Source organism: Chenopodium album, chromosome 27 (genome assembly GCF_948465745.1).
Source record: "Chenopodium album chromosome 27, dcCheAlbu1.1, whole genome shotgun sequence".
NCBI classification, from domain to species: domain Eukaryota; kingdom Viridiplantae; phylum Streptophyta; class Magnoliopsida; order Caryophyllales; family Amaranthaceae; genus Chenopodium; species Chenopodium album.
The window spans coordinates 29,358,858-29,429,666 of record NC_137860.1 but is presented as its reverse complement, the minus strand read 5'-3'; the positions used below and the strand labels follow the sequence as shown (position 1 = coordinate 29,429,666).

General features: G+C 34.0%; 9 protein-coding genes and 1 pseudogene across 9 annotated transcripts; 7 read left to right on the top strand and 3 right to left on the bottom strand.

Annotated features, from left to right (window-relative positions):
• Positions 1-207: 207 nt before the first annotated feature.
• Positions 208-3,027, top strand: LOC145619984 (uncharacterized). Its single transcript, XM_081674654.1, has 3 exons — positions 208-805; positions 1,272-1,856; positions 2,858-3,027. The coding sequence occupies exons 1-3, from the start codon at positions 208-210 to the stop codon at positions 3,025-3,027; spliced, it is 1,353 nt and encodes a 450-aa protein (XP_081530780.1).
• A 198-nt stretch (positions 3,028-3,225) lies between these two features.
• LOC145621061 (uncharacterized) lies at positions 3,226-4,049 on the bottom strand. The gene is made up of 2 exons (XM_081675794.1): positions 3,981-4,049; positions 3,226-3,825 (listed from the first exon to the last, which is right to left on the bottom strand). The coding sequence occupies exon 2, from the start codon at positions 3,795-3,797 to the stop codon at positions 3,381-3,383; it is 417 nt and encodes a 138-aa protein (XP_081531920.1). The 5' UTR covers positions 3,798-3,825; positions 3,981-4,049; the 3' UTR covers positions 3,226-3,380.
• Positions 4,050-23,321: 19,272 nt separating this feature from the next.
• Positions 23,322-24,145, top strand: LOC145621095 (uncharacterized). The gene is made up of 2 exons (XM_081675831.1): positions 23,322-23,390; positions 23,546-24,145. Exon 2 carries the CDS (start codon positions 23,574-23,576, stop codon positions 23,988-23,990), a length of 417 nt encoding a protein of 138 aa, XP_081531957.1. The 5' UTR covers positions 23,322-23,390; positions 23,546-23,573; the 3' UTR covers positions 23,991-24,145.
• Positions 24,146-25,164: 1,019 nt separating this feature from the next.
• Positions 25,165-26,688, bottom strand: LOC145619983 (F-box/LRR-repeat protein 4-like). Its single transcript, XM_081674652.1, has 2 exons — positions 26,073-26,688; positions 25,165-25,577 (listed from the first exon to the last, which is right to left on the bottom strand). The coding sequence occupies exons 1-2, from the start codon at positions 26,686-26,688 to the stop codon at positions 25,165-25,167; spliced, it is 1,029 nt and encodes a 342-aa protein (XP_081530778.1).
• A 1,040-nt stretch (positions 26,689-27,728) lies between these two features.
• LOC145619499 (uncharacterized) lies at positions 27,729-35,115 on the top strand. Its single transcript, XM_081674200.1, has 10 exons — positions 27,729-28,154; positions 29,810-29,875; positions 30,133-30,313; positions 30,706-30,902; positions 31,128-31,178; positions 31,279-31,370; positions 32,657-32,787; positions 32,875-32,969; positions 33,099-33,203; positions 34,788-35,115. The coding sequence occupies exons 1-10, from the start codon at positions 27,795-27,797 to the stop codon at positions 34,923-34,925; spliced, it is 1,416 nt and encodes a 471-aa protein (XP_081530326.1). The 5' UTR covers positions 27,729-27,794; the 3' UTR covers positions 34,926-35,115.
• A 790-nt stretch (positions 35,116-35,905) lies between these two features.
• LOC145621054 (uncharacterized) lies at positions 35,906-38,210 on the top strand. Its single transcript, XM_081675788.1, has 3 exons — positions 35,906-36,103; positions 37,593-37,636; positions 37,721-38,210. The coding sequence occupies exons 1-3, from the start codon at positions 35,963-35,965 to the stop codon at positions 38,055-38,057; spliced, it is 522 nt and encodes a 173-aa protein (XP_081531914.1). The 5' UTR covers positions 35,906-35,962; the 3' UTR covers positions 38,058-38,210.
• Positions 38,211-40,171: 1,961 nt separating this feature from the next.
• Positions 40,172-41,904, top strand: LOC145619982 (uncharacterized). The gene is made up of 2 exons (XM_081674651.1): positions 40,172-40,703; positions 40,817-41,904. Exons 1-2 carry the CDS (start codon positions 40,172-40,174, stop codon positions 41,902-41,904), a joined length of 1,620 nt encoding a protein of 539 aa, XP_081530777.1.
• Positions 41,905-43,814: 1,910 nt separating this feature from the next.
• On the top strand, positions 43,815-45,563 carry LOC145619981 (F-box protein At5g51380-like). Its single transcript, XM_081674650.1, has one exon. It carries the CDS (start codon positions 43,815-43,817, stop codon positions 45,561-45,563), a length of 1,749 nt encoding a protein of 582 aa, XP_081530776.1.
• A 510-nt stretch (positions 45,564-46,073) lies between these two features.
• LOC145619980 (AAA-ATPase At2g18190 pseudogene) lies at positions 46,074-47,678 on the bottom strand (annotated as a pseudogene).
• A 20,120-nt stretch (positions 47,679-67,798) lies between these two features.
• Positions 67,799-68,461, top strand: LOC145619978 (F-box/kelch-repeat protein At3g23880-like). Its single transcript, XM_081674648.1, has one exon. The coding sequence runs from the start codon at positions 67,799-67,801 to the stop codon at positions 68,459-68,461; it is 663 nt and encodes a 220-aa protein (XP_081530774.1).
• The last annotated feature ends 2,348 nt before the right edge of the window (positions 68,462-70,809 follow it).

Sequence of the window (70,809 nt, the reverse complement as noted above, 5' to 3'; positions counted from 1 at the left end):
CCAGTCAACATAAAAAAAAAAAAAACAGATCATATTGTTATGTCTAAAGGAAACCAAGTCAAAACTCAAAAAGATCAGATCACATTGTAATAAGTCACAACTTGATTAGATCAAATCAAATTGTTATGTAAAGGAAACCAAGTCAAAAGCAATATTTACATGTTGCAAATAATCTGATCTGATCTGATCCCATTTAGGCTGCTAGAAATGGAAAAAGAAGAAGAAAGCAAAGAATTGCTTGACGAATTCTGGGAGATAATCTTTAATCGTCTCAAGCATGAAAGTGACCAAGAATCAATCACTTTAGTCTGCAAGAGATTCCTTTCAATCTCCAATTCCTTACGACTTTGTATAAATCTCTCAGATCATACACCAAACTCAATGATCCCTAAGCTGCTGCAAAGATTCTCTGATCTTAAGAAGATACAGTTCTTCAATGACTTCAGAGGAGACCTGAATGAAGCTGTTGCTGCAATTGCAAGGTCCGGGTTGGACTTGGAAGAGTTGTCGGCTTTGTCAGATAAGCAAAGTCAAGGAGCAGTTTGGTTAGAGGAGCTGGGTTCAAACATGAAGAATCTGAAAGTACTCAAGTTTAGTGGACAGGGAGATGCTGATCTTGTCAGAGTAGCAGACTTGTTCCCTAAACTCGAAGAAATGTATATCGAGGATGATAGACTGGATAAATATATTGTGACTGATGAAGGGATGGATCATATGTCATCCAAGCTCAATGGATTACGCAAGATTGACCTTTCAATGAAAGTACATATTTCAGATAAGTCCCTTGTTTCTCTATCAAAAAACTGTCCATTACTAGAGCATGTTGAAATTTCTTATTATAATTCTGTCACACTAGAAGGAATTTCATTCCTTGTTAACAATAGCCATCATCTGAACTTATAATACATATGTAAATCTTTGAAGATTGATTCATTTGGAGTCAACAGCTTTTCTAATTTCCTTACCAACTTACGATCTCTAAGGCTTGAATTTGTAGACATATCGGATGAGTTTCTGTTTTCTATAATAGAAGCACGGATTCATCTTACCGACTTGGCTCTACGTTATTGTAGTGATTACACATTTATTGGGATCTCAAAGCTCTTACAACACTGTTCTCAATCTCTGAATTCTTTAGAGTTGGGGGGGGGGGGGGGGTTCAGGGTAGAAGAATTCCTCACAAATGAGCATATAGGGTACTTGTCCTCTTTTCTCCAAAACCTAACATCAATAAATTAAGCTCTTTAATTGTTCCAAGCTATCTGATTCAGCTTTTGTTATGATCACACAAAGATGCCCTCGTTTGTGCCATTTTGTGATGACTGAATCATGCCTCGGAAGAGAAGAGTATGATTATGATGGCCTAATGAAGAAGAACCGTGCAATAAAGTTTTTGGACCTATCATCTCATGATAAATTTAGGCCTACAGCTCTGAAAAGGCTTCTTAATATATGTCCTGAAGTTGAGAAGCTCAAGTTACACAAATGTCAATTCCTACCCGGTGATGATAAACTGAATATTCCTGATATTCTAGAGTGCAGCAGGAGACTTGTGGAATTGAATCTAACTGAATCCCGTAACATCACTGTAGAATACATGGAGTTGGAGTCGTCAGTGTTAGAGAAGTTGATTTTGAAATCTTCAGTGATAAATGATATACTTCTTATAAAGTTGGGGAGGATATGCCCGAAATTGATGCACCTTGATCTGTCGTATTGTAGTGAAGTGACTAAAAAAGGGATAAAGGAAGTGGTGAAATCGTGTAAACGACTGAGATACTTGAGCATAAGTTGCTGTGAAAAAGTGGGTGTTAACATAATCAGAGCTTTTTCAGTGCGGCAGGCCATATGGTGCGGTAGGGTTACTTGTATTCTAGGTTACTTGTATTCTGGGTTACTTGTTTCTGGAGTTACTTGTATTCTGAGGTTACTTATATGGGTTATTTGTATTCTGAGGTTCTTGTATGGATTACTTGAATGGGTTGAGTAACACCTACAAGTAACCCCAGACCAAAACCTCGTACCAAACCAATAACACCCTATAAGTAACCACTGACCAAAACCAGTAACACTCATACAAGTAACCCCATAGTACATGTAACCCCTGACAAAACCAGTAACACCCATACAAGTAATCACAGAATACAGGTAACACCTACAAGTAACCCTTGACAAAACCAGTAACACCGATACAAGTAACCCCAAATTACAAGTAACACCTACAATAACACCATATAAGTAACCTCTGCCGCACCATGTGGCCAGCCGCATACAAAAATTTGTATAACACCATACCATGGATAGTTGCAAACAGACCATCCTTGAGGAAACTGGTGTCATCATCTCGCAACTACCCAGACGACGAAAACCAGAAACTCTTCCTGCAGCAAGGCTGTTTTGTCCTCAAGGATCCAAACTACATTCCTAGAAATCAGTATATATTTTTCGGTCTTACGTAATATTTTGTAATTTGTTATTGTGTTTATTGAAATAACTCTAATAATTAAGTACACTAGTAGATTGTTGTTGCAATTTACTGTGTCTGAATGTTTAATTTCCGCTTTCATGATCAAGATTTGTATCATTGTATGATATTTTCGCTCAATTCTTAAATTCTGCTGTTAAAATTGTTGTGCCTTGGTTTTAAATTTGAGGATAATACTGTTGATTTTTAAGTTAGAAATGTAGTTTACTTGAGACATACAGTAAGATATCCATATACAATTGTTAGATTAAATAAGAAAACTCGCGATTATTAACCAAATGAGTCACAATACATTTATCAAATGAATCAATAGTATATGCAGGTCATCAATCGACTGGACTTTTTTTTATGTCATTTGCACTCACTTCGCAGGAATCAAGAAGAGAGATTTCAGATTTTTTACTTGGCTTCAAATGGCGCAATCCTGTACTACTGTACTAGTAATTCATGAATTTGAGAAGTTCAGAGAGACTAATTCTGATGCAGAGAATGCAATATTGTTTGTTTTGCCCCACGCCAGCACACTTAGGAGTTCAATATGAAGAATAGCAAAACCCGAAAACAGAATCTTAGATTATCCTCCATTCCATGTGATTCATGTTTCATTTCGGAATATGAGTATTATTCTGGTCATTAGTACACACTCTTACAGCCCGTTTGATATAAGGTCATCATGACAGTGAGTTTATGCGTAATTTGGCAAGAAATTAAAAGTCCAATAATGTCAATACCGATCCATGTAGGTAAAACGTACCAATATTATTGTATTGAAATAGTACATGAACACATAGGAAACAAGAACACTAGTGCAGGGAAGTTTTATTTAGTTATACTAGCTTAGTTAGCTAGTAATTAAGACTGCACCAGGATTGATTAATCAATAGGGTAAGCGCGATCAACCCCAAAGTACATTGACTTCAATGGAGCCATACTTTCCAGAAATGGGCTTCTTGTCACTCTCACCAGAAGCCTTGACTAGAAAGACAGCTTTGCCATTAGCGATTTCATCATCGGGAGAAACAGAATCATAGTCCATCAAGTAAGCTTCAATCTCCATTTCCCTGGCTTCTCCGGGCACATGCACTTCGGACTGCTTCAAGGGAATGAATTCACCAGGCCTTACTTCAATACGCTGACTTTGCGGCTTATCAAATAGCGAAAATTGACTACCGATGCCAAATCGACCATTTATAGTTCCGTAAACGTCTGCAGGATCCTCTCCGTCTCCGTTGATCAGCTTAACACTCAATGTAGCTTGGACATTGTCACTGAACATCACCTTCACTGCTGCATATTCTTGAATGCTTGCCATCTTTTCAGTACTAGTTAATTATATTCTCCTACAAATTAAGCAGCAAGAAATTACCAAGTATTAGTTAAAATGATACTAGAAAAAGTATATAAACGTTGCATATATATGTTATTAGTGACAAATATTAATTAAGATGGATGAATCGAAGAAGCTAAACAAATTAAAGATTAAGCACTTAATTACCTTAAATAAGTATGACCCTCTTGTATTATATGTAATCTGTATGACTTGCAAATTACAATGCCATGCTTGCCCACCATTTTATAGTAGGAGAAGATCAACAAATATTCCATTTTTTTTTTATAAAAAGAATATTATATAGTTGTGTGGGGCGCTACAAATTCTATTCTTTGCGATAGATAGATTGTAGCTTATCATCTTTATTATTCCAGCAATAAGTTTTTTAACCAAAAAAAATTATTCTATGCTCATCCGAATGGATTTTTAAAGGTCCTTGTCTCGTTACACGTTTTATTCTGCAAATATTTTATTTTACTTGAAACTTTTAAATTTAAAATACATTTCAATTGTATATGATTCATATCAATTATTGTTTTATTATGATAAATTTATTACAACTTTATAAGTATTATCTTGTAAAAAATAAGCATTATCAATCAATGTTTTAGTCTGATTAGCTACTACTGTATTGAGGTATTCTAATTATTTACAATAAGTCTTGTATAAGGTGGGATAGATGACATTAATTTTTTTTGTAAAATGGTCAATTTAAAAGTAACTTTAATAATTTTTTGATAACTTTATTTACTTTAAAGGTAAGTTTTAATTTATAATGAGTTTGATGGTATTTTAATGTGCGTTTTTTTTAATGGAAACATGCTATGAAGGTTAATATGATTAATCTAATACGATGTACATTATAAGCGTTTTTTTATGGGTTAAATTTATGTTAGAAAAATGATAACTTTTGTAGTATATATAAGGATAATTTTAAATAGGTAACTTAAACCCCCGTTACGTAATGAAAATGTTCAATTCCTTTTCGCTGGTGTCCTTTGATAGGTCCATGTCATCCATTTAAACGGTCCTATATTGATTCCATGATGCTTAAAAGTAAAGATAAGTGAGAGAATATGAGAGATGAGAGAATATTTGTCGTGCCTTTCTCATTGATCATAAGTCAATATATAATACAAGCGTAAACTAGGTTAGGGCTAAGGGTACATTAGTAATATACAAACTAATTACAAACTAGATTATTTACATAATCAACAATAAGCATTAAAAAAAAAATGTTTCCTATTTGTTTTTCTCATTAGCAATCTTGACAAAATTCACAATTTCATAGAATTTTCTCCGGTCTTTTTACAATCTTGTTTGATTTATCAAAATGAGTACATCATTCAATTATTAAAAGCTTTACTACATATCCAATTAAATTTCACTTTTACTAAAGAAGTACTTCGACAAACATAACATGCAAAACCAAAATGAAATCAAGTGGAGTAATATATACCGTATTAAGTAATAACCTTAACCCTTTTAAAACTAACTAGATGTAAGCCCGTGCGATGCACGATTTTAAAATATTTCATTTTGTATATTTTTTTGTAATTTCTTAATATTTTTTGTTTTTATTTTCTATTCTATTATTTTAACATTAATTTAAGGTAAAATATTTGGTTAAGTTTTAAATTATTCTTATTCAAATTTTACGTATATAGAACTTGAATTTATAAATTGAAATAAATATTATCTTATTCATCAGATAGTTAGATAAAATCATTAAATTAAAATATATTTTTTAATTTCTAATTATTTGTTAAAATAATATAAATCCTAGTGTAAAAGATAATACAAAAGATAATTTTTGTTTTTTTTCATAATTTAAATCTTAAATTACTATTTTTTGTTTTCAATTCTCAAATTTCATTTGTTAATTTTTTTTTAAATGGCGAATGAAAATTTAAATTCTAAATTGATATATAAATCTAATTTTTCATTGGTCGAAATATTACTTTTGCTTATGTCGAGTGCGATGCACGAATTTTTATATACATTTTGTATATAAATATTTTTTTTTGGGTGATCTCTTAATTTTTTTCTTACATGATAAGTTTTAAAATTTTTTATGAAAATATCATATCATCAGATATTTACATAAAACCATTAACATCAAATGATAATTTATAATTTTTAAATATCAAAATATGATTTTTAGTTTTTTAAATAATATAAATCCAATCTTTAGTTTTGTAACAAACAAAAATGATAAAATTTAGTGTTTATAAATAATTAAAATCCTAATAAATTACTATTCGTCATTATTACCTACGTGGCAAAATTTTAAAATTTCATTCGTCACTTTTGTTTAGGTGGCGAGCGATTTTTTTAATTCTAAAATAAAATAGAAATCTAATTTTTAATTGGTCGAAAATATACCTTTTCTTTTGTGGCGCTTCCAATGCTCTCCAAAAATGCCTACTTTATTTATATATATTAGATTAATTTGCAAATCGCTAATGAAATTTTGGACTTTATTTACTGTTAACTGTTATTTGAAGCCCATTTGTACACTTTACAAGTTGAAGGAGGTTTCATCTTAAAATGTTTAGCCCTTAGCTTTAATTCATAAAAGTTTAACTCTCTCATCTTTAGTTAATGTAGCACACTTACATGTGTTGTTTGATCATAAATCGAAACAAGAAAATTTGCATAAATTATATCTCATGAGACGTATTTTAAATTAAAAGTTTCAATAAAAAAATTTGCAGAACAAAACATGTTATGAGACGGCTTAAAAAATTCCTTTCGATTTAGTGGATGAGCATATTTATTATTTATAGAATAAAAATGTATATAGATAGAGTTATTATTATTGGTATAAAGATAGACTTAAACCGCGAAGAATAGAATTTGTAGAGCATATAATTGTAATAATAAGAAGGAATATGTCCTCCATTTCATCTTCTACTAATGGAGAACAAATATGACACCATTGTTTATTCACAAATTTTTTAAAAAAGCGGGTGTTCAATATCATTATTGAATGGCGGATTTTTAGGACAAGAAAACTGCCATGGCACGTGCTTCATAATGATTTCCAAAATAAAGAAAGAAATAGAACTTTCTCTCTCCTCGATTTTCTCTCTTCATTCACTTCAGCTTTCTCTCTCCTCGTTTTTCTCTCTCTAAAAACCAGTTAACTGGTGATTTCGAGCGTGTTCTCTCTCCTCCATTGTTGCTTTTCGAGCTTTTTCTCTCTTTTATTTCACTTGTCACTACAAGAAAACAGGCAAATAGCGACGGAATTGTTCCGACGGAATTGAAAATCCGTCGCAAAACTCGATATTTCCGACGGATTTTTATTCCGTCGGATATTTCCGACGAATTCTAAAATTCCGTCGGAAATCCGTCGGAAATTTCCGACGGAAAATAAATCCGTCGGAATAATTGGACATTCCGACGGAATATTCCGTCAAAAAGATCATTTCCGACGGAAATTTCCGTCGCAACATGTAATTTATAAAAAAAAGGAAATGCAAAATATATATTTAATTCTAACCCTAAACACACAACTCCTTTCCGCCCCCTTTTTTCCCCTTACTTCTGTTTCCTCTTCTTTCTCTCTCCTCAACCTTCCTCCTTTCCTTTCTTCTCTTTCTCTCTGTCATCCCCTCCGTCCTCCCCTTCTCTCGTCTTCTCTTTCCTCTCTTTCTCTCCCCTCCTCCCTCCTTTCCTCTTTCACCCCCTACCACCATCAATAACAACAACACCATAATCACCGTCGCAACTCCTCTTTCACCCCCTACCATCATCAACAACAACACCATAACCACCGTCACAACATACAACGACGACTACAACAACACCGGCGACCAGCCGACCACAACAACAACGGCGACCAAAAGAAGGACTACCACATGCGCATAGATCTAGTTAATTTTCTATGTAATTGTAATTTTAATTTATAAATTTTATTAGATGATTGTATAATTATATATTTCCTTTAATTTTTGTGGTTTAATTATCGTTTTTTTTTAATTTTCTTTATGAAATTCGTGCTAAATTTGTAGATCTATTGGTTTTGATTTATTTGTGTGGTGTTTTTCGATTTTATTGTCTCAATTTTCGTATTTTTGGGTTGATTTTCGATTATGGGTTATTTTCGGTTTTTTTTGCTAAATTTTGTGTTTTTTGGGGTTTATTTTTGGAGTGGTGGTGTTTGAAGGTGGGAAGGGGCTAGGGTGGGTGTCGGTGGTGGTGTTTGAAGGTGGATTGGTGGCTGGTGTGGGTGTCGGTGGTGGTGTTTGAAGGTGGGAAAACGGTTGTTGTGGGTGTTGGTGGTGATGTTTGAAGGTGGGAAAAGGGTGTGCAGTGGGGTCTGGCCGTCTGGTGGTGCAGGGTGGTTGCTGGTGATGTGGGCTGGTGGTGGGGTGGTGCGAGGCGTTTTTTTTTTGTTTTTTTTAAATAATTTTCCGACGGAAATTCCGTCGCAACATACCGACAGAACTCAGTCCGTCGGAAACTTGCGACGGACTTTCTCGGGCCTGGAATATTTTCCGGCGGACTGAATTCCGTCGGAAATTCCGTCGGAAAACGCGTTTCCGACGGAAATTCCGTCGGAAAAAGCCCATTTTCCTACGAACAGTTTTCCGACAACTATTTCCAACGGAATTCCGTCGGAAACGCGTTTTCCGACGGAAAACAGGGTGTTTCCGACGGAAAATTTCCGTCGTTATTTAGCTGTTTTCTAGTAGTGTGTGAAGTTGTTTATCGCTTAATTCTGGTTCGTTTACTTATTTTTTTAAGATTTTTGTTAGTTTAAATTGTTTTTGTTCTTCGATTTTTAGGTTTTTTGATTTTGATTTTGTTTTCGTTTTTTGTAGTGTTTGTTTCAGCAATGGTGAAGAAGAAGATTACAAAGAAGGCTGTAGATGCTGAAGAAGGTGTGTTTATTTAAATTTTTAATCATTTTTTCAAATTTTCAATTGAATTTTCGCTTATATATGTCGAATTAGTAGTGCATGTTATTTTTTATAGTTTTCTGTTGATTTATTATGCATATTATGATAATTGAATTTTAATTTTAAAGTTATTATGTTTAATTTTGCTTTATTTTATTGTTCATTGTGATAATTGGTTCAAAATTTGTTATATATGTGTTGTGGTGTTGTTATATGTGAAACAAATTTTGCATGTTTGTTTTCAGAAGTTTTATTCATTATTCTTCAAATTTTGTATGTTAGGTTTTAGTTAGATCATGAGAATAGTATGCATATCTGCATTGTGTTTGTGTATATGTGTTTGAGTACCAGTAATATGTGCATTGTGCATTGTGCATTGTGTGTGAGTAATATATACATATGTTATTTATATGCATGACAAAGGTTACTTTATGCTGTTAAAAGGGTCACTTTATGCTGTGAAAAGGGTCACTTTATTCTGTTAAAAGGGTCACGTTTTTATTTTAAAGGGTTACTTGTTGTAGTTTAAAGGGTGACTTTATGCAGTGAAAAGGGTCACTTTATATAGTTAAAAGGGTCACTTTATGCTTGTTAAAGGGTTACTTTTTTAGTTAAAAGGGTTACTTGTTGTATTTTAAGGGTGACTTTATGCAGTTAAAAGGGTCACTTTATTCATTTAAAAGGGTCACTTTTTGCATTTAAAAGGATTTTTATGCATATATTCTGAATTTTCCCATGAGTAATTTGTGAATTTGTAATTTATGGTTATCCTCTGTATTAATTAGATATAGGTGGTTCAATAGGTGGATATCGTTATAAATCTCCTTCAAGGGGAAAAGCAATGGGTAAAGAGGCTGCTAAGGTCAAAACAGTACCTAAAAAGAACAAGACAGTTCCTGAGAAGGACAAACCAGAGTCTAAAACTGTGAAGGCTAAAACTGTTCCTAAGAAGGCCAAAGCAGAGCCTCAAAAGGTTAAAGAAGCTCCTAAGAAGTCTAAAATTGTATCTAAGAAGGCTAAAGCAGATTCTGAATTGCAAGTGGTTTCTGATTCTGATTCTGATACTGTTGTGTAAGTATAAATGTTTTTTGTTTTGCATTTTTTAATTATATATATCATGATTCTGATTCTGATTCTGATATTGTTTTACTTATATTATTATTATTTAGGGAAAAAAGACCCTTGATTGCAAGGTGCAGACCACACACATTGGAATTAATGATGAGTACTTTTAGTCCTAATCAACAAAAAGTTGTTGAAGAAATAGGTTTTGGTGGTTTATTACATCTGAAATTGAAAACTTTGAATCGTCAAACGCTACATTGGCTGGTTGAACACTTTAATGGTGTGGTAGCTGCATGTTCACTATTGCTGCTGGTAAAGAGTTTGTAGTTACTAAAAACGATATATGCGATGTCTTTGGCTTGCCTATGAGTGAGATTGTTGTTCCTGAACTTCAGAAGAATCCTGAAGAAGGTAGTGTAGATAAACGTATCATTCAGTCATGGAGACTTGATTATGGTCTTACTGAGAAGCAACCTCTGCATTTGTCAAAAGTGGAGTCTAGGATGGTTGATTTGGATGATGGTGGGGAAGAATTCAAGAGATGTTTTGTGCTTCATGCTATGTCTAGCTTCTTAGCTCCTACTACTAATAGGACTGTTTCATTGAAGTTGCTGAAGGCTGTGGAAAATGTTGATGAAATCAAAACATTTGATTGGTGTTCATATGTTTTGAAAAAATTAAAGAAGGCTGTTGTGAAGTATAAGAATGATGAAAATGCTCAAAATGTAAGTGGTTGTTTGCTAGCTTTGCAAATTATGTATTTTCATCGATTAAATTTCCAAGGAGAAAAGGAAAGTAGTACCCTTCCTTTGATTCAACATTGGACTGATGCGAAGATTAAGAAGCGGATCAATTTGGAGATTAAAGCTGGTGATTTTGGGCAGGGACCATTGGATACCCTTACATATTCTGTTTCACAGCCTGAAGTTAGGGATCCTGTTGTTAAGCAAACTTGTGGTCAAGGGGCTTCTACAAGTGGTAGAAGTAGCCGCATTCTTGCATTTGATCTTCCAGATAATGTGATGATTGATGATGAAATTAAAGAAATTTCAACTGATGTAAGTGTTTTTTTTTTTTTTATTTAGTTATTATCTCTTTATATGCACTAAAGTTACCCTTTTTGTGCACTAAAGTTACCCTAAATATTCAGTTATAAGGGTTACTTATGCATAATAAAGGGTAACTTTATGCATTTAAAAGGGTAACTTTATGCATATATCATGAATTTTCATTTGTTTTTTATTTTTATTTGTTACATTTGTATAGTTTCTTATTGGTTCATATGTTTGCAGGCTGTTCATGAAACATTTCTTTTGGTCAAAAGAAATATGGATGTATTATTGTTGGTTCAGTCACAGGGTTTTCAAGCCTTGAGTGATATGATTGCTTCTCGCAGAATTGAATCATTATCCTCTGATGATGCTGTTGTATTTTCTCAAACTCAACAGCTACTCTCTGATCCTCATTACCTGAAGCTTTTAGATGGTTTAATTGAGGAGTGTAACAAGATGAAGTCTGTTCATGAAATGTTTTGTGATTTTTATGAACCTGAAGGTCATAACAATGATGTTCCTGAAAATGAACCTGCAGAAGATTTGAATTTGAATAGGTCTGAGGATGATGTCAATGGTAAAGGAAAAAGTGTTCTGATGAAGAGGTCTGAGGATGATGTTGGGCCTTCTGTAGCAAATGCTTCTAGACGTATCGTCAGAGGGAATAAATCTTTTTGCTCACTCGACTGTGGGCCAGTAGGTGTGGATGTTCCTTTTCTTACTCTGTTTTTGAGGGCTAATGCTCGGATTTTCAAGAATTTGCCTAATTTACATTTGGAAATTCTTGATTATTGTTTACTGAAGGATGATTCAATGATGAGGAAGTTAAGTGTCATTTTTTATGATAATTATATTTTTATATGTTTTTTTTCCTTTATTTTTTTTAATGCTTATCTTATTTTTTATTGTTGCAGTGAGAACCTTGTTACTATTGGGATGAATTTTTTAATTCCAAGAGAAGACATGGTATCCCTGGTAGCTCCACTTAGAATTAGATGGTGCATCATTGATTGCTACTGTCTGTATTTGAACGAGAAGACATGTTTTGATTCTGGTCCTCGAAAATTCTTCTTTGGTGTGAGGCAAAGTGTAAGTAATTTGATTTTTTTTTTTATATTTAGTAATTATCTCTTTATATGCACTAAAGTTACCCTTTATGTGCACTAAAGTTACCCTTTATGTGCACTAAAGTTATTCTCTCTTTATATAAACAAGTTCTCATACTTTTAATAGTTTGCATTCTTGCATGTTTGTGAAAACATTGGCAAAGGTGAAGTTTCACAAGCTGTTAATGATTTGCACGATTTATGGGAAGGTTGGGTGAGCTATGAGAATCCTGAATGTGATATTATGGATGCTGAACTGGTATATTTCATGATAAATTACTATCAAAACTTTAAAAAAGTTCTGTTTTGTGTTAATCTGTCTAAATCAGTGTTTTAATTTTTTCTGTTTCAGATCTATTTTCCTGTTCTTATTGAGAATCACTACATTTTGTTTGTTATTGATCATACAAAAGAGGTGGTATATTATCTTGACAATATTATCTGGCGTGATGATGCTTTTGAATATACCAAAGAATTGTCTTCACACTTGGTATGTTTATGTTGATTCATTGTTATGTTTCTGTTTACTTATTGTTTCCATTTAATTTTTTTTTTCTTTTTTCTTGTTTTTATTTTATTCTAAACTTTTATATTTTATGTCAGTGTGATCAAATGGGTGTTTTTCTCGGAAAAAGAAATCATCCAAAGAGTTCTCAGCTACCTTCTTATAGGTTTCAAATTGTTGAGTTGGAATGGAGAAAAGAAAAAGTTGACAATTTGGACTGTGGGGTGTTTGTCATGTATCGCATGCTCCATTTTGTTGGCGAATCGTTCAAATTAAATGAATTGAAAACAGTAATTATTCATCTATTTTGTATGTAGTTTTTCCCTTTCTAATGCTTTTATTAATTACATATTGATAAGTTTTTTTTTTCTGTTGTGAGATTATTGGGAGAAAATTTCTGCGAGGTGAGATCTGTACGACACTGGTGCTGTGTGATTTGAATGAATCTAGGAATGATGTGTTGTTAGAATTAGAGAAGTTCAATGAGAAGAAGAAAGATCCTACTTATTGCCAGGGAATTGAAATGAGAAGAAAGGATGCAATTGCTGCAAAGAAGAAGAAAGAAAATGAAGAAAGAAAAATGGCAGCTGAAGCAGAAGCAAAGGCAGAGGCAGACGAAGAGAATCCCAAAGGAAAAAGGGCAAAAAAGAAGACAGACAAGTACACTCCTTCTAAAGGGTGAAATGACTGTTAGAAGCAAAGGTTGATTAGGTCTAATAGAAGTATTTTTTGAACAATGAAAAAACTTAATGTTTGTGCATATACATCAAGTTAAATGATGTAATTAAACTTAGTGGATAGTTTTTGGTTCTTTTGGAATACTGATGTATGTGCATACATTAAGTAATTTGAAAGGTTCTTGTGTATGTTTTTTTGGGGTCACTTTTGTGCATAAAAAGGGTTACTTTGTAGCATAAAAAGGGTTACTTTTTATACTTGATAAGGTATACTTTTTTGGGTAGATAGGGTAACTTTTATGCATGAAAAGGGTAATTTTATTGACAAAAGGGGTAACTTTTATTACCAGAAAGGGTAACTATTAACAAAGAAAAGGTTGATTTAGTGGATAGAAAGGATAACTTTTATGCATGAAAAGGGTCACTTTTATTCATGAAAAGGGTTACTTTTATACGTTAAAAGGGTAACATAAGTTGATGTTTTCAATAATTAAACATCTGCTAATAAAAGTGTCAATCACATTTTCATTAAACTTGTCATAGAGTAAAAAAACAAAAGAAAAATAGTTTAACAATACAAGGTATATTAATTTCGAAAAAAAAATGTTCTAAAAAAGATCTTAAAAGAGTCGTAAGTTAGGTGTCTTTGATCCAAATTCTGAATTTGGAGGTGGCAGTGCTGGTTTTCTTTTTTCTCTTGCTTTTTTCAAGTCCTTCTTTTGCTCTCTTGCTTCTTCCTTTTGTTACGACCCTTTTAGGATCAAATATTTGTGGTACACTTGTGCTTGTACTCGATGCTGAAGAAACGTCAGTATTCTTTGAGTGTTGTCTGCCACATCAGGAATGTTAGAAGCAGCTTCTGCACTTTCTTTCTGAGCAGCACTAGCAAGTAAGTGTTCCACCATTTTAAGACTGTTTCTGAAGCTTTCTTCCATAAATGCTCTTGTCTCTTCATTTTCTTGACTTTTTAAGATTAGATTGTAGAATTTCCTCATCATTGTTTGCCTCCATGGAATATATTGCTGTTTAGGATCCTGATTCTTCAACCTATCCCATGCCTCTGTTTTTGCATACTTAGTCCATCTTTTTTAAACATACTTGTCTGGTATTCTTGTTACTGAATGCAAATGTAGAATTCTAATGCAATGATAACATAACCATCCAGATGCTTCAAAATTTTTGCAAGTGCACCATACAGTCTGGCTCTCATGTATATAGTTTACTTGATGTGCAGACCATGGCTTGTCTTCTAGTGTTACTTGATAAAGTAGGCATTCTTCATTACTGCCTAACATCTGAACAGTTGTTGCCATAGAGTATCCAAACTCCTCTTCAAAATCTCTAAAGAGTGATAAAGTGAAAACCTGTACATCAAAATCATGTAGGTTCATTTAAATTGCCATACATTAGGTGTAATTTATGTAGTTGTCAGTTAACTTTTTACCTGTGCAGCATGCTTTAGCATTCCAGACAGAGGCAATGAAGTGAATGCTATTGACTTGCTACAGGTAAACTCATCATATTTCTCTGTGCTTCTCCAACGATTGGTTGTCTTCTTAAATATGGTATAAAATTCTGTCAAAGTAGTTGCTTTACTTGCTCTGAATCCTATAGCATGATTAGTGCTTTCACTCCTTTGTGACGATAAGATTCCTGCTGAAAAGAAATCTCTACTAAGGGCAGGACACCATTTGTCTTTCAACTCATATACTCTTTTGTACCAAGAGTGTTCTGTCAACTCATATTTCTGCAACATTGCCTGCCACTTTTCTTCGAATTCTTGTTCTGTTACACACATCTTTAAGCACTGGTTGAATGCAAATTTGAATTCTTTGTCTTTTTTAAGAGCTCCAAATCTGGTTATGGCATTTTGCTCCAAATGCCATATACAAAGTCTATGCCTTGTATTAGGAATCACCTGCATTGAAAATAAAGGGGTCACTTTATGCTGTTAAAAGGGTTACTTTATGCACTAAAAAGGGTAACTTTATGTAGCTAAAAGGGTAACTTTTATGTGAAAAAGGAAAACTTTATTGTCAGAGCTCAAATATGTAAGATGTCAATATAAATCTTTTACCTCCAGAATTGCATTTGCCATTGCTTGGTCCTGGTCAGTGAATATTGAAGTTGGTTTTCTATCCTCCATAGCTTTGAAGAAGGTTTGTAATAACCACACAAATGAATCTGTCATTTCATCCCCAATAAAAGCACATGCAAACATACAATTATGCCAGTGGTTATTTATGCCAACAAATGGAGCACATATAAGATTATATCTGTTGGTTCTGTATGTTGTATCAAAGACAAGAACATCTCCATATATCCTATAGTCTTCTAGCATCATTGAATCTCTCCAAAAGATATTGCAAATTCTTCCTTCTTTGTCAAACTTCACTCTAAAAAAGAAGTTTGGATCCTCTGATTGTTCTTGACTTAAAATGTTCACTAAAGTTTGAGCATCTCCAGCCTCAATTTGTTCCATTCTTAACCTTGAGCAGAAATTCAGGTGATCTACAACACTATATATGGCCTACATTTTGTTCTCCTCCAGCCTCTGTAGCCATGTAATAGTAAGTGTCCATTGTAGTTAGACCTGAAGATTTCATTGTTTTGATTGCTTCAGCTTTTTCCTCTGTCATTTTTCTTTCAGAACGATGCAAATAATGCCACTGTGGCTTTGTTAGCTCGTGGTTATGCTGAATAACATGAGACACCACCTCAAACTGTCCTTCTTTATTCACTTTTGCTCTTATGCATGCCTTGCAATTTGATCTTGTAATGGCTACTTGTCTTGGCTTTCTTGCTTTTACATTTACATCCTCTTCATCAACCATTTCAACTAACTTTGTTTTCTTCTGACCTGAATGTCTCTTTCCCTCAGCAGAACACACATAGTTTTTCTCAGTTACTATATTTGTGTGTTGTTTGAATCTAGTTGTATGTTTTCTTATTGAAAACCCCAGTATAGAAGCATGTTTTTCATACAATTCCAAAATTTCTTCAAAAGTTTCTCTTACCACACCAACAAATGATCCTCTACGATCTAAACCAGAAGCATCAATTGGATTTGTATCTGTTATTTAATACAAACAAATCAGATAATAACCACAGGCAGCATAAAAAAGGGTAACATTCGTGTGAAAATAGGGTAACTTTTATGCATGAAAAAGGTAACATTTAGGCATTCAAAGGGTTACTTTTTGCATACAATCTGAATTTTCAGCATACAATCTGAGTGTAACATTTGTGCATAAATAGGGTCACTTTTAAGCATGAAAAGGGTAACATTTAGGCATTCAAAGGGTTACTTTTTGCATGCAATCTCAAAAGTTCTGCATTCAATCTGAGGGTAACATTTAGGCATAAGTACGGTCACGTTTATGCATAAAAAGGGTAACAATTATGTATTCAAAGGGTTACTTTTTGCATACAATCTCAAAAATTTATAGAAATTACCTTCAGTTGCAATTGTTTTGGTTGTTTGTTCTGAATTTGAATCAATTGATTTATCAGGAACCACTTGATTTTCTGCATTGTGAATTGCGTCTTCTGCATTCTCAATTGCTTCATTTGCATTATCAATTGCTTCATCTGCATTGTCTGGATGGTTGAATATTGGTACGAATTCATCTCCAAAACAATAAGTTTCTTCTTCTTCTATAATCGATCGATTTAAATCGATTTCAAATTCAGTCTCAATTTGCCTCTGTTTTTGTAGCAATTCGTGAATGAGATTGCTGCAATTTATTGTATCGAAAGTCGAATTCTCCATTGATGATCGATTTCTGCAATTTGTAAGTTTTCTCACCTTTTTTCTCCTCGATTGATGATTGAATTCTTCTATTTGTGCGTTTTCTCACCTTTTTTCTCCTCGATTGATGATCGATTTCTGCAATTTTTGCGTTTTCTAACCTTTTTTCTCCTCGATTGATGATCGTTTTCTGCAATTTTTGCGATTTCTCACTTTCTCTCTCCTCAATGGATGATCGAGAGCTGCGTTTTCTCACTCTCTCTCTCCTCCATTGTTGTTCTGCGTTTTTTTTATTTTTAGGTATAAAATTCCGCGATTTTAAATTCCGCGATTTAAAAAAAAAACAGTAAATATGTTGCACGTGAGAAAAACCCGATGTACAGTAAAAATACTGTACACCGGGTACATGCAAATGGAATTGTTATTTATTTGCAAGAAGGTAATACCACTTAGTAATTACGGGTGCACAAACTAATAATTGTACGGTAAGTGTCTGATCGATCAAGCTTAATATTTTTCACTAACATATGTACGCCTTCTAATTTTAATTAACTTATTTATTTGCGATTTGTAGGAGAATATAACATAATACTATATGCAGCGGTGAAGGTGATGTTCAGTGACAATATCCAAGCAGTGGTGAGTGTTAAGCTCATCAACGCGAATGGATAAGATCCTGCACGTGTTTATGGAACTGTATATGGTCGCTTTGGCACAAGTAGTCAATTTTCGCTTTTTAATAAGAAGCAAGATCAACATTCAACATGTTGAAGTTAGGCCTAGGGAATACCTCCCCACACACCAGCCGGAGTTGAATGTGCCTGAAACCGCGACTAAAATGGAGATCGAAGCATTCCTGTTGGAATATGATAGTATTTCTATCGATGCTGAGATTGCAAACGGTAAAGTTGTCTTTCCGGTCAAGGGTTCTGGTGAAAGTGATAAGAACACCATTAGCGGAAAGAGTGGCTCCATCGAAGTCAATGTACTTTGGGGCTGATCGCGATTGACCTATTAATTAATCCCGGTGCAGGCTTAAATACTAGCTAACTAAGCTAGGATAATAACTAAATAAAACTTCCCTGCACTAGTGTATACGTTTACTATGTGTTCATGTACTTTTTCAATTCAATAATAATCTATATCATATGTTTTTACCTACTTAATTGGAGGCTTTCATGTATCTGTTTTCCCACTTCATTGCTAATCTTTACAAATTCTTAAATGGACCTGGTTCACACTAATTTATTGTGGACCACCAACATTAAAACAATATGTCAATAAAAAAAAGGTTACTATGTCAAAATAAAGGTTATTATGTTGAAATAAAAGTTAATTAGTGTGACATTATAAAAGCTATAAGACGTTTTTTTTTTTTTTTTTTTTTTGAATAAAAAGCTATAAGAGGTTATTTTTTAATGAAATTTCTAATATAATGGTCAATATGAATAATAATAATCACTATGTTAAAATTGGTCACTATCTAACATAATGTCGTACTTTAAATTCATAATAACATTAAAGGTCACACAAAAAAGGTTACTATGTTAAAAAGTAAGGTTACTATACTTAAATTAAGAGTCACTATGTTGAATATAATGCCAGTTACGTATGTATAAACCTTAGGTCCACAAAAATAGTATTATTGTGGACCAGGTCCACGCAAGATTTTCTGATAATTGGGATACCTATATAATTTAACTATGTAGTTTTTTTTTTTTTTCTTTATAATGGATATTGAGTATTGACATATCACGACTTTTCTATTGTCATGATCTCATAACAAAAGACATTGATAGACTGAATATATGTATTCTCATCTTAGGTTTAGGTTATATTTTGAATGAGTATATCTTTATGATATCGTTACATGCATATATATCTTCCATTAGGACTCTCATTGTAATCCTATAAATATGGATTAGCAGAAATCACTTTGATTTAGAAGTTCACAAAATCTGACATATGTGAAATGTGAATCACAGGAAGGAGGATAATAAAATTAAGATTCTGTTTTTAGGTTTTGCTATTCTAGTATTCTCCATATCGAACTCCTAAGTGTGTTGGTCTGGGGCAAAACAAACAATATTGCATTCTGACGAATTTCTAGTACTGGATTGCACCATTTGGAGCCACTTAAAAAATCTGAAATCTCTGTTCTTGGAGTCCTGCTAATCAACTGAGTGCAAATGACATTAAAAGTCGGTGTCATTTTTCAAAAAATGACACTATAACATGATGATGTGTCATGTTATGATTGGTCCACTTTTTATTTATTTCTAAAAGCCTAGATATACTATACATGTATGTATTATTGTAAATACATGTATTTTTTGTAAAGAATATGTAATTATAGCTTTTTAAAATCTATTTTTTTTTCATCTTATTAAAATCATTTTCCAAAATTAAATTATAATTAAAATCTAGAAATTAAAAAATTCATCATTGTTCATCATCAATCTTCATTCATGATAGTAATTAACCACTCCCATAATCTTGTATAATAATCTATTCACAACGAAGATCAAAATTCTGACCAAAATTCTGTCTAAATTCATTTACAAATTTTGTTTTAGGGTTCGATTGATAATTTTGATTAATGTAAAAATTGTTTGATAGTTTTGAGGATGAAAAAAGCATTAAGAATGTCTATTATGATGATGATGTAAAATGCATATCTTTCATTTTTTTAAACAATGAATGAAAACGAGGGTTTGCTCTTCGATTAGAGTTTGAGTTTTTTTTTCGCATTATTTGATCTAGAGTCTTGTTTTTCGATTTTTGTAATCTTTTTGTGGTTAGGTAATCACCTATATTTAGTTACGTCGTCATTACCTTAAAATTTTAGTTTTACTTTTGTAGTGGAATCCACTTGTACGCTAATCGTATTACAAAAAAAATAATTTATGGAATTTTTATCATATAATTTTAGCAAAAAATGTTTTTGTGATCATAATCTTATTATATTTTGGAAAAAATATTTTTTTTTGAATCATTATCATATCATTTTAGCAAAATATACTTATGGGATAATTATCTTATTATATTTTGGAAAAGATATTTTGAAATCTTGGGCATATAAATTAGTGGCTATAATATTGAGATATTTCTAATTAGCTTTCATTCACCTTGTTTTTTTTTTTTTTTTTTTTTTTTTTTTTTTTTTTGGTTATTAGCTATATATTAGATAATGATAACTTTCTTAAATTACATGTTGTATGACCGCCGTATATACATCTACATCCATAATTTTAGGACCCATCCTTTTTATCATTGTTAAGAAACACATTTTTTTGCCATTTTTGTATATATCATATATTTATATTTTGTTTACAAAGTTATACAAATATAGCTTTGTTATGATTTGCCCATTATTTAGCAATTTATAGAGAAATATTCTCTCTCAAATCGTTAATGACATTTAAGATAATATTTTTTTAAAAAAAATATCAAAAAACTTCACATATAAGAGTTTACCAAAAAATTTATTTTTTTTTTTTTTTTTTTTGTTATTAGCTTTTATGTAATGACCAAAGATAGTTTAAGTCATTACCTAACCCACAAACAACTTTGAGAAAACTTAATTACATTTATAAGATCAAACAGGGGTTGCGGAAGGTAAAAAAATTCGACCCACTTCATCTTCTACAAACTTGATACTCCTTGTTCTTTGACAAAATTGCACAATTTGAGTCTACATAAAGCATATTTTTGAACCATTTAAACCGAAATTTGTCCTTTGCAAATACAACTAACATTGAATTTGGGAATAGGGGGCTAATCTATGACATGATTCATGAACAATGACGAACGATATGATCGAACAATGATGAACGATGACGATCGAGCAATGATGAACCATGATGATGAACGCACCTATCGAACAATAATGAACAATAATGATAGAACAATGACGAACGATGAACAATGATGATCAAAAAATGATGATGATGATGAACGATGAACGATGATGAGCAATTCTTATCACGATGAATTCTAAGTATAATTATAAAATTGAAAATTAATTTATATTATAAAAATACATTTTCATAATTTATAGTTATGTATTTTTTTAAAAAAATTCATGTATTAAAAATAATACAAAAAAAATACAATTTTAATACATTGTGGACATTAAAAATAATTCAAAATGAAAATAAAAAATACAAAAAATAGGCCAATTACATTTTGCCACATCATCAAATTGTGGTGTCATTTTTAAAGAATGACATTGTAGAATTTTTATTAAATGTCCAGTCGATAGATGACTTACATGGCTACATATATTATTGATTCATTTGATAATATGTTGTGATAGCTAATTTGGTTAAATACTAAAAAAAAAAAAAAAAATCGCTAGCTGAGTTTTCTTAGATTAATCATACAATTGCATATTTTGATGGATATCTGCAACTATATCTCAACTTTGTAAGAAATGTATCATTTATGACTGAAAATAATTTCAGTTATTAAATAAAAAAAAAGGGTGCTTTTAAAAGGTTTTTTCATATGTAATAAAATTTCCTTATTTTAATTGTATAGTTGTGGCCTTGTGGGGCTCTTCTATAAATTCTATTCTTTGCAATAAAATAGAGCCTATATTCCATCCATAAACCCATCAATAAAAATATAAAATAAAAATTATTCTTCTATGCTCAATTGCTCATTGAATAAATGGAATTTCGAAGTTGTCTCATAAAGACAGCTTCGAAACTTAACATTTGTAATATTATTTCAAACTCTCCTCCTTGTTTGGGTTGCCCAAGTTTATTTTATATCCCTGCTACCTTATTAAAAGTTTAACTAAACGGTTATGAATATTGTTATGTCAACTATATTTTACTTAAAATGTCTATTTTCATAAATGCCCCCATTTATGCATATGAATCACATGTGTGGTAATTTTTTTTAAGTTTAACTAATAAATGCTTATGAATATAGTGTTATGCCAACTGTATCCCTTAAAATACGTATTTACATAAATACCCTCATTTATGCATGTGAATCACATGTAAGTGTGTAACGCACACAACTCTTTGTTTTTTTTCCCTACTTTTAAAAAAGTTTGATCGAGATAACTCTTATAAATAGTGTGTAGATAATTATACCCTTTAAAACTAAGTTGTGATACAAATTGTAAGATATTCCTAGACAAGACTAGCTAGTTATTTCAAAATTTAACACTTGTAATAAACTTATCATAATTTACATACAATCATGAATATAGCCTTAATGTTCATTGGACAGTGAATCTTGCCTTATCATCATAAACCAAAAAATTAAGGTGTACGATGCAGAAAATTTGAATTTGTTTGATCAAGATAATTTGCATAAATCATACAAGAACAAAGTATTATGAAATCTATATTATAATTAAAAGGGGTTTTTTTTTCTTTTATTTTATATACCAATTTTTAATCTCAAGCTTCCAAATCTTCAATTCTCAAATTTTATGCTTTTTTTTAATAACTAACCTCCAATAGCTTCCACGTACTGCTCCAAATTAGCACCCAAAATGTTTTTCCATAATTTCTACTTTTACTTTTAATTTTTATTAGGGGATTTTCAGTACTGTATAAGTATCTCGGAAGCAAGCTTTTTTAAGGGACTTCATCATATAATATTTTATAATAATGTGTTTTCTTTAAATGATTAATAAATCCAGTGCACAGATTCGTTCTAGTGTATTTTAAATTTGAAAGTCCATTTATTATAAAATATTTGCAGAATAAAACGTGTTATGAGACAATTTTAAAAATCCATCCGGATGAGCATAGAATAACGTTTATGTCAAAAAACGGTGCGTCTTGTGTGTGGCTGGCCACCATGTGGCCACTTATAAAAAAACAAAGTAACCCATATAACACTGACCCGGTAACCATTATAATATTGACCAAGTAACCCCTAATTAAATAATCCCTATAACACTGACGAAGTAACCCCTAAAAAACTAAACAAGTAACCCCTATAACACTAACGAAGTAATCCTCATGATGGATGGCCAGGATCCGAGGAAAAAAAAACTTATTAGGGGAGGAATGATGTCATGATGATACGCTCCAATAAAACAATAATTATAAAATATACAATTACAATAAGATAATACTTATAAAGTTGTAATAAATTTATCATAATAAAACAATAATTGATATGAATCATATACAATTGAAATGTATTTTAAATTTAAAAGTTTCAAGTAAAATAAAATATTTGCAGAATAAAACGTGTAACGAGACAAGGACCTTTAAAAATCCATTCGGATGAGCATAGAATAATTTTTTTTGGTTAAAAAACTTATTGCTGGAATAATAAAGATGATAAGCTACAATCTATCTATCGCAAAGAATAGAATTTGTAGCGCCCCACACAACTATATAATATTCTTTTTATAAAAAAAAAATGGAATATTTGTTGATCTTCTCCTACTATAAAATGGTGGGCAAGCATGGCATTGTAATTTGCAAGTCATACAGATTACATATAATACAAGAGGGTCATACTTATTTAAGGTAATTAAGTGCTTAATCTTTAATTTGTTTAGCTTCTTCGATTCATCCATCTTAATTAATATTTGTCACTAATAACATATATATGCAACGTTTATATACTTTTTCTAGTATCATTTTAACTAATACTTGGTAATTTCTTGCTGCTTAATTTGTAGGAGAATATAATTAACTAGTACTGAAAAGATGGCAAGCATTCAAGAATATGCAGCAGTGAAGGTGATGTTCAGTGACAATGTCCAAGCTACATTGAGTGTTAAGCTGATCAACGGAGACGGAGAGGATCCTGCAGACGTTTACGGAACTATAAATGGTCGATTTGGCATCGGTAGTCAATTTTCGCTATTTGATAAGCCGCAAAGTCAGCGTATTGAAGTAAGGCCTGGTGAATTCATTCCCTTGAAGCAGTCCGAAGTGCATGTGCCCGGAGAAGCCAGGGAAATGGAGATTGAAGCTTACTTGATGGACTATGATTCTGTTTCTCCCGATGATGAAATCGCTAATGGCAAAGCTGTCTTTCTAGTCAAGGCTTCTGGTGAGAGTGACAAGAAGCCCATTTCTGGAAAGTATGGCTCCATTGAAGTCAATGTACTTTGGGGTTGATCGCGCTTACCCTATTGATTAATCAATCCTGGTGCAGTCTTAATTACTAGCTAACTAAGCTAGTATAACTAAATAAAACTTCCCTGCACTAGTGTTCTTGTTTCCTATGTGTTCATGTACTATTTCAATACAATAATATTGGTACGTTTTACCTACATGGATCGGTATTGACATTATTGGACTTTTAATTTCTTGCCAAATTACGCATAAACTCACTGTCATGATGACCTTATATCAAACGGGCTGTAAGAGTGTGTACTAATGACCAGAATAATACTCATATTCCGAAATGAAACATGAATCACATGGAATGGAGGATAATCTAAGATTCTGTTTTCGGGTTTTGCTATTCTTCATATTGAACTCCTAAGTGTGCTGGCGTGGGGCAAAACAAACAATATTGCATTCTCTGCATCAGAATTAGTCTCTCTGAACTTCTCAAATTCATGAATTACTAGTACAGTAGTACAGGATTGCGCCATTTGAAGCCAAGTAAAAAATCTGAAATCTCTCTTCTTGATTCCTGCGAAGTGAGTGCAAATGACATAAAAAAAAGTCCAGTCGATTGATGACCTGCATATACTATTGATTCATTTGATAAATGTATTGTGACTCATTTGGTTAATAATCGCGAGTTTTCTTATTTAATCTAACAATTGTATATGGATATCTTACTGTATGTCTCAAGTAAACTACATTTCTAACTTAAAAATCAACAGTATTATCCTCAAATTTAAAACCAAGGCACAACAATTTTAACAGCAGAATTTAAGAATTGAGCGAAAATATCATACAATGATACAAATCTTGATCATGAAAGCGGAAATTAAACATTCAGACACAGTAAATTGCAACAACAATCTACTAGTGTACTTAATTATTAGAGTTATTTCAATAAACACAATAACAAATTACAAAATATTACGTAAGACCGAAAAATATATACTGATTTCTAGGAATGTAGTTTGGATCCTTGAGGACAAAACAGCCTTGCTGCAGGAAGAGTTTCTGGTTTTCGTCGTCTGGGTAGTTGCGAGATGATGACACCAGTTTCCTCAAGGATGGTCTGTTTGCAACTATCCATGGTATTATGTTAATACCCACATTTTCACAGCAACTTATGCTCAAGTATCTCAGTCGTTCACACGATTTCACCACTTCCTTTATCCCTTCTTCACTCTTCAGTCACTTCACTACAATACGACAGATCAAGGTGCATCAATCCAGTGCATATCCTCCCCAACTTTATAAGAAGTATATCATTTATCACCGAAGACTTCAAAATCAACTTCTCTAACACTGACGACTCCAACTCCATGTATTCTCCAGTGATGTTACGGGATTCAGTTAAATCCAATTCCACAAGTCTCCTGCTGCACTCTAGAATATCAGGAATATTCAGTTGATCATCATCGGGTAGGAATTGACATTTATGTAACTTGAGCTTCTCCACTTCAGGACATATATTAAGAATCCTTTTCAGAACTGTAGGCCTAAATTCATGATGAGATGATAGGTCCAAGTAATTCATTGCACGGTTCTTCTTCATTAGGCCATGCATCATAATTGTATTCTTCTCTTCCGAGGCTTGAACCAGCCATCACAAAATGGCACAGACGAGGGCATCTTTGTGTGATCATAACAAAAGCTGAATCAGATAGATTGGAACAATCAATGAGCTTAATTGATGCCAGGTTTTGGAGAAAAGAGGACAAGTACTCTATATGCTCGTTTGTGAGGAATTCTGCTACAGTGAATCCCTCCAGCTCTAAAGAATTCAGAGATTGAGAAGAGTGTTGTAAGAGCTTTGAGATCCCAGCAAATGTATAACCTCTACAATAACTTAGAGCCAAGTTGGTAAGATGAATCCGTGCTTCTATTATAGAAAACAGAAACTCATCCGATATGTCTAATTGTCTACATATTCAAGCCTTAGAGATCTTAAGTTGGTAGGGAAATTAGAAGAGCCGTTGACTCCAAATGAATCAATCTTCAAAGATTTACATATGTATAATAAGTTGAGATGATGGCTATTGTTAACAAGGAATGAAATTCCTTTTTGTGTGATAAAATTATAATTACTAATTTCAACATGCTCTAGTAATGGACAGTTTTTTGATAGAGAAACAAGGGACTTATCTGAAATATGTTCTTTCCTAAAAATGTCAACCTTGCGTAATCCATTGAGCTTGGATGACATATGTTCCATCCCTTCATCAGTCATATGTTTATCACCCTCGATATAAATTTCTTCGAGTTTAGGGAACAAGTCTGCAACTCTGACAAAATCAGCATCTCCTTTTCCACCAGTAATCTTGAGTACTTTCAGATTCTTCATGTTTGAACCCAGCTCCTCTAACCAAACTGCTCCTTGACTTTGCTTATCTGACAAAGCCGACAACTCTTCCAAGTCTAACCCGGATCTTGCAATCGCAACAACAGCTTCATCCAGGTCTCCTCTGAAGTCATTGCAGAACTGTATCTTCTTAAGATTGGAGAATCTTTGCAGCAGCTTAGGGATAATCGAGTTTGGTGTATAATCTGAGAACTTTATGCTAACTCGTAAGGAATTAGAGATTGACAGGAATCTCTTGCAGACTAAAGTGATTGATTCTTGGTCACTTTCATGCTTGAGACGATTAAAGATCATCTCCCAGCATTCGTCAAGCAATTCTTTGCTTTCTTCTTCTTTTTCCATTTCCATCTGCTGCACTAATGGATGGATTCAGATCAGATCATTAACAAGTTAACAACATGAGAAAATGTATTGCTTTTGACTTGGTTTCCTTTACATAACAATTCGGTTTGATCAGTTGTGACTTATTACAATGTATGTGAACTGATTTTTTTGAGTTTTGACTTGGTTTCCTTTACACAAAACAATTTGATCTGATTTTTTTTTTTCATTTTTTTATTTTGACTGGTTTTCTTTAAAAAAAAAAAAACAAGGTTCTCACCTTGTCATTTCAGTATACTTGTATTTTTTAATATGTTGTGCATTGACATAGTTTTTATTACGTGAAATTTAACTTATGTGATTTTAGGTGGTAATAAAATAAAATATAATTTTAAATGGGTAGCAAAAGTGAAGTAGGGGTATTTGAGTGGTAGTAAAAGTGAAATTTTCCTTATTTTTAATGAACTAAAATTATTTTTGCGGAAGTAAAATCATTTTTATGTTTATTTTTTTGAGGTGAAGTGAAGAGTGCCTTACCAAGTTCAATTCAAGTAAAATAAATTTTACAAAGTTACCTCAAATAAGTGAAATCGGTTGAATTGAACACACCAAGTTTTTGTGAAACGTTGTTTTCAAGTGTTTATTTACAAAAGGCAAAAATGAAAATATATAATATCTTACCCTTGCTTAGTCTTCCCAAAACAATCTTACTTTTGACCCTTATCTACTTCTAACAATCCCTAACCGGTCAAAAGGATCATTAATAGATTGTCCTTGTCAAAGATGAGATTATTTTGGAATAATCAAAAGGTGGCATTGAACCGAGCAAAGGTGAAATTATTTATTTTCATTTTTCTCTTTATTACATTTCTTTAACCCTAATAATGAAAACTGAAGCCACGAAATCACACTCTCAAATAACTTTCAAACAACTAATTAGGGTACATTTTAGTATTGATAAAGAGTTGAAGTATCGGTACACTTTATAAACTCGAATACCTTAGGGGTATAAGTTAGAAACCCTATTTTTTTTTTATATCTTGGGGCTTGCTTGATTCTTCTATGAAATAAAACTCATAAACCCCATTAAACAACACTAACCACACCAGTTTTTGTTCCTATCAACAATGGCGTCATATCTCTCAATCGACATTGCCAAAGCTTCAACCTTCATAACCCTAGCTACCAGGCACACTTTCCACCACCCTCTTCGCAAACCTCAAAATTCCCTAATTTCTTTCCACCGTAAACCTTACCACTCTACCACAAATTCTCTCTCCTTCAATCTTCGTCACTGTTATTCACCACTTTCTCTCTTCTCCAAATCGCCGGAATTCACTCGGAATCTCCGCAGTTTTTCCGTCGCAGCTTCCTCGTCAACATCGGCTGCTGCGGAGTTTACGGAAGAAGATGATGTTGTCACCAAAATTCCTCCGGATAATCGTATTCCTGCTACTATTATTACCGGATTTTTGGGCTCCGGAAAGGTAATTGTATGCAGTATTTTGCTTATTGTATTTGTTAAAGTTTTAATTTGCTATTTGAATTGGTTATTTTTAAATTCAAATTAACATTTTTTAGTTTCAAATTGCTAATTGAATAGGTTTGAGATTGAATTTGCTAATTGAATTGGTGAAGTTTAAGTTCACATATTGAATTTGTTTGAGTTTAAATTTGCTAATTGAATTGGTGAAGTTTAAGTTCACATACCATAGTTAGTTTCAGTTTGATTATTTTGCTAATTGAATTAGTTAAGGCACTATTTTAGTTTTAATTTGCTTAAATTGAAGTTGAGTTTAGATTATATAGTGTAAGTTAGTTTCAATTAGTTTGAATTGCTGATTGAATTGGTTAAGTTTAAATTCATATATTAGTTAGTTTCAATCCACATACTATAGTTAGTTAGTATCAGTTTGATTAATTTGTTAATTGAATTGGTCAAGTGTTATATTTTTCACATTACTGAGTTGTTTTAAATTGCTTAAATTACTAATTGAATTGGTATGTTTAGATTTTTGTAGTACTATTTAGTCTTAATTTGCTTAACTTGCTAATTGGATTGGTTAAGTTAAAATTTATATGCTACTAGCTTGTTTCAATCTGCTTTTTTTGCTATTTGGATTGGTTAAGTTTATATTTATAGAGTATAGACTAGTAAGTTTCAATTTGGTTATTTTGCCAATTGGATAGATTAAGTTTTATTAAGTATTGCCTTCTGTAGGAAAAAAGGGTAAGTTCTCAAGTTATTTTTTTTTTTTTGAATTGACAGTCCCAAACTAATCATTCATGTAGCAGCTTTGGTGTGAAGTTGTAACTTTGAATTTAGTTAATTAGTGACAGGATTATCTAGTAAGACGGTCAAAACTACCCCATTGTCATTAATAAGCACCCTATATTCATATGATCATATGAAAGGCCGTCCCTTTGCGTAAAGTTTACTTATATAAGCCACTCCATATCGAGTAAATAAAAGTCAAATATATTTTATCATACATCAGTCTTATGGAAGTTCTATTATTTTAGCTTTAATTGGATTAGGAAATACATTTTATATTGGAATCTATGGTTATCTCAATGTAAACATAATATTGTAAATTTGTAATCTATATATTTATGGATTAATCCTATTAATCAATTTTTTATACAGAATTGTTGGTTCCTTAATTTTTTTTTTTGGTTCATATGAGTAGAATGTATGTAACTATATCAATGATTTATCTTCCTACTTTCAATTTTTAGTGGTCTTCAACAGCAATGTTTAACCTTTTATATTGTACAAAAAGTAGAGTACAAGGTAGACATTTAAAGTTTATTTCTCAAAACTATTTGTCAAGATTTTATCAACACATAGAGGTTGAGGTTTTCAAATTTGGGCTTTAAATTTTGTATATAGGTAACAAGGTAAGGTAATAGTGTTTGGAGTGCATTGAGCCATCAACCTTCCTATAAAGCTTTGGTTCTGAATTTCTGATAAAGGGTGCTTGTAGCCATGTATACATTTATTCTGGATATGTTTTACCTTGTAGTGCATGAAGCTTTGAGCTAGATCATGATTTTGATTGATCCACATCGGGTCTTGTTTTGTGGATTCACAATGTATAGTTTTTTTTTTTCTGAAATTGGTTTACATGTATATTGACAGACTACATTGTTGAACCATATATTGACTTCTGATCATGGGAAACGTATTGCAGTAATTGAAAATGAGGTATGTTTTTCAACTATTCATTGCAGATTGCTATACTAAATGTATGATGTTTGAATCACCAATTTTTTTTTTTTTTTGAAATAGAATTATTTTAACTGTGTAATGCTTGTCTAATGAATGTTATAAATATATATTCTTAATTGAAACTCAGCTTCAATTTTGGTAGATCGAGTATTTCTTGTAAATGATACACTTTGGGCTATCAAGTGCTAATATGTTTTGATCTCTTTTCCTCTGATGATCCTTTCGAATGGCAGTATGGTGAAGTAGACATTGATGGTTCCTTGGTTGCTGCTAAATCTGTTGGAGCTGAAGACATTATTATGCTCAATAACGGGTGTTTATGCTGCACAGTGAGGGGTGATCTAGTGAGGATGATTGGAGAATTAGTAGATAAGAAGAGAGGACATTTTGATCATATTGTGATTGAGACTACAGGTATTTGTAATTTTTACCAAGTATATAAAAATTTGTGTTATAGTGATTGTACAATTTTCCATAAAGTCGTTAAATGTTAACTATCTATTTCCAGTTAAAAGTTGGTGGGTGGAGGGATAAAGGGAGGACTTATGCCTTTGGATTAAGACTGAACCAATACACCATGTTTTGACTTATGGGAATGCTAGCTCTAAGGGTGATTAATTAGAAGCTATAATTAGAATTGCTTTAATTGTACAGAAAGATTGTAGCTAATAAGCTTATCCTATCCATAGGCCAAGTAGTTGTTTCAAATACTGCAAAAAAAAAAAGTGGCTGTTTCTAATTTGCAATATTATTGGTTAGGCAATGTGTTTTTATTGATTACATTATGATTGTGTTTTGATTTGCAGGCTTAGCAAATCCCGCTCCTATCATTCAAACATTTTATGCGGAAGATGTAATCTTCAATGATGTGAAATTAGATGGTGTTGTCACTTTGGTTGATGCTAAACATGCGACATTACACTTAGATGAGGTTAAGCCTGATGGAGTTGTGAATGAGGCTATAGAGCAAATAGCCTATGCTGATCGTATAATAGTGAATAAGGTATAATTGTCGTTAAAAATTAATATAATTCTTTGAGCGTGTGTTAAACTTGTTTACAACTGCCAAAGCATATGAAAGAATTTCAATTTTTGTATCCCCATTATTTATTTATTTATTTATTTTTTTTATCTGCCTTAAATTTGTTATGTCAAAATAGTTGAAACTTGCACTTGTCTTGCTTAGTTGCTTGTTTTTATATTCTTCTAACTATGAGTTGTTCCACAGACTGATCTTGTCAACGAACCAGCTATTGATTCTTTAATACAACGAATAAGGGTTTGTCTCTTTTACACAATCTTAAGTGCCCTATCTTTATCCTTTTGATATTAGATAAATTTCAAACTTATGATGGGACCATTGATTGTGATTTGTGCAGAAAATAAATCGTATGGCTAATTTGAAGCGAACACAGTTCGGAAATGTTGACCTAGATTATGTTCTTGGTATTGGTGGTTTTGATTTAGAAAGGTGATTCTCTTGCCCATATTATGTGCTTTTTTTTACCAAAAAAAAAAAAAAAAAAAATCCAACTATTTAAGGAATTCTTCAAACCTGTACTTTTTCTTAGTGTTTATTGATAAGAATGCTTTATACCATCAATTTTGTATTGTGGTGAATGTCAAGTCAAAGGTATATGTATGATTTTGAAGTTAAACTTCTAGTTTTCTTGGCAAAGAAAATGCTGCAAGAGATATTTGATTAGATATATATATTTGGAATTTCAAATAATCTAGTATTGAAGTATTTATGTGATTGGGGAAGGAAGACCTCACAAATAGATGGCTTAAGTTTGTGTCATTCACATTTTGACAAATTTCTAACTTTCTCACCATAATCTGACAACTAAATTGTTATTGTCAAAAGGAAGTAATATAACATTGTGATATGGTTTTTGAGCTATTTAATTATGTTTTGAAATGAGTTAGATAAGTGCTATTTATAATTTTTAAAGTATCTCTAGATAGTCATATATGTCACAATTTGACCTTTTTAATTAATATTTTCTATATTAGTGAATTATTTTGTCAAAAATTTTGGATTATTTATGGTATCCCATATTAAATTTCATATAATAAATTTACAATATGCTAAAAACAAATGTCTGAACACACCCTTCAATATCGCCAATAATCTATTTTTTTTTTTTTGGAAATAACTTGGTACTGCATGCATCCAAAGATTCTTTCACTAATGTCATTCTTTGACTCAAATTTTAGAGTATAATATTCTATTTTGCACAGTAATTCTATTTTGCTGATTGTACATTTTTTTTCTTTTGTTTTTGTTGGTGTGGGAGGGGGAAATTTAGTGTAAGCTATTGGAAGTAGATCTTTGTACTTGATGCAAGTTTCCAGAATAGGTCATTATACCTCATGCAAGCAGCTCGATGTAGGTTAGTCTATCAAAAATCTTCATGAAGATAACTATTAGATGGGTGACTAACTGGTTGTGGCAGTTGTGTGGTTAGAGAGTGATTTATGGCAGGTGACCGGCAGCATTGGTAGTTTGTGGGAGGGAGATGTTCAATGTCAAAGAGAGGTTAGGACTTAGGAGAGAAATTTGTGAGGTGTATATATATATTGGAATATAAGTAGGAGGTCACTGTTTATTGTTTAACAATCATGCTTGCTCTCTAGAAGGGAAACATGAATTGAGGGTAATAAATTCATATCAAGAAGGTATAAAAAGATTTCTGTTGAAAATGCATGATAATTCTGGATTTTAGAAGCTGATTTTTGTCAAATAATTGACAGGATAGAGAGTGCAGTTACAGAAGACAGTTCGAAAGAAGATCATGGTTGTCATGATCATGATCATGCTCATAATCATGACCATGAACATCACCATGAACACAAGCATGAACACAAACATGAACACGAGCATGGTAATTGTTGATAATATTTCTTACTTAATTTGTTACTAAGTCTTGTAATGTCTCATTTGTATGAATCAATTTTGTCACTAACTGCAGAACACCATCATGATCATCATTCCCATGATCACACTCATGATCCCGGAGTTTCTTCTGTCAGCATTGTTTGTGAAGGGAGCCTGGACCTTGATAAGGTTAGTTTTGTGGGTTTAGCAACTATTAGCCATTATGCTGACGCCTTTCTTTGCTGTGATTTTATCAATGCAGTTCAGGTTGCTTTTTCACTCTTGAGTTTGTCTAAGAACTGCTGTCTTAAATTTCAGGCGAACATGTGGTTAGGTACTCTACTACTGGAAAGAAGCGAAGACATATATAGGATGAAAGGTCTTTTGTCTGTTGAGGGTATGGATGAAAGATTTGTATTTCAGGTATGAAGCCCTTCCAGACTGTCATTTTTAAAGGCTACGTCCATTTATTATTCTGCTCATGGCAAACTAATTCCTGCTCTGTTGTTAAAAGATCTACCTCGATACAAATCTCTGTAATAGTAATCATATATCAACTTGTTTGCATAGAGCAACTACTAGTGCTGAGAAATCAATTGTGAGATAATGTAGAGTAGAAGTTCTTGCCTAGAAGGTCAAATTGGTTAATCCTTTTAGAGAATCCTCTTGACTTCTCTGAAATATCTGAATCTTGGGGCATGCCAACAAAACGACTTTATATTGTTTACCCTTATCTGGATCCGTAGTTAGGCTCAGCCCATTCTTAATTTTCTTTCCCATTTACATGTAAAAGAATTATATTTTTTCTTAACTCCAGTCCTGATGCATATATTATGAACGCTAAAATCTAACTGTTCTATATTGGTCCTGTAACGCTTCCAGTGTCCACTATAATTATTAGTCCTCCCCTTGTACTATTAGGCTACCAGCCTACCACCAATTAAAACAATACAACTTTCGCAGTTTTTTTAAGTTCAACTCCTTGATGAAACCGAAATTGACATTCTTCTGTCTTTCATCAATGCTTACCTTTACGGCTTTATCTTATCTCCTTGATCCCATCCTGATTTTCTTGTACTACCTCCGTTTCTTTTTAGTTGACACGTATTCCTTTTTAGGAAGGTTTTTTTTAGTTGACACGTATTCCTTTTTAAAAAGGTTTTTTTTAGTTGACACGTTTCCTTTTGGGGTAAATTTTTTACCTTGCATTTGCAAGCTACCCCACTTGTTTTTTCATTCTCTCTCACTCTCTCTCCTCTCCTTAATATATGTGCCTAAACCAAACGCGTCAACTAAATAGAAACGGAGGAAGTATTAATTTTCTCTGTAGCTTCTAGGCTTGAAGCTCTTAAGGCTTTCATAAGGAATATTAATAGCTAAATTTTTGTTTTAAGCACTACAAGTTTTTACTGATTAGAAGATCTGCATGGAACACCAGAGGTTTCATCTCTATTTTCCCATTTTGTTCTAACGTGCTTGTTTCTCAGATGTGAAGGAATTGTTTGTAAATGTGTGCCTTTGGCATTATCGGCAGATCATTTAAATACCTTATTTTGCTAGCTGTATGACATGAGCACCTGTGGCGTAATTAAAACCTACCTATAGCTCGATTGAAATTGTACATCACTAATACCATGTAACCTAAAAACTCTGTAAAATCATATGGGAAGACTAATATCCAGAAATTGTGTTGATTATGATTTGACCGGACTAGCTGCAGTTTCTATGCCCAAGAAATGTGAACCTGTGATGCCAACGGATGATGTGGAATATGTTTTCTCAGTGTAACACAATCTTTAAAATTTGCTTCTTTAGTTGATCTTATTTTACTCCAGCAGTTTACGAAACTAGTTATAGATTTATTGAACTCATTACAAATGATTTGTGCAAGACTGCTGCAAGTTATTTGATTTATAAATGACCATGATGCCAACCTCGCCTTTAATTGTATATTTTCTTCTATATTGCTGTATCTCTGGATGGCTGTTAATTTCTTCTCTTCTCCAGGGAGTTCATGATATATTCCAAGGTTCACCAGATCGGCCATGGGGACCCGATGAGCCAAGGATCAACAAAATTGTATTCATTGGAAAGAATTTGGATGGCCAGGAACTTGAAAAGGGATTCAAAACTTGTTTATTGTGATGTAATGTATTTTAGAAAATACATAAGAAAACTATACATAGGCTCATTAGATTATCATTGTTTGTTGTAACATTATATCTCTAAGTTCATTATTACTAGGGAAGTTCACTTCAAATTTCGAGAAAATGTGAGTTTGTGACTAATACAGTACATTTTTGATATTTTTAATAAGATAATGTCGTTCATAAGATCATTTTCATTATCCTCATGCTATTTCTGGTACATGGTTTGTGTATTACTGGTAGGGGCTTTGCTGTGTAGTTAAATGTTGTACTTTAGAAAATAGCATGATGATTAACGAAAAATAACATAGCTTGTACATGTAAAACTTTCCCACCTTAATAAAAAATTTCCCAACAATGGTATTTTTTTACAAAAATTATTTGACTTTGTATTTCTGTAGTAGATTGTGCCCCCAAGGCCCCAAGAGTACCATTTTTTTTTTAAAAAAAAAAAAAAAAAAAAGAAAACGATAAGAAAATAGTCTTTTTTTTTACAAGAAAATAAACTAAAAACAGCATAACGATGATAAAAAAAATACTCCGTAACTAATTTCAAATGCTAGTTTCGGTGATTGTACTCATGCTAATTTTAATTGTTCACTATCATGTCATTCTTTAACCAATTAAGATTGTTACTTCCGTTTCTCTCTCTCAAATCGAATCTAAAATAATTCTCCCTACTAGTGGTTCCTCATATTCCGTATCATTTTTTTTTTTTCATATTCTCTCCTCAACACTTCCATCATATTTTATTACATACGAAGAGCATAGGTATTATCCAACTATATACTCGATAGATGTAGCAGCCACTTCTTACCCCAAAAAAAAAAAAAAAAAAATGATACTACTCCCCTATGAGTCTATGACACATGCCATTGGCCAATCACTGTAGATATAGTTGACCCGGCCCAGACATTCTTAAAACCCTAAAAACCCTGAAATCCCCTGAATCTTAACTCTTCCCTAGTCTCACTTTGTTTCCCTTTGACCAATCTCAATCTTTGTCTCTTTTTCTCTCTTTCACTCCACTTCAATATGGACACACCCTTGCTTCTCAGTTGCTCTGCTTCAATGGAGTCTTCTGTCTCCTCTTTACTGGATTTTCTCAAGGTTGAACTTGTTCTAGCTTCTCTTCAATCTCTTGCCTTTCTCCAGAGATTTCTTCTCCTTTGTTTGGTAATTTTTTCTCAACCCTTTTCAATTTCTTATTAATAATTGATAGAATTTGGGTTTTTTTAGGCTATTTTTTTCTGGGTTTTTGTTTATAGTGAGTAATTGCAATTGGGTGTCTTTTAATTTCAGAATTGAGTTCTTTTTTGGGTTTAGTGGATTTTTGTGATTAAGGAAAATGTGGAATTAATTTTAATTTCGTGTTTGATGTTCTACCTGCTTATTTACTGTTTGCAGTTGGCATTTGGGTGAAAAAGTTCAATGCTTTGTTAAGTATTATGAATAAAATGTTGCAATTTTAAGGGATTTTTGTTGTTGAATTTGTATTTATAGTTAAGTACTTGCAAGTGGGTTTCTTTTTAATTTCAGAATTGGGTTCTAATTTTGGATTAAATGGTCATTATTAAATTGTATCAATTATAGTAGCTGACTTTGTGCGAAGATTTTTGACGCTTTTCAATGATTTGACCTTTGACTGATGTTCCTGAAGAGGGACTCACTGTAATTTTCCCAATTGTGCAGTTTTGATTTGGCAATGATGGTGTTTGCTAGTCTTTTCACGTTGCATTTGGGCACTTATATATAGGTTTAATCGGTCTTTTTGCATCTTGGTTCTTAGACATATAAGATGTATTCATATATTATATGGGAAAATTAAGATGTAGGTGAATGCACTGGCCGGTGTGCTTTGGCTTTGATGAACTTCCTATAATATGTGTCCAATTTCGGGTGTCCATTTTATATGATAGAGATCAATTTTTGGGAGAGAAACACTTACATAATTGAGATTTTGGTGGATGCACTGGCTGGTGTGCTTTGGTTTAGTTTATATTCGAGTTGAGAGATTGCTTTTGTTTTAAATAGTGTACAGTTCTGAGAAGCATAATGTTTTAGCATGTTTCACTTTTTGTTGGTCTTGTTGACTTGGACTATTGATCCCCCCCCCCCCCCCAACACTCCCCCACCCACCCCCCCCCCCCCCCCCCCCCTCCCCCCTTCTGTAGGCACTAAGCTATGTAAGTATAGTGAATTATGTAAGAATAGCAACTTGGCCTACCATCAACTCCTTCAATTATGTCTCATATATTTGATTGGTTGATTGCATCGGGAACTTTATTGTGTACATTGTATATCAGTATATGTATCCAAAGCTTAATAGTGAGGACTTGATAGAATTTGGTTCCATGCTTTTGTATCAGTATTATTACAAGGATCAGATCTTGGTTATGTGCTCATGTGCTCATGTGCTCATGTCTTCAGCAAACATTTTGCCTTTGGTATAACCCTTTTGTAGTTAAAGCAAAATACCTTTTTGAGTAGCTGTAGTCCGACCTGCTTCTGATGTCCAAATGACTTCTTTTAATGAGCTTGTTCTCCTATAATCCTCACCAGTTTTACTGTTTCTTTATCATTTTTTTTTTCTTTGTGACGGGCTTCTTTCTTTTAGTTCCTCACCTTGATCTGATTATCCTCCTGTTTTACTTTACCATTACAGACTGCAGAACATCTTGCAGACAATAATCTTTTCAAGAACAAATGGTATTTACTTACCTTTTACATTCTTTCAATATCTGTTGTGGTGTGTGGAATATTAGTTGACTGGTGATTACTCTGAATTGGCAGGATTTCTTTGTCTGATGTTTACGAAGTAACGAAAGCTGAAGGTGAGGCCAAGGATGCCAGTGATTCAGAAAACGATGATGAAGATGATGATGATGATGGTGATGGTGGTGATGATGACGATGATGATGATGAGGACTTCTCAGGAGGTGAGGAGAGTGATGATGATGGAGATCCTGAAGAGGATACGGCAAACGGTGGTGCGGGTAGTAGTGATGATGATGACGATGACGACGACTCCGATGATGATGATGGTGACGATGATGATGAAGATGATGACGATGAAGAAGAAGACGACGATGATGAAAAGCAGCAACCGCCACAGAAAAAAAAGAAGTGAGATGGAATGTTTGTATTTACTCTCCCCCTTTCTTCCCTTTCTTCTCTAGGTATTGTCATTGGTGGGGCTTTTGGGTCTTTGGTCTCTATTTAGGATTTCAGTAGACAAAATTAGTTTCAATGTCTTCATGATAGTTTAAAGTTTGTTTATGTAGATGGGGGAAGATTCATCTATGTCCTTTGATAATGATCAAAGTTCTCTGTGTTAGGCGTTCGTTAGATCTGTTTTATGTTAATTCATTTAGTTCATAATTTTTACATTGGAAATGATTTACCTTGAAATGGAAGTCCAAGAAACAGCACATTTTGACAAATTCATGATTCTGTCCTTAACTTGATTTTTTATGTTCAACAAACCTAAAATTATAAAATTTCTTTAGTCCAAGAAACAGAACAAATTGACAAATTCATGATTCTGTCCTTAACTTGATTTTTTATGTTCAACAAACCTAAAATTATAAAATTTCTTAACTATATGAAGACCTTGTTGAGGCAGAGGAAAAACAGAGCACCACAAGTCTGTCAATGCTGAGAAGCATAAGAGAGCGAGCGCCTAAGATTTACGTGCACTGTGCTTAGAAAAGATTTTGGGTAAGGAGTGCCATATAATCAACTGAAAGTCTAGTATGTAAGAATAAGTAGAATCAATTGTCATTTTTCTTACCAGTTCTAATACACTTGTTGTGTTTTAGCAACACAAATATCATATCTAGGTGTAATACTTGAGTTGGATGAGTAAATGTGAATGTAATTCTGGGAAAAATTGCAGTGTTATTTGATTGATTTTGGTTTCCTTTGCATAACAATTTGATCTTTTTGAATTTAACTGGTTTTCTTTACAAATCAAGGTTATGAAGCCAGTGCATTTTTAAGTTTATATACTATGCTTTGACATAATTTCAATTAGCGTGATTGGTACCCTGAATCTGGATACAAAAAATTTCCTTTACAGGTTACTAAGTCCTTTTGAAGTTCAATTTACTTAATATACAGGTTTGATCAACTATGAGATAGGATTTGTTCAAAGATGATTAACGGTTTCATTATTGAGATCTACTTTTTTTTTTGAAGAATTATTGAGATCTACTTAGTATATCCGGATATAGAAAAAAAAAAAAAAAAAAAAAAAAAAAAAAAAAAAAAAAAAAAAAAAAATTAGCTTAACACTATGCTTTCAATAATATGATTGATCTTTTCGAGTTTTGACTTGTTTCCTTTACATAACAATGTGATTTGATCCTTTCAAGTTTTGACTGGTTTTCTTTACATAACAACTTGATCTGATCTTTTCGACATTTGCCTTGGTTTTCTTTACATAACAATGTGATTAGAACTTTTTCAAGTTTTGACACTGGTTTTATTTTAAAACAAGGTTATCATTTATCAAGCCGGTGCATTTTTACTTTTTAATATACTATACATTGACATAGTTTCAAATACTTGGCGGATTGATCACCTAAATCTGGTTACAGAAATTTACTGCCAAAAACAAAAATAAAGTTACTCTGTGCTTAATTATGAAGTTCAGTTCACTTAATTATTGCTCAGCAAAAAACTGACATTATTGGGTGATAGCATTCGTACATAAACTCAATCTGCTATGAGATAGGATTTGCTCAAAGACGTGCATATTGTTAAGCTAATTTAATTTAATTTATTTTTTTCTATATTGGGATATACTAAGTAATAGGTCTCAGTAATGACACCATTAATAATGCTTAGCTTGTCTTTGAACGAATCCCATCTCATAGCTTATTGAATCTACATGTGAATGCTGTTAGCTTATCACGTTGTGTGTAGTTGAGCAAAAATCAAGCAAACTAAACTTCAGGACTGAGTAACTTTTTTAAGAGGAATTTTGTATTCAGATTTAGCTGATCAATCATTATTAGAAACTATGTCAAAGCATATTATATATGTTAAAAAAATAAATGCACTGTCTTGATAATAACCTTGTTTTGTACATAAAACCAGTCAAATTCGAAAAGATCACTTTTTTTTTTTGGGTGCATAGAAAGATCACATTGTTATGTAAAGGAAATCAAAGTCAAAAGCAATATCTTTTCCCGTGTTGCTAATAATCTGATCCAATTCCATCCATTAGTGCAGATGGAAATGGAAAAAGAAGAAAGCAAAGAGTTGCTTGATGAGTGCTGGGGGATGATCTTTGATCGTCTCCATCATAAGAGTGACCAAGAATCAATCTCTTTAGTCTGCAAGAGATTCCTGTCAATCGCCAATTCCTTACGAATTAGCATAAAGTTCTCAGATTATACACCAATCTCAACCATCTCTAGGCTGCCGCAACGATACTCCAATCTTAAGAAGATACAGTTCTGTAACTTCAGAGGAGACCTGAATGAAGCTGTTACTTTGATTTCACGGTCAGGGTTAGACTTGGAAGAGTTGATTGCTTTGTCACGCGATCAATGTAAACGAGCAGTTTGGTATGAGGAGGTGGGTTCAAACATGAAGAATCTGAAAGTACTCAAATTTTCAGTTGGACATTATGGAGATGCTGATCTTGTCAGAGTAGCAGACTCATTTCCTAAGCTCGAAGAACTGTATATCGAGCATGACGGAGAAAATACTATTGCTTTGACCGATGAAGGGATAGATTATATGTCATCCAAGCTCAAGGGATTACGCAAGATAGACCTTTCAAACAAAGCACATATTCAGATAAGTCCCTTGTTTTGCTGTCAAAAAACTGTCCATTACTAGAGCATATTAAAATTTATGATTATTATACTGTGACAGAAGAAGGAATTTCATTCCTTGTTAACAATAGCCATCATTTGAACTTATTATACATACGTAAATCTCTTAAGATTAATACATTTGGAGTCAATGGCTCTTCTAATTTCCTAGCCAACTTACGATCTCTAAGGCTCCAAGATGTTGACATATCAGATGAGTTTCTCTTTTCTATAGCAAAAGCACAAATTTCTCTGAACTACTTGGCTTTAATAGGTTGCGAAAACTACACGTTTACTGGGATCTCAAGGCTTCTACTGCACACTTCTCAATCTCTGAATTCATTAGAATTGGGGGGGTCCAGGGGAGTAAAATTCCTCACAAATGAGCATATAGAGTACTTGTCCTCTTTTCTCCAAAATCTGACATCAATTAATCTCATAAATTGTTCCAATCTATCTGATTCAGCTTTTGTTATGATCACACAAAAATGCCCTCGTCTGTGCCATTTTGCGATGGTTGGTTCAAGCCTCCAAAGAGAAGAATACAATTATAATGGCCTAATGAAGAAGAACCGTGCAATAAAGTACTTGGACCTATCTTTTCATGATGATTTCAACCCTACAGTTCTGATAAGACTTCTTAACTTATGCCCCGAAGTGGAGAAGCTCGAGCTACTCCACTGTTCTTTCCTACACCAACTAAACATTCCTGATATCCTAAAGTGCAACAGGAAGCTTGTGAAACTGGATTTAGAAGGATTCGATAATATCGAGGATTTGACTATAAAAGACATGGAGTTGGAGTTGTCAGTGTTAGAGGAGTTGTATTTGAAATTTTCAGAAATGAATGATGAATTGCTTATAAAATTTGGGAGGATATGCCCCAGATTGATTCACCTGGATCTGTCATATTGCATTGAAGTGACAGAAGAAGGAATAAAGGAAGTGGTAAAATCGTGTAAACAACTGAGATACTTGAGCTTAAGTTGCTGTATAGAAATGGATATCAATATAATAGCATGGATAGTGACAAACAGACCATCCTTGAGAAAACTGGTGTCATCATCTCGTGATTATCCAGACGATGAAAGCCAGAAACTCTTCCTGCAGCAAGGCTGTCTTGTCCTCAAGGATCCAAACCTACTTTGAAGAATCTGATTGAATGTAATTTGTGTAGTTTGAATTTGGTTATATTAATAAGTACACTAGTAGATTATTATTATTATTATTGCAATTTCCTGTATCTGATTGTTTTATTTCCGCTTTCATGATCAAGATCTGTGTTCTTTTATTTTGTTAGGTTACCTATTTACCTCGCCTTGGTATGAAGATTGAGTATAAACACCTGTTGATTTTTAAGTTAGAAATGTAATTAACTCAAAAAAGGATCTAGACATTGAACTTCCAATTGGTATCAAATTGACATTGAAACGAATGTAATACGATCTCATATGACTATATTATTACTTATAGATTAGTGTTAAATTGTTTCTCTTCCATGTGCTCTTTAAATTACAATACAGTCCATGCTTTGCTGTTTAAAAAGTCGAAAATTTGGTCATCTCTGTTAATGTTCTGTTTCAGAGTTAGTCTTTACAATAAATATCTGCACATATGTTGCTGTTTCATTCTTTTGGCAGATTTGGTAGTAAATTTGAGGCATTCTCATGAAATATTGTATGCTTAATCCAAAAGTGCAGTGTTATTTAATTGATTTTGGTTTTTGCATAACAGTTTGATCTTTTCGAATTTAACTGGTTTTCTTTACAAATTAAGGTTTTGAAGCCAGTGCATTTTTTTTAGTTTATATACTACTTTGACATAATTTCAATTATGTGATAACCTTAATCTGGATACAAAAATTCCCTTAACAGGTTACTAAGTCATTTTGAAGTTTATTTTACTTAATATACGGATTTGATCAACTATGAGATAGGATTTGTTCAAAGATGATTAACGGTTTCATTATTGAGACCTACTTAGTATATCCCGATATAGAAAAATTAAAAAATAAAATAAAATTAGCTTAACACTATGCTTTCAATAATAACATGATCGAGTTTTGACTTGTTTCCTTTACATAACAATGTGATTTGATCCTTTCAAGTTTTGACTGGTTTTCTTTACATAACAGCTTGATCTGATCTTTTAGACATTTGACTTGGTTTTCTTTACATAACAATGTGATCTGAACTTTTCAAGTTTTGACACTGGCTTTATTTACAAAACAAGGTTATCATTTATCAAGCTGGTGCATTTTATAGTACATTGAAATAGTTTCAAATACTTGGCGGATTGATCACCTAAATCTGGTTACAGAAATTTACTGAAAAAAAAAAAAAAAAAAAGGTTACTCTGTCCTTATGAAGTTCAGTTCACTTAATTATTGCTTAGCAAAAACACTGACATTATTGGGTGATAGCATTCATACATAAATTCAATCTGCTATGACTATATGAGATAGGATTTGCTCAAAGACGTGCATATTGTTAAGCTAATTTATTTTAATTTATTTTTTCTATATTGGGATATACGAAGTAATAGGTCTCAGTAATGACACCATTAATAATGCTCAGCTCGTCTTTGAACAATCCCATCTCATAGCTTATTGAATCTACATATGAATGCTATTAGCCTATCACGTTGTGTGTAGTTGAGCAAAAATCAAGTAATTTAAACTTCAGGACTGAGTAACTTTTTTAAGGGGATTTTTGTATTCAGATTTAGGTGATCAATCACTATTAAAAACTATGTCAAAGCATAATACATATGTTAAAAAAATAAAAATGCACTGGCTTGATAATAACCTTTTTTTGTACTTTTATTTTTTTTTTATTTTTATTTTTATTTTTTTTTTGGAGCATATAAATATCACATTATTATGTAAAGGAAACCAAAGCGCACTGGCTTGATACATTTTTTTTTTTTTTTTTTTTTTTTTTGAGCATATAAAGATTTCACATTGTTATGTAAAGGAAACCAAAATGCACTGGCTTGATAATATCTTGTCTCATGTTGCTAATAATCTGATTCAATTCCATCCATTAGTGCAGATCAAAATGGAAGAAGAAGAAAGCAGAGATTTGCTCGACGAATGCTGGGAGATGATCTTTGATCGTCTCCATCATAAAAGTGACCAAGAATCAATCTCTTTAGTCTGCAAGAGATTCCTGTCAATCACCAATTCTCTACGAGTTAGCATAAAGTTTTCAAATTATACACCAATCTCAACCATCTCAAGGCTGCTGCAGCGATTCTCCAATCTTAAGAAGATACAGTTCTGTAACTTCAGAGGAGACCTGAATGAAGCTGTTACTTTGATTGCACGGTCAGGGTTGGACTTGGAAGAGTTGATTGCTTTGTCACACGATCAATACAAACGAGCAGTTTGGTATGAGGAGCTGAGTTCAAACATGAAGAATCTGAAAGTACTCAAATATTCAGGTGGACATGGAGATGTTGATCTTGTCAGAATAGCAGACTCGTTTCCTAATCTTGAAGAACTTTATATCGATCATGAAGGAGTGTATACTACTACTGTCACTGATGAAGGGGTGGATTACATGTCATCCAAGCTCAAGAGATTACGCAAGATAGACCTTTCGAACAGAGCATTTATAACAGATAAGTCCCTTGTTTCTCTGTCAAAAAATTGTCCATTACTCGAGCATATAAAAATTTATGAGTATAATAAAGTGACAGTAGAAGGGATTTCATTCCTAGTTAACAATAGCCATCATTTGAAATTATTTTACATATGTAAAGATCTTAAGATTGATACATTTGGAGTCAATGGCTCTTCTAATTTCCTAGCCAACTTACGATCTCTAAGGCTCCAAGATGTTGACATATCGGATGAGTTTTTCTTTTCTATAGCAGAAGCACAACTTTCTCTTACCGACTTAGCTGTAATAGAATGCAAAAGCTACACGTTTACTGGGATCTCAAGGCTTCTACTGCACACTTCTCAATCTCTGAAGTCTTTAGAATTGGGGGGATTCATGGGAGTAAAATTCCTGACAAATGAGCATATAGAGTACTTGTCCTCTTTTCTCCAAAACCTGACATCAATTAAGCTCATTGATTGTTCCAATCTATCTGATTCAGCTTTTGTTATGATCACACAAAGATGCCCTCGTCTGTGCCATTTTGCGATGATTGGTTCAAGCCTCGGAACAGAAGAATACAATTACGATGGCCTAATGAAGAACCGTGCAGTAAAGTACTTGAACCTAGCATTTCATCGTGACTTTAGCCTTACAGTTCTGAAAAGGCTTCTTACCATATTTCCCGAAGTGGAGAAGCTCGTCCTAAGTCATTGTGAATTTGTACGCCATGATAAACTGAATGTTCCTGATATACTAGAGTGCAACAAGAAGCTTGTGAAACTGGATTTAGGAGGATGCCATGGTATCATCGAGAATTTAATTGCAAAAGACACGGAGTTGCCAGTGTTAGAGAAGCTGATTTTGAAGTCTTCACTTACAGATATAAATGATAAATTGCTTACCAAGTTAGGGAGGGTGTGCCCCAGATTGATTCACCTGGATCTGGAGTTTTGCCTTCAAGTGACAGAAAAAGGAGTAAAGGAAGTGGTGAAATCGTGTAAAAAACTGAGATACTTGAGCATAAGTTCCTGTAGGAATTTGGATATCAGTATAATACCATGGATAGTAAGAAACAGACCATCCTTGAGAAAACTGGTGTCATCATCTCGCCAATACCCAGATGACGAAAACCAGAAACTCTTCCTGCAGCAAGGCTGTCTTGTCCTCAAGGATCCAAGCCTACTTTGGATGTTTATGTAGTTTGAATTTGAGTTTATTATAATAAGTACACTAGTAGATTATTATTGTGTGTATCTGAATGTTTATTTCTGCAACGAATGTAACACGATCTCTTATGACTATATTATTTCTTATAGATCAGTGTTAAATTGTTTCTGTTCCATGTGCTCTTTACCCGCAAGATACTAAAATATACAGTAATGTGTGATTATAAGTTGCTGCTTTTCCTCTGTTTTTAGCCCTGGAATAGTCTTCGTACAGTAGATCTTGATTTAGTTAACAAAGAATTTTATCAATAATGTCTCTTATAGTCTAAAAGCTCATACAGTCCATGTTTGCCTGTTTAAAAAAGTCCAAATTTTGGTCATCTCTGTTAATGTTCTGTTTCAGAGTTACTCTTTATGTTAATCTAAAATTAGCATTTATGGCTCGAATCTGGTAATTACTTGTATATACGAAAATCAAATTTTTGCTGAAATCTAGTTTTATTAGCATATTTCAATGAATTTAATTACAATAATACCGCGTAATTCAACCCTCTACTACTTGACTAGTTAATTCATCATTATTGTTTACATTTGCATCTATTTTCTCCCTTTTCATTGCCTTTCTACCCTTCTTGTTTCTCTTCTTCTTTCTTTTCTTTTGTTTTTGAGAGCTTTGATCTGATTTCTTCTGCTTTAACATTTTAACAACTCCAGCAAGGGCAATATCAGGATCCTCACTCCTTATAAGCTCCTCCGCGGCTTCAGCAGGACTGACATCTGTTGTTTTGAGCAGTTCCTCAATCTTCGAAAATAGAGGATGCTCCCCTGATAGGCCAAGGTAGTTGGAAGCCAGGATTCGGAACCCCGGCATCCTCAAGTAAGACATGTGGATGTGCATATCCATACGTCCTGGACGCAACAAAGCCGGGTCTAACCTTTCCTTATAATTCGTTGTCAAGATGATGATCCGCTCATCTCCGCAACTAGACCACAATCCATCGATAAAGTTCAATAGCCCTGAAAGCGATAAAGTGTTGCTAACTTCGGCTACATCATTGGAATTTGGCTCACCTCCTGTTTGAACTTCAATATTATCATCATTATCGTATTCATTGTAATAGTACTCATCAGAAGTATAACCATTGTACTCATGATTTTCCCTTGTAAGAGGAGCCTTCTTCGACAACCCTGTGGCACAGTCGATATCCTCGATCACAAGTATAGACTTATTGGTAATGGACATCATCAAATTCCTTAAGGTAGTATCTTTTTCGATGCCAGAAAGCTGTAAGTCGTAGATACTAAACTTAAGGTAATTCGCGATAGCTGCAATCAAGCTAGATTTGCCAGTCCCGGGAGGTCCATACAGCAAGTACCCTCGCTTCCAAGCTCTCCCAATCTTTTTATAAAACTCCTTCCTCTTTATAAACCTATCGAGATCATCTACAATCGACTTCTTCAACTCCGGATCCAACGCCAAAGCATCGAATGTGAAGGGGTGTTTAAACGACACGGGGTTCCAATGCCTCGATGACATCCCGCCTTGATACGTGTACAGATAGATATCCTTACTCATCTCGATCTTGGTGTCGTAACTCTTCATCACGACCGAGGGAATATAGCTACCGAGAATTATATCCTTGTATTGAGGATCGAAACTCAACAAAAAGGATTTATAGACATTAGAGGCATTAATCTGCTGTTCTTTCTCTCCTTTATCATTCTTGCAAGAAAACTCCCAATGTAGTTTCACATTTACATTATTTTCGTCTAATTTTACATACTCGACATACTCTTCCCCTTGCGATAGGTGGTAGTACACTTCATGACCGTGGTCCTCGTCCCTACGACATCCCTCGAGTTGTGTCGATAAAGGCTTGAGCTTGTTGGCAAGGTATGCTTCACAAGCCTTGTATACGCCGTTGTTACAATTGTAGCCTTCGTTTTTGTAGCACTCTCGAACGACTAATGTAAAAATCTTGGGGTCTAAAATTGATGGTTTCTTGAACCAATTCAAGACTTTCTCATTAATGTATTCACGTATTTGTTCAGGGACAAATTGATTGTAAGATTGTTGACCTAGTGTTAAAAAAGCCGAAAAAGAGGCATAGTACCCGAATATAGACCCTACATTAAATGTAGTTTCCATGGTTTAAGCCGGGATAGGGATTTTTAGGGTTTTTCTAGTGACGATATTCTCTCCGATTTTTAAAAAATCGGAGAGATTAAAGGGTAGAAACTGGAGGAAAAGGAAAGGGAGGAAAATTTAGCTAGTAACACTAGCTGTATTTCACTGAAAAGTGAAGAAACAACTTGTATTTATAGAGTGTTGTGTTAAACCGCCATAGTAAGGAGGCACGAATTTGTTTTTTTTGTGGAAACCTAAAACTAAGATAAATTTAGGGGAATACATGATAAGATTTTTAGAAAGTTAGTTTAAGCAAATACTTGGAGGCCAAGCTCTTGTAAATAAAATTAAATAATAATAATTTTTTTTTAGAAAAAAGGGCTTGGAGACCAAGGAAATTAATTTAATGCTAATCACCAAATATGAGTAGAGGGAGAGGAGGATTATTTGGTGGACAATAGGTCATGCTGACTCATGGTAGTTGCGTGGGTTCTTTGATCGATATTTTTAACAGAAAGTTTTTTATCTTCTTGATTTATAAATTAAAGTATAAATAGACATAGTATTTATACAAAATCAAAGATAACAACATAACTGATGAAACAATCAAACAACCTCCTAAAGCCTATCTTATATTCTAAAGATATGTTTTATATATGTAAATAATATAAATATTTATTAGCAAATCATATTTTAGCATTAATTAAAAATATTTTTACAAAAATATTAGTTTTAGAAAATCAGTATGAAAATTATATAATAAAAATAAATCATACAAATATACTTTCTTATATCCAAATATCCAATATCTTATATCTCTAACAAACTTATCGGTGATGGACATCATTAAATTTCCTAAGGGCCAAGGCTTGGTAGGTCAGAAGCTGTGAATTGTACTCCTTCCATCATCTCTAAGTGATTGAATAAAAAAAAGTAAGATAGGGTCCAAAGGGGGTTATTGCCTTATTAATTAGTTGATTAAAATTGAATAAATAAACAGGCTAGTAATAATTTTAAAAAAAATAAAATAAAATACTTGCAAAAAAAGTGAATAATAAAATAATTAGATAAGGGATTTGGTTTATTAAATTAAAAGTGAATGAAGTAGTAGGTCGATGATAATGAAATGAGACTTTATTAATTAATTGTTTTCCCTCAAATGCGAAGAAGAGTTGCAATGCCAAATCCATAAATATGATTACGTACTCTTTTATAATTTCCCAATTTCATTGTTTGGGCATTAAACATTTTTTTTTTAAATTATTATCTAGCACAATACTGCCATTTGAGTTAACAGTTTCCAGTCAATTGGAGGAAAGTCGCAAAACTAGCAACTCAAATTTGCCTAAGGGATGTCAGTAATAAGGTGTGTGGTGTATCAAAATGAGCTCATAACTTCATACGCACTTGAAAAATTATTACAGTAGTAAATTTGATCTCATAATAAATCCACTTTTAATTAAATTTTAATTTTAATGAAGAAGGCAATACCATATACTCAAATAGTATACATACATACATACTCATTAGTCATTAATCATTCACCAACCAATTCAAACACACGTTAACAACAATTCATCAATTATATATTTATATTACAACCTTAATTGCAATTCTTATACAATAATTTGGCCTAATTTAGCTTCCGTATTTAAAGGTTAAACATACATATAGCTAGCAGAAAACTAAGGAATATAATCGCGCAGATGATACCATAATATATCATAGCTTTACTAGTTTTTGTTGCACACACACACCACCCGTAAGAGGTACAGGATTCGCGCATGTACTACCAGGGCAACAACCAGGTCCAAATGTAGGGTTACAATACGCGCCTACGGCTGCACACATCAAATTGTTTTCCATAGAAGCGGACGACATTATTGTTGCAATTCTCTTGTTTTCAGCCTCCAAAGGCTCCGTTGGAGCTGCATGAATATGCAATAAAAATAAACACGCAATCCGTTTCTATAAAGTATCGTATGCAACTATGCTTGTAGCATGTCTAGCTATGAATGCAAAAAGTACAAATCAATTAATAAGAACTAGATTGTACCCGTGCTAGTTGTATGTAAGAAATATAGAATGCCTATAATTGAAAAACAAAGGTGGTTGTAATAACTTCTAATTGATGAAAAGTCGAAAAACATTTCTATTATTATCTACAAGTTTTTTTTTTCCTTTTTTTGGACATGGGCTTAAACAAATAGAAGTAAACAATATTATTGAAGGACGATAAGCTAAAATTTGTTGTGACAAGGACATGCCATGTGCCTAATTCACGTCCAGCCACGCTACACCTACACCAATTAAAGGTCTTATTGATTTATTCTACTATATACGGAGTAGTATAAAATTTAATTGACAATAAAAAGCCTAGTTTAGAGTTTATTATTGAATGAATCAACAAAAAAATATAAATCATGTAGAATTCAAGATTTTAGTAACCTGTTGCAGCACACCGCACGATTATCATTGCTAAAGTAGCAAGAGCAAAGAAATTGGGTGAGACTTTCATCATTTTAACTAGTATCGAAATTATTAATCTCTTGTATTTAAATTACAGCTAAATAATGCTTTCATTGCCTATAATTTTCTCACATTAGCTTTGTAATTTATAGAAGCTTAGGTTGGTACCCTCTTCAACATAAAAGGGAAAGTGTAAGTTTTGGATTAAATTGAAGCCGTTGGTCATCAGATATAGTAACCTACACATGCCTTTTTTGACGGAACTTGCTCATGCATTTTGTGATTTGTGTTAAAATATTCATTATTATTCCTGAAAGTTGTAAGTTTGTAACTACTCCGTAATAGTTTGTATGATGACATGCTAAGAAATTTTCTTCTTATCAAAGTTGGCTTCAGAGGAGGAGAGAAAGCTCATTTGATTATGCCTTTTATAGATTTGTCAAAAACTGACCCGAACTCAAACTGAAAAAATTATTCAAACCCGATTATACTTGAAATGTTTGAACCTGAGAAAATAGTAACCCGATATGACCCGTTTTGAAACCAATACTAGATCCATGTTAACCAAACTAAATGAGAGCCGAACCCAAACGTTACCCGACCAAACAAAAAAAAAACAAAAGAATTTTAATTACTCTACCATAATTTGTCAACCAAACAAAACAAAAGAATTTTAATTTATATGTAATTTCAAAATGACACCTCAAACTCTCGAAGTAGTGTATGAGTTTTACAATTTACGCCTAAGCCAGTTTTACAATTTACTTCTAAGCCAATATTAGGCGAATACTGAGAGTGAGGGATAGTTCAAGTGGTTAGAGCACATCTTCCGGTTTCAGGTGATTCTGGAATCGATTCTCATCACTTACCCTTGTGGCTCTTTAAACACACAAAAAAAAAAATTTAAAAAAAAATAAGCGTGTTGTCTGTACGAGTATTACACAAATATATAATATTATAAAACTTACATCATAAAATTTATGACATAGCACCACATACATGATGACATGACTATACATTAATAGTTGGATACTTAAATTATATTTGAACCATTACATCTCTTTGAAATCCCAACTTTTCATTACCAAACTATTTCACAATTAATGTTACTTTATTAACATTGATTCTAAAAGTTTTTAAGCATTATTGCAATTTGCTACGAGTACTTAATTGTATACATCTCTGTTTTTATCCCCAACTAATTTTAACTTTTTACCTTTATTATTACAACTCAAGGAAATTTTTTCATTTGGTATTTAACTTTGAGCATCGCCCGGGCTTTAGGGCCTGTTCATATTTACTGAACTAAGCTGAACTGAACTGAAATGAATATTTTATGTGAGAGGGAAATTAAGAGCTAAACTGAACTGAACTAAAATTAAGTAAATGTAAACAGGCCCTTAAACTAGTTCAAATTCAAATTTATCCCCTTAAACAGGCCTTTCCCTTCTTCCTTAAAATCATCGATTCTTTCATCCAACTTCAAATTCATCGGAAGAGAGAAAATGAGCAGCACCAACAAAAGTCTTGCAAACAGTAATTATCCATTTAGACCCCTACTAGGTAATTAGACTACTAGTCTACTATGTGTCGATTAAAGCGACCACCACGCGTCCACGCCACCCAAGGTGTAGTCTTCAGCCCTTGACTACAGTCAATTCACTTTATTACCTCTTCTCCTTGTAAACCTCTTTGTAATCATCGCTGCATCAGTTGAAAATGAACACCATTAACAAAACACTTCCAAACCATCTAATATTTCATGTAAGTTAAGATAATGACTGGCTCCAAATAGATATTTCATGTACTAAACTTTGGTGATCAGCGTTTGCAACAAAATTCTTTGCTCAAGAATGAGTACCTGTTGTGTTAACTTAGATTTTCTTTTCAGGATTTTGTCGAGAGATTCTGTGATTTTATTGGAAATATATATTCACATAGGGGTGTCCCAGTAGAGGAGATGGGTAAAAGGGCAAAGTCTTCAGCATCCTCAAGGTCAAGTTGTCAAGTTCCAAAAAGAAGAAAAAAATTGGAAGAAGAACCAGAGCAAATCACGGTATGTGTTCTCAATGAAAAAGTTTGCTTTAATTTTGAATTATTTTTATTGATTTAATGGCTTTGCAATTTGATTTAGTAGAATTATGAATGTTCCTATTGTCGCCTTTATCTGTTTACTGCCAAAGATTTAAGAGATCATATTCTGTTTCTTTTGGCATTCAGAGTGGTACTTGGGCAGATTAAAACCCTTCAGCAAGAATAATCTGCCGCCCAAGTACCACTCTGAATGCCAAAAGAAACAGAATATGATCTCTTAAATCTTTGGCAGTAAACAGATAAAGGCGACAATAGGAACATTCATAATTCTACTAAATCAAATTGCAAAGCCATTAAATCAATAAAAATAATTCAAAATTAAAGCAAACTTTTTCATTGAGAACACATACCGTGATTTGCTCTGGTTCTTCTTCCAATTTTTTTCTTCTTTTTGGAACTTGACCTTGAGGATGCTGAAGACTCTGCCCTTTTACCCATCTCCTCTACTGGGACACCCCTATGTGAATATATATTTCCAATAAAATCACAGAATCTCTTGACAAAATCCTGAAAAGAAAATCTAAGTTAAGAAAACAGGTACTCATTCTTGAGCAAAGAATTTTGTTGCAAACGCTGATATCGATGGTTCAATCATTCAGCAACTCATTATATGAACATATACATTCTGTTCGATATTTTCTAGCTCCAATATGATAAATTTAGAGGGTTATGATCTCTAGAAGTTATACTGCTAAATATCAGACACCTGCAAGAATAAAATATTTAGATTGAAACCTCCCATATTTAGCTTGATTGAAGCAAAGCAATTCTCAAGTAGCATTCTCCACCACTATAATCTATGTAGTTTTCCGGTTTTCCCTCTTTCTGCAAGCATTTTGTTTTATATCCTATGTGAAACCAACATGAAAAAACAGGTGATCAGTAGTCTCAAAGTCCTCTGTCATATATAATAAACTAATTTGTTTTTATGCATCCATTTAGGTACCTTTACTTTTACTTTAGCTTGTTATACTATGTTAATTCTATCTACAGTACAAGTTTTCATGTGCTAACATTTTTGCAAAATTTCAGTTGCTTCTCATAGTCTATAAGCTAGACCAATTTGCTCAGTCTCCTAAGAAATTTTATTTAGGTTCAGTCTAATATCTTTGAATTAAATAAGCATATGTAACTTACAGTCCCTTTAAAGTTCATTTTTTTTAACATTGCCGTATACATTCTACCCTGCATTAATAGGACATGTGATAATTTAACATCAATTATTGTCGTTTTTGGGCAATAGTTTCCTATACAACCTACAAGGAACAATAGTCTAATGATATGGAACTCCCATAATGACTGAAGTTAAGTAGCTTGAAGGTGACATTCCACACATTAAGAAAATTTCAGTTTTTTGGCAGATATTTAGACTATCTTTTCCTCTCGATCTCTAGGATGGCCTGCTGGCTGTTTGAAACCTTCAGATTTCTACCTTCTCTTTTCCTTCCTATGTATTCTGTTGTTTTCTACTTGATGTTCGGTGTATTGGACATTGCATAAGGGTTTACTTTTTTTAGAAAAGCTGTTTGGGTGCTTTGATTTGTATAGGTCAATCCTGATGTTAACTCTTGATTCTTTAGCTTTGTGACGAAGGAGGGGTGGGGGTGATTCATCACTTGTTTTGAAATAACTACATCAACACCGACACTTGGGGAGGGGAGGGGGGGGGGATAAGACCTTTAAATTCTTATTTTTCCCTTCTATAAGATCAGAGAACTAGTGAGATTTTATTATGCAAGCTATCTTATTTTGGGGAAAGAAATTTTACTTAATTTCTGCTTAAGATTATGGAACCTGTCAATTAAGTTTCATCATCTATGATACAGGGGCTTTACTCATCATTTGTAAGCAGCAATATAGAAACTTGAAATTTGTTTTGTGATAAGACCTTTAAATTCTTATTTTTCCCTTCTATAAGATCAGATAACTAGTGAGATTTTATTATGCAAGCTATCTTCTTTTGGGGAAAGAAATTTTACTTAATTCCTGCTTAAGATTATAGAACCAGTCAAGTTTCATCATCGATGATACAGAGGCTTTACTCATCATTTGTAAGCAGCAATATAGAAACTTGAAATTTGTTTTGTGAAAACTTGCATGCATACAGATTTGCAAAATCAGTGAAATTTAGCTTACATTTTAGCAGCCACGGAGATCTTTCCTTTCATGCGAAACAAGCTTGTCTGACTCGACTCAATTTCTTCATGCCTTGCAGCTAGGATGGATTGAGAAGATCACCTGTCATATTCTAAACAGCCTGTCTGACTTGATTTCTCCGTGGCTGACTAGAAGAATGAAGAGAATGGTCAGAGTAGATTATCTCAGCTTTGTGTTTTATGTAGCCATTACAAGTACAATTAGCTTGGTTAATATTAGTATTACTCTTGTAGGTTTCTAAAGATGTTGATCTTTTGGGTGTTATTTTCTTGCAAACTAGTATCAGAAATATGTACCGTGTGGCTGTGTGTTTCAAAGTTTTATGCTTGCTGACTTGCTGTTCACTTGCATTTAGTCTGGGTTTCATTTGTTATTGCCTTATTTTTTTTTTTTTCCTATTATTATTATTATTATTATTATTTTTTATAACCTTATTCAAGGGGTTTGTGCCCCTTTACCCATTTACCACTAATGAGAGATAATAATATCGTAGCAACTACTGTATAATTACCTAGCTACAGTATATTTTTTCTACTGCCATGTCATTTGGTTTGGATTTGAATTTGCTCAATTCTGGTACACTATGCCTTAGGATCGGATTTGGATTGGCATCTGTTGGGTCAATTTGGGTTCTTGGTTTGTTTCGGTCGTGGATAATTGAGTTGAGTTTTCGGTTCAAGTTTAAAATTGGGTCATTTTGGATCAAGTTAAGACTTTGGGTCAAGTTAAAAACGGTTAAATCTTCGTACATTCAAGTATTTTGGATTTATTAATTTGGGGTGTTTCGAGATTATGTTTGCTTTTTTTTTTTTTCTTTTTTTGGACAAATGATTAGATTTGCTCAATGTAAAGGAATGCTTAAAATAAGTAATCTATTCAAAGTACACTTTATCATAACTACAAAATTAAAAAATATAAAAAGACTTATTGTTTGCAATGGGCATATAAAAAAAAGTCCCTCTCTAGGGTGAGTGAGTCCCAAGCTAGGGTTTGTGAGTGCGTGTTCCAGTTTCCCTTCTCTGAGTGCTCGATTTTCAATAATTTCTCTAGATTCCTTCTTGTATTCGTCTGCTGATGTCGAATATGGGAGATGAACTTGTTAAAGAATGGGAAAAACTTCGGCTTACAGATGAGGAAGGGATAGTGTTAGGGGGGGACTATGTTGAGATTGTTAGTGATGATACTAAGGCCAAATTGAACCTTACTTTGGTAGGGAAATTGTGGACTGTAAAACCGTATAATCTTGAAGCTATGAAAAGAACTTTGACGAATGTCTGGAAATTGAAGGAAAAATTTGCAATTAGGGTTGTTGAAACAAACCTCTTCGTCTTTCAATTCTTATGTGTGGAGGACAAAGAACGTGTTCTAGAGGGTAGGCCGTGGTTCTTGACGAGAAATTGCTACTGCTGCAGGAAGTTTTGGGGGATGAGCAACCCTCAGAAATCGAATTCAAGTATACACCCATGTGGGTGCGTTTGCTAGACGTGCCCCTCAACAAACGTTTTTTGGAAGTGATGTATGATGTGGGGGAATTTCTGGGGGGTTTCCTGGAGGCAGATGAGTCTGATCCATTGGGGTGGGGAGAGTGTGTTCGCATTAAGGTGCAGATAGATATCAATAAACCGTTAAGGAGGGGTTTGTTCCTAGCCATGGGTAAAAACCAATCTCGATGGGTGGACATCAAGTATGAACGGTTAGCGGATTTTTGTTTCTTTTGTGGAAGATTGGAGCATACAGAGAGGGAGTGTCAACACAAAGAGCAAGAGAAAGGGGATACTGTTAAAATGGTGTATCAATATGGCCCCTGGCTTCGTGCCTCTCCACGAAAGAAAGTTAAAGTAGACATGGCTGAACGAGAAGTTGAGAAGACTTGGGTGAATCGTATTAAAAGTGCTGCAGCTTTGAAGAAAACTCCTGTGTACAGTGATCCGGATGTGATTAAATTGGGGCCAGTAGGTGCTGCTAGAAGGTTGGCTTTCTCTTCTCCATGTGCTATGAACAGTGTGAAAAAAGAAAGAATTGTAAAAGAAAAAGAAGCTGAACTTATTGCAGTCCTAGATAGTAGTAGTAAAAAGATGGTGTTGCGAACTGTTGGGAATGCTATGATTGAGGAGGGTGAGGAAAAAATCTTAATGGGGAGTGTAGGCATGGGAAGGAAAAAAAATGGAGAAGAAGTGAATGAAAAGGAGGAAGTTAAGGTGACTAATAATGAGAGCATGTTGCATAATAATATTTTAGAGGGGGGGATGATGATGGATATGTAGGAAAGTATGGAGGAGATGGGGAATACTAATAATAATAGTGATTTAAAGGTGAAAAAGGAAGGAAAGGGTAGAGGTCTAAGAAAGGTTGTGATAAAGAAAGGGGAGAGGAATAATGATGGGGAGGGGGGGACGTGTGGTAGGAGCTAAAAGGGGAATTAGGGAGGAGGAGCAGGAGAGTGGTGATATGATAATGCAGGATGAAGAAGAGTATGCTGATATTAAGAAGAGAAGAATTGAGGAAGCTAATGTGAATGTGGCGGGCCCCACTACATGGGCTCTCGGTGATCAATGAATTACATTTTATCTTGGAATTGTCGAGGTTTTGGGAGCCCCTCGGCAATTAGTGCGGTGAGGAATGTAATCATCCTTGAAAAACCCCAAATACTCTTCTTATCGGAAACAAAGTTGAAAAATAACGAGATGGTGAAAGTTAAAAATAAGCTTCATTTCTCTAACTTACTTGCTGTAAGTTGTGTTGGGGAAGGGCGTAAGCGGAGTGGTGGACTGGCTTTGTTGTGGAATGACATGGTGGAGGTGGAAGTGAAGTCTTACTCTTTGAACCATATTGATTCTTGGGTCAAAATGCCAAATAAGCAAGGGTGGAGATTTACGGGAGTATATGGACATCCGGAAGCTGAAAACAAGCACAAGACCCGTCTGCTAATGGAAAATTTGAGAGGTGATCCCACTACTCCTTGGCTTTGTGGGGGCGACTTGAATCTAATGCTCATGTCTTGTGAGAAGAAGGGTGGGAGTGATTTTAGGAATGATGAAGCAGAGATTCTGAGGGGAGCTTTAGCTTCGTGCGATCTGGCAGATTTGGGATATGTGGGCCATGATTTTACATGGACCAACAATCAAGGGGGAGATCATAATGTGCAAGAGAGATTGGATCGTTTTCTAGAAAATAGAGAGTGGAAAGACCTCTTTACTGGATCCTTTGTGTCGCACTTGGCTAAACGGAAGTCTGATCACTTACTAATTCTCCTTTGTATTGATGAGGGGGTGGGAATTATTAAAAAGAAGAAAAAAATCAAAAAATTTCGTTTCGAGGAAATGTGGTTGAGAGATGAGACTTGTGGTGATATTGTGGCAAATATTTGGAGTGGTGGAGGTGGGGATATATGCTCTAAAATTGCCCATACTTCTCTAAATTTGAGTGCTTGGAGTCGAAAAAAATTTGGTGACTTTGTGAAGGAGTTGAAGGATTGCAGAGCGAGAATGGAGAGTCTTATGAGTGAGACTCAAACTGATGAGATTATTGCTCAAATGCGAGCTTTGGATGGAAGAATGGACGAGCTAGAGAGAAGAGAGGAGTTGTATTGGAGACAACGGAGCAGACAAGACTGGCTTAAAAATGGTGACAAAAATACGGCATTTTTTCACACAAAAGCTAGTCAAAGGAAATCAAGGAACCATATACGTGAAATTGATGATGCTGCTGGGAACACTTTCAGTGAGGAAGAGCAGATTTCGGAAGTTCTGGTTCGACATTTTGATGACCTGTTTACGTCGGGTGGCCAATGTGATTCGGATGCTGTGGTTGAGAAAGTGGACACGGCAATCTCATCTTCCCAATTTGCTGAGTTAAATGCCCCTTTTGTTGGTGAAAAAGTTCGGGATGCTTTGTTCCAAATGCACCCTACAAAGGCTCCGGGACCCGATGGTATGTCTGCTATTTTTTTCCAAAAATTCTGGAATGTTGTTGGTAATGATGTGATTGCAAACTCTTTGAGCATTTTGAATAATGGTAGTGAGTTAGGCCCTTTTAATCAGACACATATTGTTTTAATTCCAAAGAAGAAAGAATGTGTGTCTCCTGTTGATTATAGGCCTATTAGTTTGTGTAATGTACTCTATAAAATTGTGTCAAAGGTGCTTGCAAACAGACTAAAAAAAGTCCTACCTTCGATTATTAGTGAGTCTCAGAGTGGCTTTGTTCCGGGTAGATTAATCACTGATAACATTTTAGTGGCGTATGAATGTTTCCACTATTTGAGGAAAAAAAAAGAAGGGTAAGAAAGGTTTTCTCGGGTTGAAGTTGGATATGAGCAAGGCGTACGACAGAGTGGAATGGGGTTTCTTGGAAAAAATGATGTTGAAATTTGGTTTTCCGGTGTCCTTTGCAATGAACATTATGAAGTGTGTGTCATCGGCCTCCTTTGATGTATTAGTGAATGGTCAACCTTCTCGACAGTTTAAGCCTAGTAGGGGGCTTCGTCAAGGGGACCCTCTATCTCCCTTTTTGTTCATTATGTGTGCCGAGGGGCTATCTGCCCTTCTTCGGGATGCCGAAAGGAATGAGCTCATTCATGGAGTTAAAATTGGTAGACACGTGGAACCCATTTCACATCTTTTTTTCGCAGATGATAGCTTGTTGTTCGTAAGGGCCAATGAGGATGAAACTGAGAAAGTTCTTGATATTCTTTCTACTTATGAGGCGGCGTCAGGCCAGAAACTGAATATGGAAAAATCGGAGGTGTCTTTTAGCCGAAACATTGAACGTGAGAAGAAAAATATGCTTCAGATGAAGTTATCTTTTAAGGCTGTCGATGGACATGATAAATATTTAGGTCTTCCGACTTACATTGGAAGTTCTAAAAAACAAATTTTTCAGAGTATTCAGGATCGGGTTTGGAAGAAGCTAAAGGGGTGGAAATAAAATTACTTGTCTCAAGCGGGGAGGGAGATTCTTATCAAATCTGTAGCGCAGGCTATCCCAACATATGCGATGCAATGTTTTTCTATTCCCGTGAGCATTCTTAATGTGGTGGAAAAATTGTGTAGGAGTTTCTTTTGGGGTCAGAAAGGGGAGGAGAGGAAGATGAGTTGGGTTGCTTGGGATAAATTATATAGAGCAAAAAATCAGGGAGGGCTGGGCTTTCGAAATATGAAGGTTTTCAACAAGGCTATGCTAGCTAAACAAGCGTGGAGAATAGTGGTCAACAAGGATTCACTCATGGCCCGGGTTTTGAAGGGGAAATATTTCCCAAATTCTGATTTTTTTGGTGCCAAAATTGGTCCGAATATGAGCTTTACTTGGAGGTCAATATTGAGTTCGAGAGAGGTGATTGAAAAAGGTGCTCTTAAGATTGTTGGTAAAGGGAGCAGCATCCGCATCTGGGAGGATCCGTGGGTTCCCAATCTCCCAAGCTTTAGAGTTATCTCAACTAGAGGGGATGGGGTTTGTGTCCCAAGGATGGTGAATGAATTATGGGAAAATAGAAGATGGAACTTGGAGGCCCTTTCGAGTTTGTTTACCCAAAAGGAAATTGATGAGATAAGTAGCATCCCCATTCCTATGTTTGATGATGAGGATGGATGGTCCTGGCACTATTCTAAAGATGGATCTTATACTGTTAGGAGCGCTTACCACCAACTGGTGGAAGAGGAGGAAAGGGGAAAAGCATCTACGTCTTCTACTTTGGCCCCTTTCAACTGGGAGAATGTGTGGAAGGCTGGAATTCCACCCAAAGTTAAACCCTTTGCGTGGAGATGTGTTTGGGAGGGGCTGCCTGTGATGAGCCGATTAGCAGCTAGGGGTATGCAAGTCGACCCGCGTTGTCCTATGTGCGGGGAAGGAAATGAAACTACTGCACACATGGTTCTATTATGCCCATCCATTTGCTCCTTATGGAGACACTCTGCTCTCCGAATTGACACAAGTGCTCTGGAAGTTGATAGCTTTCGTGGATGGTGTGTAATGATGCAAGAGAATATAAAAGATAACAAATGGTGGGATGTTTTTTGGAGTATTGCGTGGGGTATATGGCTTAGGCGAAATCTGTGGGATTTTGATAAAAAAGAGAGGAGGGAATGTGATATCTTAGACAAGGCAATGAGCTTGGTTGGGGAGTATGAAATGGCTAATTCTAGGGAGAAGGCTGCAAGAGAAGGGCTGCTGTCATCAGAGATATGGAAAGCCCCTGCTGCAGGGCTTTTTAAGCTAAATACAGATGCTGCCTTTCGTGATCAAGTGCTTGGAATGGGTGGTGTGCTTCGAGACGAGATGGGTGATGCTGTTGTGTCCTTTTGCTCGACAGAAGCAGGAAAGATGGGTGTCGATATTGGTGAGGCAATGGCAATGAGAGAAAGCTTAAAGATTGCCATGGAAGCGGGGTTCGATAAGTTCATTCTTGAGACGGATAATCTAAAGCTTTATCACCATATGAAGAAAGGTATCACAATGCCATGTGCGTTTGGGAATGTGGTGAGGGATATCTTGTTGTTAGCCCGTGGGTGTCGTTCTGTTTCTTTTTCTTATGTTAGAAGGTCGGGTAATGTAGTTGCCCATAGTCTAGCAAAGTTAAGCTTTTCCTTTAGTAGTTATCGTGTTTGGTTGGAAGAATCCCCTGCTGAAATTCAGGGTGCTCTTTGTACTGATGTTTCTCTTTTGATAAGTTAATAAAATGGGCTATGCTGCAGGTTTGTCAAAAAAAAAAAATTAAAAAATATATAAAAATGAAGTAATAAAGCTCGAAGCCTGGGCAATTAGTTAGGGTTGAACTAAGTTCGTGTCAATTTATTTGCGTTGATCTATGGATTTGGCTTTTAGGCCTTGTTTAATTCGCCTTTTATTTGCTTATCTAAACTGATTTGGTCTTGTTTGGTTTGGACTGATCTGATTTGATTGTTTGATTTGACCAAAGTTTGACTTTAAGTGTACAATAATCTATAAAGAAAAAATATATCAAGTAAGATCTTGTTAAATTCTTAATCGTGTATTTTATTAATATGTAATTTTCATAATTTTTTTCCTACGTAATTAAAGATATTTAGCGATAAAAAAACTGCATATAAACCGATAATCTAATTTGGGACAAAAGTGGATCTTCTCCACCATGGGTCTTGGGTTTTTTTTTTTTTGAAAACCGCCATGGGAAACTTATACGTAGTATTAAATCACCATGGGTCTCAGGTTGAAGTCAGTTTTATCGTACTTACTTTTTTGGGTAACTATTGAAACCATCAGTTGCTTCCAATGTCAATTTTCATCAGAACAGAAAGAGAAAATGAGTACTATTGAAAAAACTCTTCCTAAACATCTCATATTAGAAGAAATCCTGCCAAGACTCCCAGTAAAATCCATACTTCGCTTCAAATCTGTTTCCAAATCTTGGCTTTCCACAATTTCTTCCCCTAAATTCACCAAAACCCATCTCCAGATCTCCTCTTCTCGCCCTCACTTCCTCCTCCTTGCTGCGCTTCACCGAGCATCAGATGACGTAATCTACTTGCTACAGTATGATCAAATCAATTGCAAGGTAAGAAATTTCATTGAATTGGAATTTGCTAATGGTTCTGATCTCCCAATTGAAGTTAACTACATTGTGGGTTCTTGTAATGGCCTTGTTTGCTTACTCGGAAACAATCGCCGCTTTGTTGAGGTGTTCTATGTTTGTAACCCGGCGACTCGCCGCCTTCGGAAAATCAAGAAACCTGATGGTGTACATCGGGCTGAGTGGTCCGGGTGTGTGTTTGGTTATGAATCATCAACAGATGATTATAAAATTTTCGGCGCCTTCTCGTCACGTCATGACGATTTTGTTCATTTTTATGTGTTTTCTTTGAATGCTGGAAATTGGAAAAGAATTGATAGTTTAGACAAGCATTTGGAATTGGTTGAGCTTGAAAAGGCGGTGTTGATTGGCGATACTGTTTACATTGATGTTAGATTCTTTAGGTGGAAGAAGGGTAATCCTGTTGTTGGGTTTGATTTGATTACAGAACAATTGAAGAAATTGACTTGGATGAATTGGTTGAATAAGTATAAGTTTGTTCGTATATTGGAGTTGAGAGGGTGCTTGTCGTTGCTTTGTTCTGCTGATTTTGTTTTAGATGATGTTTGGATGTTGAAGGACTCTAGTGATACCAAATCTTGGCAAAGATTGTTCTCTATTAATCGTACTAGTGTATTATATTGTGGTTTCTCTGAGACTGGCAAGTGTTTGTTACACATTCAGGGGAAACTCAGGGTATTCGATCCAAGCTGGGAGACTCCACAAATGTCTCAAGGTGGTGTTGATTTCGATAATGATGACAGCATAGTTCAGTCAAAAGGTTATGTCGAAAGCTTAGTTTCGCCTTTCTAAAAGCCAGGCCTAATGAAGATGATGGAGAGAACGGAATACACTTATCATTTTGGTAATGTCAACCTTGTTAATATTACTCCTATTATTATGTTTCTATTGGCATTGACCTTAAGTTTGTGCTAAGTTGCATTTGTATGAACTTTCTTTGCTTGATGACTGGTTTTAATCCAGGTTTATATAGTTTTGAATTTGGACTATATCTTTGTTTGACTTACGATTGTAAAGTAAAGTTGCTTATGATTTATGCTTTATATGGAAATGGTAATGAGGGAAAGATATTTAGTACGGAGTAAAAGTTATCCAAATGGATGTTTCATTTGTTAAGTTCTTGCGATTATTTAGTTGTTTTTCTATTTTCTAGTTGTAATTATCCTAGGAGACTTGAGCATCTTGAGCCTCAATTTTGAGTCAAGTTCTGAAATTGATGGTTCAATTCCATCAGCTCACTTATTATATGAACATGTACATTGACCATTCTGTTGGATATCTTCCAACTTCAATAGGACACTTTATTTAGAGATTTACTATCTCTATTCTCTACAATTCATACCATTATGCTATTACACCTTCTGCAAGAATTTAAAATTCTAAATTGTAACCTCTTATTGTTAAGTAAAGTAACTCTTAGGTGGCATTTTCCTCCATTTTTCATTCCCATAATTGTTCTAGTGACTGGCAGGTATATGATTCGTAGCTTTCCCTTTTTATTCTGAAAGCATTTTGTTTGAAATTCTTTGTGAAAAACTGGTGCTCTACTGCTCTGTTGTCTCAAAGTCCCCTGTAATATGTAATAAAATAATTAGCCCTTATGCTTTGTAGGAAGCTTATTGTGTAAAGTTAACCGTCCAATTAAGCTTTCTTAAGGCATGTTCCAACTTCAATTTCCACTACTTACGGTAATTCTGGCAGCAATTTTCACCGAACAGTCCCTATTTCTGGATGAATAACCGTGCTAAACCTCGTTCAATTCTCTAGTCTCTACTCTTTAATTTGCAAAATAAATCTAGCTTGAAATTCTTTGAGCAGGAGCGTTTTACTCTACGATACAGGGGGTATACACTTCACTTGTAAGCAGCAATATAGAAACTCAAAATTTGTTTTACTGAAACAGATTTGCAAAATCAGTCGAAACTTGGCTTAAATCGTAGTAGCTACGAGGAATTGAATTGATTGCCTTTCATGCTAAACAACCCCTTGTAGAGTTGGCAAGAAGTCATGCTGGCAAACCAAACCGCTAGCGCCCCTTGTAGTGTTGGCAAAAAGTCGTGTTGGGTCTCGTGTCAATTTTGTGTTTACATAATCTATCAAAAAATGTATAAAATGTAAGATAACTGCATAATTGACCACGCACTTTATCTAAACGGGTCTTCTTCGGGTTAGTTTCATATCGTGTTGACTTTGTGTTTTCTCTCAATAACTCCGTGTTCATATTGTCGGTTTTGATCATGTTGTCCTATTGTGTCAAAGATTGCCAGCTTTAGAGCCCCCTTGTCCACATACATTGACTGATTGAGTTTTGATTTTTGAATGCATGTGTAGCTTTGATGTAATTAATTACGAGGTAAATTTTTCAGAATCAATGTTCTCCTCTAGTTACATAAGTGAAAAGATGGTCTTTTCCTCTCCTCTTCATCTTATAATGTGCTCTTACTATTAAAATCATGCAGGACTCCTTTACACACGAGAGACGAGAAATTATATAAATTGACATAAAGCTTTCTCTCTTCCCCATTTAATCAGATTCAAAATTGACTTAAACCTTTGTTCTTCTTTGAAGTCATTGCTTCCTCTCTCACCCTACTCACCTCCACAGCCTGAACACCTCCTCCCGAAACTCCCTGCTAAATCCTTACTTAGCTTTAAATCTGTTTCCAAATCATGGCTTTCTATCATTTCCTCCCCTGAATTCGCTTTTGTTAATCTTTTGGTATGCTAGTTTTATATTTTGGGTTGGTTGCATTATTGTATAGTGTATCAAAGGCATGCTACTTTTATACTTTATTGCTCAAATCGGGTTAGTTAGGTTATTGTATGCCATATCAATGTTATCTGTTCCATTCAGTTATTGATTTGCTCATCTGCAGATGTGAATCTTCGTCAAGACTCTTACTGGAAAACACATAACTCTCGTCGTTGAGAGTTCTGACACAATTGCCAGTGTTAAGACTAAGATCCAAGATAAGCAAGGAATTCCCTCAGACCAGCAGCGTCTGATCTTTGATGGAAAGCAACTGGAGTATCAAGCTGAGTCTTCCCAAGAGCCTTTGTAAAAATGTCTGCCAATTGCTCCCTAGTAGAAACATACGATGGTGCAATTAAGCCTTCTGTAATCGCATCACGAACAATGTGACAATCAATCTCAATGTGTTTCGTGCGTTCATGAAAAACTGGATTTCTAGCAATATGTAGCGCAGATTGATTATCACAAAACAACTTGATGGCCTTTGGATGTTCAATCCCCATACTCAAAAGTAAGGCCTCAGACCAGCAGCGTCTGATCTTTGATGGAAAGCAACTGGAGGATGGCCAAACCCTCACTGACTACAATATCCAGAGGGAGTCAACCCTCCACCTTGTTCTCCGTCTTTAAATTATATCCAACCTCCAATCATCGCCTTCCTGCTCTAAGTTTAGAGACCAGCAGTTATATGCTATGTAGTTTTCTCTCTTTCTGCATGAATTTTGTTTTAAATCCTCTATTAAACTAACATGAAAAAACAGGTGATCCATAGTCTCAAAGTTCCCTGTCATATGTAATAAATTAATTTGCTTTTACGCGTATAAAGTAACCTTTACTTTGTAGGAAATTTAATTTATAAAGTTAACCACAAATCAAGATCTTTGTTGAAGGCATGTTCCAACTTCGAATGCCTTTTTTCTTTCTTCTAATTCTGGCAGCAAATTACTCTGAAAAATTTTAGTCTTACATCTTTAAATAAATGAGCAGGTGTCACTTACAGTCCTACATCAGTTCATTTGTTAGAACATTTCTGTCTACAATTCCTATACAGCGTTATCCTGCTTCAATGGGAATGTGAGGATTTTGACATCAATAATATAGCTTTTAAAAATTATTGTCATTTCTGGACAATATTTTCGGATGACAACTTACAAGGAACATTAGTTGTAATGATATGGTCCATATGGAACTCCAATAATGACTGAAGTTTTAAGGTGGCATTCCACACAAATAAGAAAATATCAGTTAATTCACAAATATATAGAATCTATAGCTTTTCTTCTGGGTGTCTAGGATGGCCTACTGGTTGTTTTGAAAACCTTCATATTTCTTTTTTTTTTTTTTTTTTTTGTTAAAACCTTCATATTTCTACCTTCTCTTTTCCTTCCTATTTATTCTGTTGTTTTCTACTTTATGTTTAGTGAATTGGACATTCCACAAGGGTTTAAAATAGAAAAATCTTCTCTTGGAAATGTTGTGAGGTTGCATTAGTCATGTATAGGCCAATCCTGATGTCTTAACTCTTGATTCTTTAGCTATGTGACGAGGGAAAGGGGTGATTCATCACTTATTTTAAAATGACTAATCATTCACCAACACTTAGGGCCTATTTTTTTCAGCTTAATTAAGTTCAGTTCAGTTCAGCTCTAATAAGTTCAGTTCAGTTCAGTTCAATTTTATGTCTAATGATATTGCTAATGAGAGAGTGAGGGATAGCTCGGGATAGATTCTCACCACCCGCTCTTGTGGCTCTCTAAACACCAAAAAAAATATTGCAAATGATAATTAAAGCCAAATTTTATATTTTTTTTTAGCATATATGCAACAACTGTTTAGTTCAGTTCAGTTCAAGTCCAATCAATTCTGTTCAGTTCAGTTCAATAAATCAGAACAGGTAGGCACTCCACTTTGGAGTTTAGCTCTCAAGTCAAAGTCATTTTTATTACTCCCTTCGTGTTTTTTTAAGTGATAAATATTCCATTTCCCGCCGTGTTTTTTTTTAAGTGATACATTTTCTTTTTTGGCAAAACAATAATACATTAAAATATTATATCTCTCTCCTCTCATGGTCCCCACCCAAACCCACTACTACTTTTTTATTATATCTTTCCTCTCACATATATTACTTTTCAATAAACTATTAACCCCACTATCTTTCTTTAACAATTTTTTAATACTCCACTACCCCACTTACCTCTTATTTTATTTAAGTCAATTAAATTGCCTAAAACTATGTGCCGATCAATATGTATCACTTAAAAAAACACGGAGGGAGTAGATTAGACCTCAACCCTAAATTTTAATTTTTTTTTTATTGGTAAGAGTTAGAAATTCACACCATCAAAGGTTCTTAGGACCCACTAGGAGAGAAGTGTAATAAACGTGATAAACTATCGTAAAGGTGATATAAAAAAATCAGGTCAACCCAAGCCTTGACATAAATAGCTCATGCCCAAACTCGCTAAAAGTAGTAAGGTTGTTGGACCAAAATGATTATTTTTTTTTATATTTTTATTTTAGTCTTTTCAGGCTTAGTTCAAGTTTTAACTAACACATTATCAAACTTCTCCAAAGTCCAAAACTCCAAACCCACCCTATTTCCGGTCGAATCGGGCCATAATTGATCACCTCTATTCTATCTTAAATCAACCTTTCGAATCATTAGTTTCTCCCAATTTTAATCAGAAAATGGACACCATCGAAAATACTCTTCCTGAACATCTCATATTAGAAGAAATCCTACCCAGACTCCCAGTAAAATCCATACTTCGCTTCAAATCTGTATCCAAATCTTGGCTTTCCACAATCATATCCCCTAAATTCACCAAAACCCATCTCCAAATCTCCTCCTTTCGCCCTCAATTCCTTGTCCATGCTGTGCTTAATGCATCAGGTGCCCAAATTTATTTGCTACAATACGATCAAAACAATTGCAAGGTAAAAAATTTCATTGAATTGGAATTTGATTATGTGTCTAATCTTCCAGTTGAATTTAAGTATATTGTGGGTTCTTGTAATGGTCTTGTTTGCTTAACTGGAAACTAACTCCTCCTTGGTGAGGCGTTCTATGTATGTAACCCAGCGACTCGCTGTTTTCGAAAGATTATGATTCCTGGTGGTGTGGACAAGGTTGTGTGGCCCGGGTGTGTGTTTGGTTATGAATCATTAACAGATGATTATAAAATTTTTGGCGCCTTCTTGTCACGCCATGGTTATCATGTTCAATTCTTTGTTTTTTCTTTGAAGGTTGGATATTGGAAAAAAGTTGCTTGTTTAGACGAGAATTTGGGGTTTTTTCAGTTTGAAAAGGCGGTATTGATTGGGGATACTATATACATTTTTGCTGGAAAGTATAGGTGGAAGAAGGGTAATTTTGTTGTTGGGTTTGATTTGAGTACAGAACAATTGAAGAAATTGAGTTGGATGAATTGGTTGGATAAGTATATATGTATTCGTTTATTGGAGTTGAGAGGGTGCTTGTCGTTGCTTTGTTCTACAGATTATTTGAATGTAGAATATGTTAGGATGTTGAAGGACTCTAGTGATACGAAATCTTGGCAAAAATTGTTCTCTATCAATCTTACTAATGTATTATATTGCGGTCTCTCTGAGATTGGCAAGTGTTTGTTACACTTTCAGGGTAAACTCAGGGTATTCGATCCAAGCCGGGAGACTCCACAAATGTCTCAAGGAGGTGTTGATTTCGATAACAATGACAGAATACTTCAGTCAAAAGATTACATTGAAAGCTTAGTTTCGCCTTTCTAAAAGCCAGGAATAATGATGATGATGGAGAGGACATACACAATGATTTTGGTAATATTACTCCTATTATTATGTTTATATTGGCATTGGCCTTTAGTTTGTGCTAAATTGCTTTTGTATGAATTTTCTTTGCTTGATGACTGGTTTTAATTCACGGTTATATTGTTTTGTAGATTTGAACTATATCTTTGTTTGGCTTATGATAGTAAAGTTGCTTATGGTATATGCTGTATATGAAGGTGGTAATGAGCGAAAGCTTTTTAGTAAAAGTTATAGTCTCCAAATAGATCTTTCATGTGTTAAGCTCTTGCCATTATTTAGGTTTTTTTTTTGTGGTAGCAAGGAACAATTTAATTAAGCAGAGATTAAACGAGTTACAACATCTTGTGTGATTGTTTGGGTAGATGGTATACACCCATCCAATCCCCTGTCACAAACAAAAGATTGAGTTTTAAGTTTCTCATCCAAAATATTACTACTACAGAAGTGTATACAAAATATCAGTTCTCTTCCTTGCTTCCCTTGCTAATGCTTCTGCAGCCTTGTTCCCGCTCCTTTCTTCAAATCTAAGGCTTGTACCTGACTGACGGCCCAGGAGTTGCCTGCAACTTTTGATTGAAGTTGTAAAGCGATTATTCTCCTGACAAACATCCTCTTTTAACATATCTACCGCCATTTTACAATCTGTGGAGATAATGCAATGTTCCCATTGATTTCTTTCGATTGCTTCCAATGCCATTGTGATAGCATGAAGCTCTCCTTCTATTGCTGAGTAACCATAGGTTTTCATTTGCATTCCAACCATTATTTAGTTGACTCCCTATTTTCTAGTTGAAAGTATCCTAGTAGACTTGGGCATCTTGAGCAGAGAATTTTGGGTTAAGTTCTGAAATTGATGGTTCAATTCCATCAGCTATATGTACATTGAGCATTCTATTTGATATCTTCTAGCTTCAATAGGACGCATTAGAGATTTACTGTCTCTACAATTTATACCATTATGCTATCAGAAATCTTCTGCAAGAATAACAATTTTCTGATTGTAACCTCTTATTATCAAGTAAAGTAACTTTTAGGTGGCATTTCCCTCCTTTTTTTCTCATAAATCATTCTAGGGACTGCCAGTTAAATGCTTTGTAGCTCTCCCTCTTTATTTCTGCCAGCATTTTGTTTAAAGTCGTTTGTGAAAAATGAAAACTAAAATGTAAACCAGGTGTTCTATAGTCTCAAAGTCCCCTGTAATATGTAATTAAATAATTAGCTCTTATGCTTAGGTAACTTTTACTTCGTAGGAAGCTTATTGTGTAAATTTAACCACAAGTAAGCTCTCTTAAGGCGTGCTCCAACTTCAAATGCCACTAGTTCTTGTATCTCTGGCAGCAATTTTCGCCGAACAGTCCCAAGTCTCTGGATCAAAAACCCTGCTCAACCTCCTTCAACTCTCTAGTCTCTACTCTTTAACTTACAAAATAAATCTAGGAGTCCTGTATTCTTTGAGCAGTAGTGCTTTACTCAAGTTTTTTTGCTTGATGATTAGTAAAGGGAGTTATGAGTCTTATGGCTTATGCTCTATGTCAAGGTAGGTAATACACAAAGCTTGTTATATCAATTCAAGCAAATTAACTTACTCTCCTGAGAAAGTCAGGTTCACAGGTTCAGATTATTCTGTCTTACATGTTCAGATAAGTGAGGGGATGTAACTTTACATCAGTTCATTGATTTGAACATCTCCTTATATACAATTTATTTACGGTATATTCCTGCTTCAATAGGACATGAGGGGATTTTAACATAAAAGATTTTTTTTTTTTGTTTTGGATAATTATTGTCCTTTTTACACAAAAATTTCAGATGACCAATGAATAATAGTTTTAGATGATATGGAACTCCCATAATGACTGAAGCAAAGTAGCTCAAGTTTTTCAGTCAGGTGGCCAATATTTACAGTTTATAGTTTTTTTTCCTCTGGATCTCTGGTATGGCCTGCTGTTTGTTTGAAACCTGCAGAATTCTACTTTCTCGGCTTCTCTTTTCCTTCTCATTTATACTGTTTTCTATTTATGATCGGTGAATTGCACATTGCATAAGGGTTTAAGATAGAAGTTTCTATTTTAAGATACAAGTTTCTTAACTCTCGATTATTTAGCTATGTTATTGTGGCCTGGTAAATTTGAAGAAAAAATCTGATTAAATGGGGCTTGAAAAAATCGGAGTCAATTGAATAAAACTTACTATCTTCCCCATTTAATCAGATTCAATCTCTTCAGCCACTGCACAATTCAGGCTGAATGCTTCTAATGAGAACACATTGGAAAATGACGAGGAGAGGAAAAGCCCCATCGTTTGATCTT

Excerpts from the sequence above, each read along its gene's own strand:
- LOC145619499 (XM_081674200.1), top strand. The coding sequence starts at position 27,795 with ATGGCGTCATATCTCTCAATCGACATTGCCAAAGCTTCAACCTTCATA. Across the intron at positions 32,788-32,874 it reads CAAACATGAACACGAGCATG|AACACCATCATGATCATCAT; the intron begins GTAATTGTTGAT and ends CACTAACTGCAG. Across the intron at positions 33,204-34,787 it reads ATGAAAGATTTGTATTTCAG|GGAGTTCATGATATATTCCA; the intron begins GTATGAAGCCCT and ends TCTCTTCTCCAG.
- LOC145619984 (XM_081674654.1), top strand. The coding sequence starts at position 208 with ATGGAAAAAGAAGAAGAAAGCAAAGAATTGCTTGACGAATTCTGGGAG. Across the intron at positions 806-1,271 it reads TGTTTCTCTATCAAAAAACT|CTTTTGTTATGATCACACAA; the intron begins GTCCATTACTAG and ends TATCTGATTCAG. Across the intron at positions 1,857-2,857 it reads GCGGCAGGCCATATGGTGCG|GAATCAAGAAGAGAGATTTC; the intron begins GTAGGGTTACTT and ends CTCACTTCGCAG.
- LOC145619982 (XM_081674651.1), top strand. The coding sequence starts at position 40,172 with ATGGAAAAAGAAGAAAGCAAAGAGTTGCTTGATGAGTGCTGGGGGATG. Across the intron at positions 40,704-40,816 it reads ATCCAAGCTCAAGGGATTAC|AAGAAGGAATTTCATTCCTT; the intron begins GCAAGATAGACC and ends ATACTGTGACAG.
- LOC145619983 (XM_081674652.1), bottom strand. The coding sequence starts at position 26,688 with ATGGAAAAAGAAGAAGAAAGCAAAGAATTGCTTGACGAATGCTGGGAG. Across the intron at positions 25,578-26,072 it reads ACTAGAGCATGTTGAAATTA|CCTCGGAAGAGAAGAATACA; the intron begins GTAATTATAATT and ends GGCTGGTTCAAG.
- LOC145621061 (XM_081675794.1), bottom strand. The coding sequence starts at position 3,797 with ATGGCAAGCATTCAAGAATATGCAGCAGTGAAGGTGATGTTCAGTGAC.
- LOC145619978 (XM_081674648.1), top strand. The coding sequence starts at position 67,799 with ATGATTCCTGGTGGTGTGGACAAGGTTGTGTGGCCCGGGTGTGTGTTT.
- LOC145621054 (XM_081675788.1), top strand. The coding sequence starts at position 35,963 with ATGGACACACCCTTGCTTCTCAGTTGCTCTGCTTCAATGGAGTCTTCT. Across the intron at positions 36,104-37,592 it reads GATTTCTTCTCCTTTGTTTG|ACTGCAGAACATCTTGCAGA; the intron begins GTAATTTTTTCT and ends TTACCATTACAG. Across the intron at positions 37,637-37,720 it reads AATCTTTTCAAGAACAAATG|GATTTCTTTGTCTGATGTTT; the intron begins GTATTTACTTAC and ends CTGAATTGGCAG.
- LOC145621095 (XM_081675831.1), top strand. The coding sequence starts at position 23,574 with ATGGCAAGCATTCAAGAATATGCAGCAGTGAAGGTGATGTTCAGTGAC.
- LOC145619981 (XM_081674650.1), top strand. The coding sequence starts at position 43,815 with ATGGAAGAAGAAGAAAGCAGAGATTTGCTCGACGAATGCTGGGAGATG.